The 72,089-nt window shown below is 41.3% G+C and overlaps 2 protein-coding genes across 4 annotated transcripts in view; both read left to right on the plus strand.

Moving 5' to 3' along the window:
- Positions 1–1,646: 1,646 nt before the first annotated feature.
- On the plus strand, positions 1,647–39,847 carry MAN2B2 (mannosidase alpha class 2B member 2). Of its 2 annotated transcripts, none has more exons than XM_066573307.1 (19): positions 1,647–1,819; positions 4,016–4,162; positions 6,051–6,156; positions 7,526–7,698; positions 9,839–9,954; positions 11,993–12,170; positions 14,129–14,324; positions 14,458–14,648; positions 15,671–15,824; positions 17,052–17,173; positions 18,809–19,071; positions 23,606–23,797; positions 26,608–26,860; positions 27,014–27,124; positions 27,225–27,417; positions 28,727–28,864; positions 29,953–30,062; positions 35,550–35,667; positions 39,389–39,847. In XM_066573307.1, exons 1-19 carry the CDS (start codon positions 1,703–1,705, stop codon positions 39,475–39,477), a joined length of 2,967 nt encoding a protein of 988 aa, XP_066429404.1. In that variant the 5' UTR covers positions 1,647–1,702; the 3' UTR covers positions 39,478–39,847. The 2 variants fall into 2 exon arrangements, with proteins under 2 accessions (XP_066429404.1, XP_066429405.1); XM_066573308.1 differs by having other exon boundaries at positions 1,753–1,819; positions 4,000–4,162.
- An 11,345-nt stretch (positions 39,848–51,192) lies between these two features.
- LOC136573354 (cytotoxic T-lymphocyte protein 4-like) overlaps positions 51,193–72,089 on the plus strand; it is a 28,169-nt gene continuing 7,272 nt past the window's right edge. The window contains exons 1-3 of one of the 2 annotated variants that reach the window (XM_066574646.1): positions 51,193–51,254; positions 62,910–63,311; positions 71,322–71,423. In XM_066574646.1, the coding sequence (XP_066430743.1) occupies positions 51,212–51,254; positions 62,910–63,311; positions 71,322–71,423 (547 nt within the window). In that variant the 5' untranslated portion in view covers positions 51,193–51,211. The remainder of the gene's footprint in view (positions 51,255–62,909; positions 63,312–71,321; positions 71,424–72,089) is intronic. The other variant, XM_066574647.1, reaches the window with a different exon arrangement.

Genomic DNA, 72,089 nt, shown 5'->3' on the forward strand with positions numbered 1-72,089 from the left:
TCCACGGGCGTTGCGAAGTTCCGCAGCAGATCTCCGCCGCGGGAGCCACCGCCCGAGAGCAGGAGCTGCCGCCGAATCTCCGCTGATCCACCCTATCTGATAGATAGACTGGCCGCAGAGAATCTGGGCAATTCGCAGTATGCTGCGAATTGTCCGCTGCGAGCGGAGAGTCGCAATGATTCTCCGCTCGTGGACAAGGGCCGACGCTTTCCATAGCAATGCTATGAAAAGCATCGGCCGTCGTGATTCGCCGGTGAATACACTGCCGTGGACAGGGGGCCTGAGGGTTCACACCCACTTGCGTTTTTTTAATGCTGCGATATCGCTGCGTTTTTTTAGCGCAATTGTCAATAGGACTTTCTGATGTTAAAAACACATCGCAAGTTGGTGCTTTGCAATTTTAGTGCGATGCGTTTTAACATTAGAAAGTCCCGTTGACAATCACATGAAAAAACATGCGAGAAGAACACAAGCATGCATTCTTCACATTGGTGTATACACATATACACTCGCTGTCCCAAGACGTATATGCGCTATGCAGGGCGCATGATTGCAGGCTACTGCGCCCGTATTGGCGCATTTTGTTGTATTTTATTGCGCCATGTTCAAGTAAGTGGGGCGGCCTACTTAGTAAGCGGGCCAGCTGACTTTATAGGCCCATGCTCGTTTAAGTCCGCAAAATCTTGCAGTGAACTGCACGATTTTTGGACGGGGGCCTTCCATATGCAATTGCGTACAAAAATAGAGCATGTGGAACCCATTAACCCTAATGGCAGCCTCACACAAGCACATTTGCGACCGCAAAATCTGCACGCCAAATACACAGCGGATGTTCTATTATTGTGCGCAGAAGGCCCCCGTCTGCTCAAAATCACGCAGTGAACTGCGCAATTACATGAGCTTAAACGAGAACACCTAGGCGTACTGAGTCAGCTGAGCAGCGATTGTGCTCCCTGAATAGCGTATATACGTCCCGCGATAGCGAGCATATATGCGCTTATGCCCGTGTACGGCCACCCTTAGAAATAACACAGGTCAGGTGGGGTCCTGTTTAAGGGTCAGAAAAGTGTAATAGGCTATGCTTTTCAATCCCATAGCCATAGTTTTCATGGCCGCTTTTTAAAATTGCAGCATGACCTATTTCTGTACGTTTTTGCCTCCGTATTAACTATTATCGGGCAAATATGGATAAGTATTTGCCAGGTAGAAAGTAAAAGCAATGACGGTAAATACGAGTCAAAAACTGATGACGTACGGTTCTTACGTTATTTGGAACATGGCTATATTACGGATCCATATTACAATATGCTGAAACACTCCTACAGTATGTACTAACAATTTAAGCACATAGAAGGCCTGGCATAGCAGCTGGGCCATTATTTCTCAATTGGCATTCACCCTTTTGAAGAATAAGGGGACATTGAAAAAAATAGTTTTTTTTCAAACTGTACATAAAGGCATAAAAAACTAGTTTATACACCTAATTTCCTCTCATGCTACTAAGAGTTAATGATCTCTCCATTACTGATACTATGCTCCTTGCTCCCAGCCTCCATAATAAAGATGTTACAGCAGCACCACTCCTCATACTGGCAGTGAAACGCTTTTGAGCTCTTTTGCCTCCTGCGGCTTGCCGTCCCCTCCGATCTTCCCTATTGAGTCTATGTTGCAGTGTTGATTGCAGTTGGTCCTACATGCTACAATGTTGCAGCTGCTCGTGTTCCTCTCCCTGTGGGCTGCCGTCACCTCTGCCCAGTCCGTCCATGTGTTTGTCATCCCCCACAGCCACATGGACGTGGGCTGGGTGTACACAGTGCAGGTAAGTCCCGGCTACTGTTACTTCCTGCATGGGGCATTACAGGGAGGTCAGCTGACACAAAGTTACATGTTGTTTTCACTTCAGGCAGACTCTGTATATTCTAGTAGTGTGGCAGCATTCCTGTAACCACCATGTCTTCTCATCATACAAACTGTTTGTATCAAAGTTCACACAAGTCACATTAACCCCGTCCGCTACTTTAGTTCTAGAAGCAAAGTTTATGGGCTACAAGCAGGTGACTTGCTGAGTCTGGAGATGTCACTCCAACGTACGACTTTTCACAATTTTCAAAAAAATTGCGCTTTAATAGAATCTGTTCAAAAAAATAATTTCATACTAGGGCAAGTTTTGTGTGCATTGCACAAAACTCGCACGGAAATATTGATATGTGAATAAGCCCTTAGGATGGATTTGTATGGACAAATTTGCACCCCCCAAAAATTGCGCGCGCAATAGACAGAAAATACGACCCATTGATTTCAATGCGTTTGTTCATATGTGTGTATTTAATGGATTTCAGTTGTGCAAAAAAATACGCAGAATGGTCTATTTTCCTGAGGGCATTTTGAACTTGTGAAACTAATTTGCCATTTGACTGGCTGTTGCGAACGACTTCCAAAAAAGTCGAAAAAAGTATTGTAAAATACGCCAATGCATGTGCAAGACCAAGTTTAGATGCTGCGAAAATGCTGCATATTATCTGAAATTTTGGATGAAATCTGTGCATTGGAATACACTAGCAGCACAGCGGATGAGATTTAAACAGATCTTATCCACAACCTGCAGAAATTGATCTGCAGGGTGGAGTTTTTTACTTAAATCTGCAGCATGTCAGGTTATGCCACAGAAGGGTCACGGATCTGTTTCAGTTCAGTGGGAAATTAAAACTAGAACCCAATTGCTGTAGTGTACCCACAAATCTGCAGCAAAAGCCACAAGTCTAGATAAGTAGAAAATACAAAATGTTACTCAAAGTTGAAGAACTTAACAACACCGTAATTGTTTTCCCTGATGCTCCTATGGGAACACTTACCTGGTCACTAGTAGAGATGAGCGAGTATACTCGCTAAGGCACATTACTCGAGCGAGTAGTGCCTTAGCCGAGTATCTCCCCGCTCGTCTCTAAAGATTCGGGGGCCGGCGGGGGAGAGCGGGGAGGAACGGAGGGGAGATCTCTCTCTCCCCCCACCTCCCCGCCGCAACTCACCTGTCACCCGCGCCGGCCCCCGAATCTTTAGAGACGAGCGGGGAGATACTCGGCTAAGGCACTACTCGCTCGAGTAATGTGCCTTAGTGAGTATACTCGCTCATCTCTAGTCCACTAGAGCTGAGCGAACATACTCTGCTGAGCTTGATGCTCGTTCAAGTATTAGCATACTCGATGGTGCTCGTTACTCGAACGAGCATCACACCGTGTTCAACCCCCGCCCCAATTTTTGGCTTCTCCCCGCTGCGACATGCCTGTTTGGGCTCTTTCCCACCGCGACACAGCACGTGCGTCAATGGCAAATTTTTGGGTGGGGGTGGGGGGTTGTGGGGGTGGAGGAGAGAGAGGGAGAACACGAAATAGGAAAAAAAGAAAAAGCTGCAGGACCTGGCGTCCCACATACAAAAATGCTCGAGTCTCCCATTGTAGTCAATATGGTTCGTTACTCGAGTAGAGCTCTCGAATTTTACGAAAAGCTCGACTCGATTAACGCGGACCCAAGCATTTCGGTGCGCGCTCATCTCTATCGGTCACCCACTGTGGAAGTTGGGTGTATGGAGGCTAGATGAAGACCAGAGAAGCATTGCCACAGGAGCACCAGGGAGGCGAGTATCGTTTGTTTTTGCGTTTTAACACAATCAGCTATTTTCCACAGAGCAATCGGCAAGAAACTTCACACCAACTACAGAATATAATAATTAAAGGGGCGGTCTGTGGTGAGACGGCCCTTAATATGACGGCCCCATCAAACAGCTGATTTTTGCCTGCAATTGTATTACTGGTTTTTGGCACTGTCCTTTTTTTTTTTTTTTCAGCCAGCTCTTGTAAATAATGACCTATCCCATTTTATACTCTTCTGTGTCGGCGCTGCAGCAGCTCCCTGATATCTCCCACATCAGTAACTGCATCTGAAGCTCTTTAATCTGGCCAAATTTGCTTGATTTTCATAGTTTCTCATTTTAATAAAATGTAGCATGCTATCATTTCAGGAGAGCATGCATGCCTATGCTGCCAACGTCTACACAACTGTAGTGGAGGAGCTGATGAAAGCTAGGCATCGAAGGTTTATTGTAGTCGAGCAAGAATTTTTCCGCTTGTGGTGGGATACTGTGGCTGGAGAACTCCAGAAGCAACAGGTGAGCCAGGGAATAAAAGAATGCCAAAGAATGGACTGTGTACGTGCATTTGTAAGAGTCTGTGTCCTATTATCTATTGCCCCAGCTCTTAAGGTTCATTTACATGCAAAGATATCTTTCAAACGATTGAAGTTTTAGAGATCATTTTGCATAAAGTGTTAATGGACACTAATGTCCATTAACAGTTTATCATCTTCATTTGTGTGTAAAAGGGCCTCCAGGAGCTGTTTGCAGAGCCCAGCGTGTGACTAATCCCACAGCCTGCTGTGCATACAGCTGCATTGTACTCATCTGAGCTGCCAGGAGAATACAATGTAATCTCCTGACTCCCGCGGAGAACACAGCATGCAGTCTTTTGGGAGATACTTTATCTCTCTGCGGCAGAGTTCACCCTAAAATCATCATTCAAATGAAAAGTGCAGCAGGGCAGCATTTACATGTAACGATTATCGCTCATTTTCCCTTTACCCCTGATGGAGGAAGATATCAGGGGGTTTGGATCGTTGTAATAGCAACAACTACTGCCTAATCCACACAGGGCGGATTTGCTGCCGAAATTCCGTTTGGAATTTTGCCGCGGCAGGTCCGCCTGCGGCCGCTAATCCCGCTTTTAGCCAGCTATGGGGACGAGATTTCTCAGAAATCTCGTCCACACAGGGCGGCGAATCCGCCGTGGCAGAAGCCGGCGCTGCGGCGCAAATTCGCCAGCTGCAGCAGGTTCTTTTTTTTTTCCTCTTCTTCTTCCGCTGCGGCCACGCTCTTCTATATGGGAGCGCCGGCCGCAGCGGAAGAGCGAGCAGCCAGGGCGCTTTAGCCGCGGGTTTTGTAACAACGCTTCTCCCGGCGGAAATCTCACGGTTTTTCGCTGCACCCAAACCGCGAGATTTCTGCCGGGAATCCGTCATGTGAGAACCCAGCCTTAAAGGTTATTAAATAATTAACCCCTTAAGGACCGGGTTGTTTTGTACCTTAAGGACCAGACACTTTTTAGGGATTTTACCCATGTGGCGGTTTTACTGCTCCATTTTTTTTTCCTTTAGCTATCAAAATTATTTTTGCTGCGCTTTTTTTTTCCGTGACATACAGGACTTTTTTTTTTTTTATATCTTTTTCACTGACTTTTTTTCCCGTTTTTTAGTTTTATTGGGGGTAAAATGCTAAAAAAATGATTTTTTTTTTAACATTTATAATTTTTTTTTTAAATTATTTTTATATTTACACTAAAATAAAGTATGGGAACGGGTTCCTCTATTTATTTCGGACGGTTTGATATATAGTATGTATGGTTTTGGTTTACAGGGCGCATACGGCAACGGTTTTTGTTGGCGTCTGCTTTGTGTTATTCTTTCTTTTGTATGTATTGTTGTTTTATTCTGTTATTTTGTATTACTTATTTATGTAATTGTGTTTTTTTGCTATCTGTGTCCCCCATGACGTCATACAAGACCTCTTCTGGGGGACATTCACTTTTTTTTAACTTTATTTGACACTTCCCCACTGTAGCTGGGGCATCCATAGGAGCCCTAATTACAGGGAGAGCAAACCCTGTGGTGACATTAGTCACCTGCAGAGCTGCATGGGTCTAGTCTGATCCTCCAGCTCTGCATAGCAGGGAATCCCGGGAGGTCACATGCTGTCACTAACAGCTGATAATCCGTTCCTGCCTCTGATTGATTGCAGAGGCAGGAGACTTGGAGCACTGCCGTATTTTTACTATCGGCGGTCCTCTAAGCCCAGGACCAGCCGCCGTATATATACAGTGGCTGGTCCTTAATGGGTTAAAGTCCTAGTTCCATGAAAACAACTTTTGTCTTTATGTCCTTTATATACATTTATCAGCTATTGTCATTTTGGCAGCCTGTCCTATTATTTCTTCTGTTCTACACAGGTGCATCAGTTGGTAAAGGAGGGACGATTGGAGTTCATTATTGGTGGACAAGTGATGCACGATGATGCTGTTGCTGCAGTGGACGATCAGATTTTACAGCTAACAGGTACTCGCCCCAGACACTGCGGGAGAGATTTATCAAAATCAAGGGAGCAGTTGCCCATCACAACCAATTGGGTTGCTGCTTTCATTCTCCAATGGGCCTCTGAGAGGTGAGGGCTTGTATCTAATTGGGTACAAGTGGCCTAACTCGAACCCCTATGCAAATATTTAGCAAGACCCCTTCCAACTATGTACTGTTTAGAATATTGATGTCTTATGTGCAGCCAGTGCTCAAATGCTACTTCCCCACTTTCTTTGGCTCCAGCTACTTTACTTTACACTAATTTTGATTAATTTCCTCACGTTTCTTCCCTTGTCATATTGTTGTTTACTAGTATTGCACATCATTCAGCAATAGAGATCGAGCACCGCGATTTTCGAGTACTTCCGTACTCGGGTGAAAAGATGCGGGGGGAGGCGTGGCGGAGCAGGGGGTAGCAGCGGGGAACAGGGGGAGCCCTCTCTCTCTCCCTCTCCCCGCTGCAACCCCCCACTCACCCACGACGCCCCCCAAATCTTTTCGCCCGAGTACGGAAGTACTCGAAAATCACGGTGTTCGGGCGAAAAAGGGGCGTGGCCGAGTACGCTCGCTCATCTCTATTCAGCAATAATATGTATCATTTGTTAATGTATGCATTTTGCATAGCATTTTTTAGGAATAACAAAGATCACAACAGACCTACAATTAAAGCGCCATACTTTCAACATAATGAATTTGGAAAAAAAAACCTATGCTGATTTCTTTAATGTTTTTATAGTGGTCAGAGCTCCCTCCAAATCCTTTCTACCTTCACAAAGTCAGTTATATTATGAAATGTTGGCTGCCTAAAGCTGCCACTAGAGGGAGCTCACTGCGCATGTATTTATAAAGTTCCCATTGAAGTGCATATGAATCCAGCAGTCTCTAGTGGTTGCAGGCTGAAACACTTCAGAAGCATTCAGTATGGTTTAGTAATCAAGGGTAAATAACTCCTGTAATTCCCCACCCATTGAATATGCCCTGGTCAGAATTGACAGTATTTTAGGCATTGCTGTAGTGTCTAGATTTTGGAAAAAGTATACAGAATTTTTATTAAGGGGGTGCTTTGAAATTTGGATACTAAATAGTACTTGCCATAAACATATTGTGCTCTTACACTGGTCTCCCATTGGCCTGTGTATGCGCCAGGCTTCATTGACATTGCATTCATAGTGGTGTAACATCATATGACTAATGTGGATTATGATTTGTAGACCATATACAGGCCTGATATCAAGTGGCCGGCTTCTCAAGGACTGTGGATCTTTTCCAGCACTTTTACAACCAGGTTATGTAGATTAGGCAGTTGAGTGAATACTAATGAACATTTAATTATACATTTGTCTCTATGCAGAGGGCCATGGCTTTTTGTATGAAACATTTGGAGTAAGACCCCAATTTTCTTGGCATGTGGATCCCTTTGGAGCTTCTGCCACCACGCCTACCATATTTGCCATGTCGGGGTTCAATGCCCACCTTATTTCCCGCATTGATTATGACAGTAAAGCGGCCATGCAGGACTCCAAGGTATGACTGTACCGTGGCTATCATTATGTCAGTATTTGTGTAATGACTGGAATACAAATGCATAGCTAAAATAAATTCCTGAATATGTTTTTGTAAATGCTCTGCTGATGGACATCTAGTGCTGGGAGATGAGAAGCACTTTTCCATTATATCTCAGGCATATATGTAAATTATTACAGTTGTGGTCTGATTAGACTATAGAGGCCATAAAAGTGCTTACCTCATTGCTCTGTAAAAAAGAATCTCAGAGGCTACTTTCCTGTAGCGGATCTCTTGTTGAGATACCGTTGATAGACAAGTGAGTTGGTCATTTCAATGAATCGCCCACCATCTAGGCTGTTGGAACAAAGCTGCTGTTGGGAGCAGTGGTTACATGAGGGCACACCCACACAACGAACGGGCTCCGGATGGCAGAGACCGATGACCGGTAGAAAGGGGGTCATTTGATCTGCCGACCGGCACCAGTTGTTCCATGAGTTTTGTTGTCTACCATCCAGACACAGGTGACACCTTCATTACAGACCTGTCTCTACTTGGACCATTTCTAGTTGCTTAGCAGAAGAGAATTTGGTCTTACAGCACCCATTAAGTGTTTTGCCATTAACGACTCTACTCCGTCACTTTCATTTGCAGTGGTGTCATTAATAAGAAACCTGGGTTGCTATGGACTGGAACTGTATCGTCTTTAGCAGCCAATTCAGGTTCTGTGGGTGAGGTTGCAGGGCCATCGTGGAGAAGCACAAATTGAAAAGTAAAATGAACTTCTGGTCAGGTGTCAGTATGGAAGCACAGGCAGTGTACACCTCTGGCTTACTTGCAGGATGGAGTCACCTACCCGACCATTCCTACTGTGTTTCCCCATAAATAAGACCCTGTCTTATATTATTTTTTGCCCCAAAAGAGGTGTTAGGTCTTATTTTCAGGGCTTGTCTTATTATACTTGCCTAGCAGGCTCATTTCAGCTGATCTCTAGAGCTGTGACGTGCTTTTTGCAGTCCTCGTCCGCCCACAGAAGATCACTTCCTGGTTACGGGATTCATAATTCTCACCTCCAGGAAGCGATGGCTGTGATTGGTTCATCGAGCGCTGCATTGATTGGATGAGCAGCGGTCGAAGAACCAATCGCATACATTGTGTTGTGGAGGTGGGATTTATGAATTGGCTGTCGTGGCATTAATTGGCAAATTCATAAATACCGCCTCCACAACGCGGTAGCTGTGATTGGCTGAGCAGCCGTTGAAGAACCAATCAATGCAGCAATAAACCAGTCACAGCCATCGCTTCCTGGAGGTGGGATTTATGAATTCCATAACCATGAAGTGATCTTCTGTGGGCGGTCGAGGACTGCAAGAAGCGCGTTGGAGCTCCAGAGAGCAGCGGGAGGAACCTGGACCGTACCTGCTAGGTAATGTAATTTTATGTAATGCAGCTGGGGCTTATTTTCAGAATAGGGCTTATATTTCAAGCCTCCCAAAAAAATCTGAGTAGGTTTACTTTTCAGGGTAGGTCTTATTTTCAGGGAAGCGGGGTATATTGTTGTATACACTGTGAGCTATTTTACCATTGAACGGTTGGAAGTTTATTTTACCACTGAGCAAATGCTATTGCACTCAGTATCTTATCTTTTTAGTGAGAAAATCCCCAAATTCTCTCATTTCTGAACAGCATTGTAGGGTACATCTATTTTGCATATGTCTTGTCTCCCCAGTATGTACTATTTGTCTTGTATTTTAATTTTCTCTCCTCATTTATTTATGCATTTCAGCCGGCTGCAGATGCCTGTAATAAGTGATATGCTGTAATACATTATGTCCCCTTCTGCTCATGTCAGGACAGAACATCGCCCCCTTGTGGCTGGTGTTTGCATGACTGATTCCCCTGTTATCACCGATTACTGAAAACCTATGAGGAGGCTAATTTATGATTTGGCGTTACATTTTCCCTAGTGGTTCTCTTACATTCCTGGGCCAGCGGCCAGAAGTTCCTTTTAAACTAGTATTGTTTCTCGCAAAGAAAACGAGTGATTTGTTAGTTGTTTGTTGTAATTGCCAGAAATGAGTCCTCGCACAAAGGCTCAAGTCTCTCAAGAGGTTCGCAGCAGGATTTACCATGTGGATATTCCTTTATTTTCTCTCTGTAGAAGCTGCAGTTTGTTTGGCGCGGTTCTCGCTCCCTATCTGAGAAGCAGGAGATCTTTACACATGTCATGGACCAGTTCAGTTACTGCACCCCGTCTTACCTGCCATTCAGCAACAGGTATAGTAGTAGAAAGAATTAGGATGCTGTAAGCCTACATGCACACACCGTGTCTTGGGTGCAGAAACTCTGCAGCCTAATAAAGTACCAGCAAGGTAGATGGGATGTTACAAATCTCAATGTAACCTACATGCTGCGCTTATTTTCTGCACATAAAGTAACCTGTGACACAGATTTAAAACCTGCACCCTGTCACTTCTTTCTGCAGATTTTACCCTTTACAACGCGTAGAGTGAAATCTGGCTCAAATATGCAACAAAATCCACATGTAAAAATGGGAATTTTGCTGTAGATGTATAGCCCTGTTTGCAGGTACTTAAATTTACTTAAAGGGCCACTCCAGTGAGAACATTTTTCTATCCATGCACCCCTCACCTGATTGCCTGTCACACGCTGGATGTCTCCTATGTATTTTACATTCGCTTCCATGCAGTGCAGCCATCGTCTGATCCTCACCAGACACTATCGTGATTTTTAGATTTCTCTGTTCTCTCTTGCTCTATGCTGTGCTGGCAATCCCATGATGCATCAGCAGAGCTTCCCATGGGGCTGTATCGTCTCTGCCTGCTGGGAGGACAGTGTGATTATTATTACCCTCTATATTCTCCTAAATAAGTAAAAGACCATAATATGCAGTCAGGGAGGATGAACTGTCATCTTTATAATAACTGTGTGGAAAGAACATCTAACCATCAGCAGTAACTGTGATAGGAGTTTTTGTCATCCTCTGTAAGAGCCTGTGTGATAAAGTCTATAAGTTTTGGTAATTGAAATAGCGACTCTTGGAGAAAACAGAGACACAAGTAATTTCCAGGTGATCACATGACTATCATAAAGTGGCCAGTGTTGGTCATTGCAGGCACAGTCCTCATGGTAGCTGTGCCTGTAATTAACAACCCAGGCTGCTACAATGCGGACAGAGATGTCCACTTCTGGCTCTATCCACAGTGATGCCTGGCCTGAAAACAGCTGATTGCTGGGGATCCCAAGCTGCAGACCCTTGTAGATCAACTAGTGATAACTTATCCTGAGGATAGCTCATCAATAGTAAAGTCCTAGAAAACCCCTTTAAATGGCAGCTCCCTAATATAATGTAACTAGCTGATATTCCTGGCTTCAGCCAAATAAATTTGATATAGGTATCTACGTGTTGTTCACACGGAAACTTTTATGAAGTCGCGGTTTCTTTAGAGGAATCGAGGAATAAAATATGTATACAAATAGAGGAGCGTTAGATTCTCCTCAGGCTGCATGTATCAATGCCACCCCTCCCACTCTCCTCACTTAGGACCTAAAGAATGGTCGTGCAAAATTTAATGTGTGTATGACACCAGGAAGTTAGAGAATTAGATTAGGTACATTACATAGTGGTGCCAATACCTTTCCATTTAGCATTAAACATCAAGTTGTGACCCCTTTACTTTTCCTATTTAGGACCTAAAGAATGCTCCTGCCAAATTTCATGTTTGTACGACATCGGGAAGTTACAATACATAGGGGTGCACTTACTTTTGCAATTAGCATTGAATAATTGAGTTGCGACCAACATTACTTTTTTTTATTTAGGATGTAAAGAATGCCCCTGCCAAATTTCATGTTTGTACTACCTGGGAAGTTAGAAAATTAGTGGCGAGTCAGTCACTGAGGGCTTTCACCTTTATTTTAATATATACAGAGAGAGATTATCAGTATCAATTTGCTTAGCAGTGTGATCATTTCAGTATTACATATACACCACTACAACAGGTTGTGAATTTCCTGCAGCCTGATTGCCAGTCTACAGTATGTATCGCCAATGTAGACAATTTTACAACAGTAGTCAGAGCGCTGATCACAGACTACAGGCTTATGTAGAAGTGTAGAGAATTTGTATGTTCTGGAAACTTTTCAGCTGCTAAAGGGAAATGATTTCAAAAATAAGATTCTATTACAGATTTGCAGTTTTCTAAAAAAAAAAATCTACCTTTTTCATGAAGCAACAAAAACTCTTAGGCCACATAATGCTCAACTTAGAATGTATTGCTCTTCTCTTATCTAGATCAGGATTTTACTGGAATGGAGTCGCTCTGTTTCCTGATCCGCCAAAGGATGGCATTTATCCCAACATGAGTCTCTCGGTTACAAGTGACAGTATTCACCAGTATGCAGAGACCATGGTGAAGAATATAAAGACACGAGCTGCCTGGTTTAGAAGTAATGATGTTTTGTGGCCCTGGGTAAATATGATTTCTATCAGCTTCATTTTCTTCAAAATTCTTCATATTATATGTTTCAGCAAGCATATTGTATTGATTAGTGTTGAGTGAACTGAAACAATAGAATCCTGTTTCAGGATTGAGTGAACTCTTGAAAAGTTTGGTTCGGCTGGTTTGTCAGACTTTCACAGAGTTTGTTTCAGTTTGAATTAGTTTGAAATGAACCAGAAATTCACCAAAACTCCTAAAATTGGCGTATAACACTGTGTTTAAAAGCTTTTATGACTCTTGCACAGTGTTATACACCAGTGTTCAAGACTGATGTTGAGCAAACTAAACCAGTAGAATCCTGTTTCGAGTAGAAGTTTGCTAAAAGTTTGGTTTGGCATGAACCCCAACCAAGCTTTTAGCATTGTTCTACCTGAAACAGGATTCTACTGCTTCAGTTTGCTCAACACTAGTTCTGAACACTGGTGTATAACACTGTGTAAGAATCATAAAAGCTCTGTATTACACTCTTCAGAGTGTTTTATACAGGGTTCCTAAACAGTGTTCTACACCAGTTTTAGGAGTTTTCGTGAACTTGCAATTCAGTTCCAGCTAATTCAGACCAAACCAAACTTTTCAAAAGTTTACTTATCACTAGTATTGATAAATTGTTAGGATTCCCATGCGAAGAAGGAAGCTGCATTGCTAAAACATGGACAGTCTAAAAAGAATGTAAAGGGTATTTCAAATGTAGACATTTATGACCTGCCTGTGGGATACCTCTGATAAGTGTGGAATCTAAGACAATTTGAGGGGGCTAGTACAAGTTTATATTTTGGCTAAAATAGGAAAACTTGCAAGCCGCTTCGAGGGACCTCAGCCCATTTTATCTACACCGCTATATCTTTAATAATAAGATTTATATTACACCAACAAACTCCATATTGGTTTACACTTGGGTATTAGTGTATCTTGACGCCACCAGGAAGTCCTGGTGGAGTCAAGAGTGACGGGGGGTGACGCCCCCTCTACCTGATTGGATGTTCAGCAGCCACTAAAATGTGCCGAAAAGCACATACAGCAGACCCCGCTGCAGCAGGTCCAAGTGCCTTCCTCATAGGTAGGGACCAAGAAGCCGCAACCCCCCTGACTCTGAGGCAGCCCCCCCACCCTTCTCCCAGGCAAAGTGAGTGTCAGCGTGATCCAGGGAGCCCACAGGGCTGGCGGCAGAGACACTGTGAGACACCAGCTGCACGCTGCTGGTACAGACGCTGGGGCCGCCCCAGAAGCGACGACTGCTCCACTCCCAGAACTTTTGAAATTTGCATTGCAGAAGGGAGCACACATGAGCATCGGGAGAGACTGTGAGAGCCGGCGGGAAAACACTCCTGCAGCACACGCCGGGCCCGTTCCAGAAACGGCCACCACTTAACTCGCGCACGCCCACCCGATGTATTGTGATGATGGCCCCCGCTGCATGAAGGTGACAGGGCAGCCTCCACAGACAGTGACTACCGTGGTCGCAGCACCACTGCTGCACACAATAGACCCAACGTCGTTGGGCCAGTGGGAAATGCACTACGGCTCCCTGATGGACGGAAGGCTACAGCAGCGGGACAATCATACAGAGCTGGTTAAGAGGGGTGCAGCACTGCAGCGGGTAACACTCTGAGGGACATCGCATGACTTACATGCGACGCCGCTTCAGCCATTCCTGCAGGTTCCAGGACATTTACCTTGTCCGCCAATCGGGAGCTGGGGGCTTGAGAGGGGTGTTTCCCCTGTCAAACCCCTAGCTTTCGGTGGCGTCAAGGTACACTAATACTGTACACATGTACCTATATCAGCACATCACAGGACCTATATAAACACATTTATTTTATGCTGTGTAGATTAACATCACATGTAACTTTGGGATCTACAGCAGGATTTATGTGGTTCTTTTATTGTTTTGGTGAGCTTGTAATTGATTTTCTTGGTGGTTGTTGCAGGGATGTGACAAGCAGTTCTTCAATTCTTCTGTCCAGTTTAATAACATGGATTTGCTGCTGGAATATATCAATAGTAAAACAGAGTTCGGAGTGACTGTACAGTATTCTACACTTGGAGAATACTTTAGGAGTATATACAACTGGAATATGACGTGGGAGGTTCGAGGCAGCCAGGATTTCCTTCCTTACTCTTCAGGTGTGTTTGGCAAACTTGTAACGATGGATAGATAGGCAGGTAGATGAGAAAACGCTACACAATAATATACATGCTGTTCTGCAGAACATGAATGTATTAATAGTTGACAATATATGACTGTTTTGACTTGCAGATGTATTCCAAGCTTGGACAGGATTTTTTGCATCCCGAAATGTCCTGAAAGGAGTCGCACGCAGAGCCAGCTCACTGCTCTATGCGGGAGAATCTGCATTTACTCAGTATCTGATGAGGCGTCCATCTGGAGCAGTGTGCAAAATGTGGGCACTGGAACAGCTCAGGGCTCTCAGATGGGCTGTCTCAGAGGTAAAAACTGATGGTCAATCTTAAAATGTTAAATTGCTTCTGATTTCACACATACAGTAAAGGCCCGTTTACACGCAAAGATAATCTTTCAAATGATTGAAAGTTTTAGTGATCTTTTTACATAAAGTGTTAATGGACACTAATGACTTTATCCTCTTCATTTGCATGTAAATGGGCTTCCAGGAGCTGTTTGCAGAGCCCTGAATGTGACTAATCGCACACACTGCATTGTTCTCTTTGTGGCTGCTGGCAGGATACAATGTTATCTGCTGTCTCCCGTGGAGAACACAGCATGCTGTCTGTTGAGAGATACTTTATCTCTCTGCGGCTTAATGATGGATTTTAAGTTCACCTTAGAATCATCGTTCAGACAAAAAGTGCACAATGCCCGCTTTTACATGTAACGATATCGCTCATTTTCAGTCATTTGAACGAATTTTGAGCGCTGATCGTTACGTGTAGATAGGCCCTCAGTGTGTGTCACTGTCTATCTGTTGATTCAAAAGTGTAGTTGTAAATGCTCTTGCATTGTCTCCTCCCCACCCCATGTTGACCTTTTGTAACTGGAGTGGTGTTCCGTTACTAAGCACATAACATCTATATTAAAAGTTGAGTAACTTTGTAAGTGCATAGTTATCTATCCTGTACTGATACTAAGCTACATCTTGTATTATACCCCAGAGCTACATTCACAATTCTGCTGATAATCAACAGTGCTGTAAAAACACAAATCTATGGAGGATAGAGGAGCGCATAAAAAAGACAAAAATAAGGTCCCTTTTTAGGTGCTGTTTGACACCATCAAACTCTTATCTACGCAGGACAGGAGATTCTTTTTTTAATGCATTTTCTACTTGTTTGTTTGCTGGGATGTTAGTAAAGCACAATATTTACAAAATGACTCAATATTTTATGTAAAATTGTATACTAAATTACATTTAAAAAATTAAGGAAGTTAATTTTCCTGAACACAGGAGTAGGTTACTAACTAATGTATATAATATTTGGGCTCTGCTTTATAGGTGCAGCATCATGACGGCATCACTGGTACTGAGTCACCAAAAGTCGGGGACATGTATATAGCGCATCTACATCAAGGAATGACTGGTGTACGAAAACTGATGGAAGCCATCATTCTGGACCTAGTCAGCTATGAGACAAATGAACACACAGAAGGTATTTTAATTATATTAGTATCAGAATACCGTCTATCAAGGCAGATAAAGAGTTCCTCCAGCTGGGGAATCCTCAGGCAAGTATGGGCATAGACCTACCGCCTTGGGGGAGACTGCAGGACTCCGTGTCGGCTATGGTTGGTGTTGCACCTCCTTTGGAAACCGCTGAGCAAAGGCCTAGTCAAGTGATCTCTGCGGCCAATTATAGGCTGGAGAACTCTTGGCATCATGGTGTTCAGGATGTGAGCACTGATGCTAGGAGTTCAGAAGGTGATGCTTAGGCTTCTAATTGGCCACATCAGTCACCTGATTTCAGATGGCCGTCCACAACGTGGGTTGGAGCTGGGTCCCAGGGGTCTGAAGACAGGCGAGTATAGGTTTTTTTTTGGTTTTTTTTTAAATTTTATCACTTGCCCAGCAATTAAAGGAGATGTCCCGAGGCAGCAAGTGGGTCTATACACTTCTGTATGGCCATAATAATGCACTTTGTAATGTACATTGTGCATTAATTATGAGCCATACAGAAGTTATAAAAAGTTTTATACTTACCTGCTCCGTTGCTGGCGTCCTCGTCTCCATGGTGCCGACTAATTTTCGCCCTCCGATGGCCAAATTAGCCGCGCTTGCGCAGTCCGGGTCTTCTCCTCTTCTCTATGGGGCTCCGTGTAGCTCCGTGTAGCTCCGCCCCGTCACGTGCCGATTCCAGCCAATCAGGAGGCTGGAATCGGCAATGGACCGCACAGAAGCCCTGCGGTCCATGAAGACAGAGGATCCCGGCGGCCATCTTCAGCAGGTGAGTATGAAGACGCCGGACCGCCGGGATTCAGGTAAGCGCTGTGCGGGTGGTTTTTTTAACCCCTGCATCGGGGTTGTCTCGCGCCGAACGGGGGGGGGGTTTAAAAAAAAAAAAACCCGTTTCGGCGCGGGACATCTCCTTTAACATTTTTTTTCTTAGACAGCCCTTTGAAACACAACCCCTTTAGAGAGGTTCTCCTACCAAAATCCCTTCTTGCCTATCCCTTTTCACCATCAGCACTTTTTTGTCGAGGTCACCCCCATTAGTCACATTTTACAATATATATGTATATATTGTTGCTTCAATATTGCCTGAAAAGTTTTGATATTGTTCAGCACTAACTGGGATATAATGATTACTGAAATTAGAGCAAAGAATTGAAATTCCCAAACTAGATATTGCCTTTCAATACACTCTTCATATTTCCTGCAGGTCTTGAACATATTACTGTGTATAACCCACTGGCATGGAACATAACCACATTTATTACTGTGGCGCTGAATACCTCCGTCACGGCTGTGTATGATGAGCTTGGTCAGCTTGTACCAGCACAGGTATGGATATATGTAATGTATGCACATCATTGATTTGCATTGACTTTATGGATATAAGCACTAAGGTGTCTTTTTAACATGGCAGTCCCCATGTGAACAATACAATGAGTGGCTGTGCAGCGCTGTAATTTGCATTGCTTATTTTTGATTAGTGGAAGACTCTGCGCAGCTCCTACACCAACCACATCATTTACATTTCATTAACGGGTTTCTCTTCTGTCTGCCGTGTAAGGGATGACTTCCTACCACATAAATCAACTTCCTTTTGTGAATAACACACTTCTGCAATTCTAGTCCTACGTTCTGCACTCTCCTGCCTATAGCTCTACTGATATTTAGCCCTGTTGAGCTTTCATTGATTTGGAAAAAAGTTTTTGTAATTGTTCCTTTTTGGAAGAAGTTTTGTGATGTTTTTGCTTGCCTGACCTTTAATAGCTTCATATTTAGAATGTTTATTGGCCATAGCCAAAGCAGATATTCATTTTTTTAAAAAAAAATTTTTAACGTATGTTTGATGTACTGGTGTTAGTTCAAGAGGAAAGAGCGTGACAGCCGTATTAGGTAGTTCCTCAATATGCAGTTTTGATGCTTTCAGTAATGTCAACATTTTCCTCTTTCACAATTCTAATTGCCAAAGACAAAGAATAACTGTAGATAAAATCCCCTAAAATATAATCTAAATACTTTATTATTCAAAAAAGACAACATGGATTGTTTTTGTCTTTTTTGAACGTTTTTGCCATTGAAGTCATTAGCATAAAACTGCAGAATACAGTAAAAGTATTACAAAAGCAAACCAGAAATGTTAGCCTGGCCCTAGGGAAATGTTATAATTTTTTTTTTTTTAGACTGCTTTCTCAGGGACAACTATTCTATAAAAACTTGTCTCTTATCACGTGTTCAATCACATTTGTAGAAACCAGTAGAAGGAACTCCCCAGGATTAGCAGGGGTAAAGGTCCGTAATCCTTGAGACCATTTATGTATTTTATTATGGGCTAAGTAATCTTGTACATGTGATACCTTTTTAATGGCCAGCAAAAATACATGATGTTCCAGCGAGCTTTCGGGGATGTCTCGCCCCCTTCGTCAGGCTATTGAATGAAACTAGTTTGGATGGCACATAATTATAACCTACAGATGCAGAGGGGAGGAGAACACATTGCTCTTGATCTAAATAAATGTTCACACACAGAAATTTGGAACTGTTTTGCACTCAAAACTTAAAACAACAAACAGAGCGGAGACATACATTGTAAATCAGTCCACTGAGCTCAGGACTGTTTTTTGATGCGTCTTATCTCTCTATTGTCCCATCCAAACTAGTTTAATTCAATAGACTGGCGAGGGGGGCAAGATATCTCCGAAAGCTTGCTGTAACATCATGTATTTTTGTTAGCCATTAAAAGGTATCATATCTACAAGATTACGTGGTTTCTCTCACTGAGAACAATCACACATTGCTCTACTGGCTAACACAGTACCAAACCTTTTTTTCGTTTCACATTATGGGCTAAAACATGGCAAAATGGTAGCCAATGCGATATGGATATGATTCTTTTGAAGAACATTTCCATTTTTTTCAAGCTTTATATTTCATATATTCATTCAATTTGGCCTAATAATTTTATTTCAGATACACAACTCCAGTGATACCGGTCATGCTTTCGACTTGTATGTACTTGTTGTCCTGCCAGGTCTTGGCTATAGGAGGTATTCCATAAAGACAGAGAATACTGAGCCAAGTGAGAAGACAATTAATGTGGGAAGACAGGTGAAGTTTAATAGACAGCCATCGGGTAGCACAAAAAACAGCAACAAGATGATGCCTTTGTCCAACGACTGCTACACTTTATGGATAGACCTGAGCACTAAAATGCTTGTCAGTATAACAGATAGGTGAGATCTTTTTATATATGTTTTTAATTTTAAAGTGACTTTCTGCTTCCAGACAAATCATGGTAGCCGCACTGCTGCATTGACCATCTACTGCACTCTGGTAGTGTATCAGTACTTTGATTAGCTAGCACTGCTGCCTAAGCAGAACTGGGCAATGAGAGCGGTATGTAGTGTCTTTGATGCCTGAATGGGAAAATGGAACAATACCTCTACAGTACCACCTATTGGAAGGCATCATTCCTGCAAGTCAATAGGTGGCGCTGTGGAGGTACTGCTCCCTCTGCACATTTCCCAGAGGAGCATGAATGGCCTTAGAAGTCTCCTCACACCTTCTAGGCTCTCTGCCTAAGGAGAAACAATACCCTTCATGACCTTTGACTTCTGATGTACTACTAATGTACAGTGTGCATCAGATAGTCAAAGAAATGGTGCAGTCAGCCTGGTTTGTACAGGATCGGGGGGGTCACTATGAAGGGGTTGTAAAAAAATGTAAACATAGAGACAGTTCTCTGGAGAGTACATAAACGTTATAACTTTTGGCATCCAGATATTGGCTTCATGTAGAGGTTGTCTAGGCTTGTTCTTGTCTATAGAAAGCAGTTCATGGCTTCATATACATACTGATAACCTATTTCCTGTAATGTCATGTATCAAAACAATCACCGACACCACAGCGGGACTGCAGTGCTGGATCCCTGCAGCCCCGGAGGGGTGTGTGTGTATATATATAATATATATATATATATATATATATATATATATATGTGTGTGTGTATATATATATATGTATATATATATATATGTATATGTGTGTGTGTATGTATGTGACTTTATTATTTTAATGCAGGCAGCCCTATTGACATGGGGTTGTTCGGTAACTGGATAACCTCTTTAAGGAAATGTTCCCTTTTGATAGTGCCTACTTAGAATTGTAGGAAAGGGGAGTTGCCCAGCTCCATGATTAGTAAGTTAAAAGTGAGTTTCAATGAAGGACGTCTCTAATGCCTGAAATGTGTTTCATGTGGGAAGTTAAATTGCTCTGGATTTTAATTGTCTCAAATAAATGTTTTACTCACTAAAGCTTTATTCACATGAGCGTATATACGCAGCTATTAATCCAATGCATTCATTCAGATGGCCCGGCGTATTTACACGGGTAACTAGCTGCGTATATACGCTCGTGTGAATAAAGCCTAATAGTGATGAGCTAACTTTTGACAACTTCATTTCGGCTGGTTCCTGAATTTTTCCCCAAACTTCTGCCTGGTTTGAATTAATTTGAAATGGAATTTCGCCACAACCCATAAAACCGGTGTGTAGCACACCTAAGAACCATAAAAGTCCTGTATAACATTCTGAAAGTGTTATACAAGGTTTTTAATGCACTTAGACAGTGCTACACACAAGCGTTCAAGCCTTGTGTTGAGCGAATCAAACCAGTAGAACCCTTTTTCAAGTACAACTTTGCTAAACGCTTGGTTTGAGGTCATGGCAAACCTGACTTTTAGCAGAGTTCTAACACTACCTGCTAATAGTTGTTCGTAGAGCTGGGCAACTTTTTTTGCCTCCATGACTGCTACCTGGCTATGTAGGATCTGTGCTCCAGAGTAGTTGAGTGTTCACAGGGGTGGTGAGCTGGTTATCTTTTCCCTTTTTAGAGATATCCCTTGACAGTAAGGGTCTTTTCACACAATCATCCCAGCAATAATTGACCTTGTGCATTCACACAGGCGCAAGGAGCGCTCAGTGAATGGAGGCGGAGTGGGCTGGAAATCGTGCCGCCCGCCTCAATTGACAGCAAACAGGGAGTCATTCAAAGATAAAAGACTGGCTGTTTACAAACACTGGTCGTTGTCTTATTATGCATGCAGAAACTGAACAATGAACGAGTTAAGCCGGCTGTCCCCGGGCGTTGCGAAGTCCCATGGCAGATCTCCGCCACGCAGAGGCGTAACTTGAAGCTTCCGGGCCCCGATGCAAAACTTGTAACAGGGCCCCCAACTATAATGCTTTACTCGTAGTACTAGTACTAGTACCCTATATGGAGAAGAGAGGCTTAATGGGCCCCCTAAGGATCCTGGGCCCGGGTGCAACCGCATCCCCTGCATCCTCTAAAGTTACGCCCCTGCCGCCACGGGAGCCGCCGACCGGGAGCAGAAGCCGCACACGAAACTCTGCCGGTCAGCCTAATCTAATAGACTGACCGCAGAGAATCGGGGAAATTCGCAGCATGCTGCGAATTGCCCGCAGCGAGCGGAGAATCGCAATAATTCTCCACTCATGGACATGGGGCCGGCGCTTTCCATAGCAACGCTATTGAAAGCTTCAGCCTGAGTGATTTGTAAATTGCCGGTGATTTCACGGTCGTGGACAGGGGGTCTTATAGTTTGTCATCCAATTGCTGCCGCATTTATACTGAACAATTATCATTCAGATTCCCAGTGAGAATCTGAGTGATTATCTTCCAGTGTAAAAGGGTCTTAAGATGATTACAAAGTTTCCCCCTAATGGAACTTCCAGCGATCAGATGTAATCTGTGGGCAAGTCTGGCAAGTGTGCCTCCACAGGTGAAATGAAGCATTACACCATGCCTACTGAAATCAAAGGGTTACCTGTGTAATGATTCTTTTACACAGATCGAGAATCCCATGATTCTCATTTGCTTGAGCAAACAAGCTGGTGACATCATGTACAATTCATGTTGAGAATTGGTTACTTATCGCTCAGTGTTTCACATTACTATGTGAAACCCTGAATGATTAGTGTGAAAAGAGCCCGACAACTGCAGAAGTGGGTGCTAATTTTTATGCCAGCTGAAGCTGAACGCCGAATGAGAACTTCATGATTCCCGTTTGTCATTCAGTCGTCGGCTCGCGTTTAAACGGAACGATTATTGTTCTCTTTCATTTGTTTGAGTGATTTTGTGATCAATTATTATTGTTCCATCTAACGCACCATAATGCAGGACAGGAGAGCTCCTCCATATGGGGAGACACTTGCCAATAGATGAGGATCCGGAGCATAGGACCTCTCTCCATTAACGCAGAATTCTGTAATGGGATGTGTAAAAATGTTTTTTCTAAAACAGCAACCCCTTTAAAAGTACAATTACAACATAAGCCAGGCAAGTATAAAAATAAATTGTTGGTTTTAAGTGAAATTCTCCTCAATGTTAAAGCACAAATCCACAATGAATTATTTGCCGTATAAATTTAAATTCTCTGCTGTTTTACTTTTGTTCTGAATTTGAGTTATTTTATGTCCTTTTCTATATTCATGTCCACAGTTGCCAAAAAATGACATTGCATTAACCCTTTCCAATCCACTGTCTGACCTCTGAAGACATTATGATTTAAGGCTGTACAGCTCCGATGTTGGAAGACGTCCGACAGGGTTCTCTTACTGTATATTGCTAGCCTCTCTGCTGTCGGAGCCCATCCAACATGTCACCTCATGCAGTACTGGCTTTAGCCAGCATATAGCGCTGTTGCATAATGGCAGAAACAGTAAGCCCCCTAGGAAAACCAGAATACAAATTGGATTGGAAAGGGTTAAAAGGTAGATATTCAATGTGAACTTGCAGGAGTGCCATAACTGGGCATTGATGTTGATCTGACAGTGTGTCATGGAGCACTGCCCTAATGCCCAGCGGTCTGTCTGCCCGCCCAATCAGTATTGCTGAGAACACTCCTGATGATGCATGTGACTGATGGATCAGGAATATAGCCATTTTACTGCATATCATTAGATTCAAAAGTCAGGAACCATCCACATGCCTGTAAGGCTATATTCACATCCTATTTTATGTCTGCTTTCAACTTATGTGGAGGTAATGCTCCGGGCACAAATGCCAAATGTTTCTGTAGGCTCCCAATGACCCAACGAATGATGATGTTTTCTGCACCGTATACGTTTCTGTAACATAGGATCTTTGGGCTTATTTGTGCATGGTTTGTAGTTGCATATGTCCTGACTTTACATTAGGTGCATAAGTCAGGACTAAGGATGAGCGAGTATACTCGCAAAGGCACTACTCGTTCGAGTAATGTGCCTTAGACGAGTATCTCCCTGCTCGTCCTTAAAGATTCGGGTGCTGGCGGGGAGCTGCAGGGGAGAGCGGGGAGGAACGGAGGGGAGATCTCTCTCTCCCTCTCTCTCCCCCCACGCTCCCCGCCGCAACTCACCTGTCAGCCGCAGCGGTCCCCGAATCTTTATGGACGAGCGGGGAGATACTCGTCTAAGGCACATTACTCGAACGATTTAGTGCCTTAGCGAGTATACTCGCTCATCCTTAGTCAGGACATATTTAAAGAATATGTGCCGAATGTACAACAGTAGTATGTTGTGGATAGACCTTTAGACTAATGTTAGCTCGATCTAATCAGCACTGTATTAGAGCAGTGGGTGTACATGTGAAGTCCTGCTGTCTTCTTTAATACATCAAAAAAAAACTTACGTTTGTGTCTCCCAGTTAATTGATGGTTCCGAAATTCTGAATCACCCTATATTATTAATGAATTATTATTAATTACAGAGAAAGAAATTATACTGTCCCGATGACCCAGGAATTTCTGGAATATCATGCGAATGGGGATACTGGTGCTAGGCCAATATCTGACAACTACATGTTTTTTGCAAGTGGTAGTGCTATTCCTGCAGCAAAGTCCATCAGACTGGAGATTGTGACAGGAAAGCTAGTGACAGAAGTACGACAGTACTTTTTCAGGTAAATGATCTTACACCATTATGGAAAGTAAGCCTCCATTACATGACCAGATTTGGCCATCCAGGACAGAAGGGCCTTGTGTTTGTTTCCCCTCCAAACCCTTTTGTATGACCTTTGGGCTGACTCTTACCTCTTTCTTTGCTAACCATGCAGATCCTCTCAAGATGGGAGTGTGCTGATCATCAGTAATCTAATGTTTAGTTAATGTTCGGTTCTAATTAGCAAACAATCAGTGGTTTTCAAGTCCATATCATGACATCACTGCTTGGCTAAAAAAAACACCCCCTGGAAGTGTTGCACTATATAGTACAAGCAATCAATGATCGCAAATAGATATAATTTCAACCACCAGTCCACCATTAGGGCTGACCGTTTTGCTGTTAATTATTTTCAGTCGTCAGTCCACAATCAGGGCTGATTGTTTTGCTGCTCTTTTGTGGTGTTGTAGTATTGCCTCTAGTCTGATTATTGGACTTTTTCATAGTCTCTTATGAAAATTGTTCAATTATTTTTACCCAAATCACTTGAGACCCTTTTTTTATTTGCCTTTAATGTAAGCCCTGTTTCTTAATCTGGATATCTCTCCAGGCCGTGACTTGTCTTTTGCATCCACTTTCTAGTTGTGGTACTGGAAATGGATAAGCTGGGTCCTAGTTTTGAATATTGCATCCCCGTTTTGATTTGGCATACGAAGTGTGTTATCCATTCACTCTCTAGGTCTGATTCAACTCTGACTTAGTATATGCAGTAGTCCAAGGTTTATCCAATTGAGATGTAGATGCCCATTCAGAGTTGTCTTACGCCTTACCATCTGAGGCCTGCCTACTCTGACTGGACATCTCACCTTGTTATCAGGTGTTTGTTTCACTTCTATGATATCAGATAGAGGCATTTCACCGAACACAATTACATCTAGTAGTATTGGTCCTTTTTTTGTTTGAAAGTTGGGCAGTAGATAGACTTTGACCTGTACCCTCTTGAGTCCTCAATCTGCTGTTTGCTCCCTCTCATTGGACACTTCCTTATGTATCCATAGGGATACCCTGTATATTTTTGTGTGTATGTTCTATAGCCCTCTATTTTAATATTCCTGAATAAAATTAGATTTTATCTCTCTGCAAAGGGCTTCTAGTTGAGTTTTTTTGACCCCTCAGCCACAGTGAATTATACAAATAAAATAAAAGTGTAAAAAGACAAAAAAAGATTGAGTGCGTGTACACGAGCGTGTTTTTGTGCGTACTTAGTTGCGTACATACGTCCGCACCTAGGTACGAGCAAAAACCCGTGTGAACACAGCTGCGTGCTTGTTGTCAATGGAGCCGTGGCTGTTGGCATGATTACAACTAGAGAAGGCGGTGTGACAGGGAGGATTCTCGGGGTATTATGAACAATCCGCAGTCCTAGTTATCTGTGTGATCTCGCTCTGCTCTTCTCGCTGTGGGGTTCACTTGCTTGTTGCAGACTTAGATTAGCACAGACTAGACTCTTGTAACATTCTCTCAGACTTGCTAGCATAGTCTAGCCTAGTTTAGACTGCCTAGCATAGCATCCTTGCAAACACATATATAAGACATAGTCACATGACATACAACATGATACTTTTTCCACACATAACCCAGACATTAACCCATTCAGTGCTGCAGAGGTGCAATACACGTAACTCTGATGCATCCCACAATTAAGACACTGACATAATGGCATATAATGGACATATACCATTATGGAGGGGCCCCACTAACTCTGAGCCACTACAGTTGCTGTTAGAAATATCAAATGAAGATTTACAAAGTTTTATGATTGTTTGTATTCATAGAATATAAACAGTACCAGATTACCAAATAGGTAGAGTAGGCCCCAGCCTATGGGTCCAGCACCTTTTAGAGGCTCCATGACAACCAATCAAAATAATTTTGATTTAATCTTAAAGGAGATTACCATCAGGCTTTCTTAGATTGTTTACAAAAGATAGAAAAAATGAATTAACTAAAATAAAAACAAAATATTTTAAAGACTCTATAGAAAAAATACTGCATTAATGTTATGTACCCATTAACTACCTAAAGTACATAAACCATAGATATGAAGCTCTTAGTACAGTTTGTCTCTTAAAAGCTCATTTTCTGTCAGCTGTCAGTTTGTAAAAAAATTGTGTTGCGACCTACGTACGTGTAATGTACATTAGGGATGATCATCTCCTTCTAGTGCTTGCTGTGCACACTACCCAACTCAGTTCAGTGTTATCCCACTGGAGCACGTGCATGAGGAACCTCCAGAACCTTGGATCATTAAAATGATTGGCTGGTAAAATGAAAAACGTATTCTCATGTTTCCAGGGGGCAGGCCCTGAGATTTTGACTGCCTGGAGCCTCCACAGGGTTAAATCTAGCACTGCGTATAAAGTTTTGCCGTTTAATACCACGTTTGCTTCTGTTTTATTATATTGAGAAAGATCTGCTGATCATTTACATTCTTAGAATTTCATTATCCTTGTAAACCAAATGTTTCGTTGTAAAATTCTGTAAAATTTACTGATTATTTTTTACATGCTCACCGGAAAGATCTTTTTTTTTTTTTCTTTTTTAATAAAAAAAATTAAATCTTTGTATGCACCATCTTTGTGACCTACTCTACAGCTTGACATTATTGTACATTAGTCCTACACAGTGTGATACAATTAGTAAAGCGCATGGGACTGACCAAGGCTGCCCCCTTCCCTCTCCAAGGGCCACATGGTAGACAGATGGGCTGCCTCTTTGGTATGTTCACTCTTGATAATTGCTTGTATAACTGGTATCTTGTTATGATTACAGAGATGGTAGCCAGCAAAATTACATCTACGCAACATTCTCCAGACTCTACCATGTCCCCGATGGCTATGACAAGACTCTGGCATGCAGACCCATAGAGCAACAGTACAGAGTTGGCCCTCTGGAGCTCAACCGTGAAGCTATAATCAGAATCAAAACTAATCTTCAGACCAATAAGAGGATTTACACCGATAACAATGCATACCAGATGCAAGCAAGAGAATTCAAGACTTGCTATAGTAATACAGTTGCAAGGGTAAGACAGTTGATACAGTGAGCATACAAGCTCAGTTCTTATGATCTTGGCCCTTTATTAATGTCAGGTCAACCATGACTATACAGAAGTGAAAGATGACTTATGAATGTAACAATGTGGGAATTTGACATCAAAGTTTTTGGATTTTTTCAGAACTATTACCCAATGGTTCGTACAGCATATATTGAAGATGACAAGACAAGACTTCTCCTGCTAGCTGAACGGTCACATGGAGTCTCCAGTCTAGACAATGGCCAAGTGGAGGTGTTGTGGAAAACTCAATGAAGCAAGCACTAAATACCCCTTACTGGACTCCCTATTGGTGGGGTTAATAGTAACGTTATTCATTCTATTTGTTGTTTAGATTATGTTGCATAGAAGATTGTGGAACAATATGGAATGGGACCTGAATTACAATCTTACATTGGATGATACATCAGTAGTCAGGCCCACCATCTGGCTCATAGTAGGATCCAAAGAAGTCACAGATTCTTTGCACCAGAGGCTGGGGCTGTGTTTGGAGCATAAACCATTGGTGATGTTAGGTCCACTTACAGGTAACTTTTTTCTTACTTGGCACCCAAATCAGCATTTTCTCAGAAGTTGTCTATTAATAATGGACAAAAGATTTACAAAATCTAAAGGATCTACAAAACTGGTGCAAACCTTACCATATTTACGTATATCTTAGCAATGTTGGGTGTCTTAGATGTAAACTATTAAGTAGACCACATCTTAAAGAAGACCCGTCAGATCTCCTGATATATCTATTTTAATATATACTTGTATTTTCCGTACAATAACCATTATGGAGTATCTTTTCTTAGAACTCTGCATTGTGCCGTTCCTCTGTTACTCCTCGTTGTCAATAATTTGTTCTAGCACTGATTGGACAGTGTCAAACTGTTTAAGGATACCTTTTTTTTGGCAAGTGGAAACGTAACACACAGTTGTCAATTTAAAGGGATCTCTTTGGCAAAAACTATTGATGACCTATCCACATGATTGGTAATCAGTAGTTTATTACCGGGGAAGCACCGCGTGGAATTCCCCGTTATGAGCGGATCACCTGGCACACTGCCAGTGTAGTGGGTCTGGACATCCTCAAAAGGGAATCGGAGTGGAAGTTCGACACCTGGTTTCACTCCCTTTGAAAACAATGGGAGCTGAACCCAGCTATTACACTTCCACATCCAACATTGGGGTTGTATGCGGAGTGTAAAAACCGCTTCAGCTCCCATTGACTTTAATGGGAGTGAAGCCAGCTATGGTATTTTCGCTCCCACCCCCCCATGACGCCAACGATTTAATTATTGATTACCTATTCTGAGGATAAGTCCTCAATGATTTTTGCCCAGAAAACTCCTTTAATCACACATTTCCATGATGAATAACAGAGGAGTAGTACAATGCAGAGTTCCAAAATAAATGCTGCAACATTGTTATTTTATGGGGAATTCACATTTTTAATAAAATGGACATGGCAAAGATATGTTGGTTTTACAAATGTTTCCTGCTCTAAGGACTGCCTTCCTCCTGTGGGGCACGGGTGAAGCAGAACTTTGTGATGCACTCCTGACCACATAAGAGAAATCTCATCTAACGCCCTCTGCAGTCATTCTCATGTCCTTCTTTCATTCCCACATCACTGAGTATCTGATTTACATATATATTCCCAGTTGTATTTAATAAATTTTCCTCTACCAGGCACAATTCCCTCAGTGCCACTTATAGTCTACTGTGCCAATAGGTAAATAGAGCCATAGTACCAAACAAGATGGATAGATTTTTTTTTTCTTTGTTGTTATGGGAAACTATTCACACCCGCTCGTCTAAAGAGCTTATGTATTCATCATTGTTTGTCAGGACGTGAAAAAGCTGAGAATCGAATGGTGGATGATGATCCAGTTACTTTACCACCCAATATTCACCTTCAGATCCTAAGTATTCCTGGATGGAGATATTCTTCAAACCACACAGAGCATATGAGGAACCTACATGAAGGTATGTTTCTAATGAATGTTAACACTCAGCATCTCTTTAGTCATGCATATTGTCAGCCAGAGGATGTGGACACACACCTATTTGACTTTGGGTTTGACTTTCACCCCACCAATTGGGATTTGGTGTTCACTGCGGGGTGCCCAGACATTACTTGTAGAAGTAGTCTCTTATGTGGCCACTGGCGCAGTACTTGAGGGTGTGAACAGAGGTGTCACCAGGAGACTTAACTGAGATCAGTGCCAACAGCATAAACTTCAGTACAGGAATCGGGCAAGAGGTCAGGGTTGGCAGAACAGGTTCAATATGATAAACAATCGCGTCGGGGCAAACAGCTGTCAGAAATTTTATAAATGTAGCCAAGGCCAGGCATGGGGAATTTTAGGAACAAGCAGAATTCAGAAAACCAGGAGAACACACAAATAATAGATCAGGCTTTAGCAACACGTAGAACGAATTTGCTTAGGCAGCCTCCTTAGCAGGCGAATGCGTAGTGTAGCCAGGGCTGTGTGGGGATAGGTTAGGGAAAGATTAGCAGAATCTGCACTGGCCCTTTAACTATGGCAGTGAAAGCATGCCATGCCCTCGGGCAGAGGCTAGTCACTGGGAACTGGAAAGGATGCGCATCTGTCACATGGAGAAGAGGAGCATGAACGGTAACCAACTGTGTCAGCAGCAGGTGAGCCAAGGTGGCTGATGCAGCGGAGCTCCGTGACACACATCTATAGACAATGACTTTAATATTTACCTTAGAAAGCAGTCCTGTGTCACCTCATCTACTGATGACATACAGTTTACCTTTAGAAGAGTATTTGAAAAGTTGGCTGTTGTTTTTAGTATTTCTAAAATGTCATTCGTTCATAAATTTCCCATAGGCTGCACATGACTGGCCCCACCACCTCCCCTCCCGAATGGTCCTACATTTAGGGGTGTCTGCTATTTTTTGCATGATTATATTTAAATTTGGGATGGAATTGCCTTTAAATGTATTTTGCTTTAAAATGTTTATAAAATTGGAAAACTCAATTCAACATAATTAGTGTAATTTCGTCTACAAAATATTAAAATATTGCCTTTTTTTTATTATAAAGCTAAAACTCGAGGGGATGCAGATTTTAGCCGGGTACTGTTAAGAATACAGCACCTATATGAAGTTGATGAAGATCCCATCCTCTCCAAACCAGCTACGATAAATATCAAGGTATTTAGTGGCATCGCCCTTTTAAGAATTTCTTCAGCTCGCAAGTCTACTTTTGGTATATGCCGGATGGTTTATGTCAATGCTCCTTTTTTAGCACTATATGGTTAATGCTCCTCACGATTCTTGTTTGCCTGAGCAGATAAACTGGTGACATCATCACCAACTTATTCGCGCTTGCGCAGCCTGTTTAGATGGGCAAATCATCGTTGGGCATTCTCGTTAACTCATTGTTCAGTGTTTTACATAGGGACGTGAAGCACTGACCGATCAGTGTTTGAACATAACAAGAAGCCAACGAGCCAACAATGATTTTATGACGGCGGAAAGTGAACAACAAACGAAAAGTGCACAATTGTCATCCATCGTTCACTCGCATTTAAATTGAATGATTATCCTAAGTTTTGCGGATCGTCCGCGCAGAAAAAAAAATCACAAGCCCAAAGTGCCTGCCTTCCACCTCCCTGCTTGGTCTCCAAGCAAACAGAGAGGTATCTGCCTATAGATCCGCAATTGAATTGCGGATTGCTCACTACGATAGAGAACAATGGAGCCCATCCGTGCGGAATCCGCGGTAAAATGGAGCATGCAGCGATTTTCTTTTCCATGCATGGCATCCGCAAATCAAATTCGCAGGTGTTAATTGAATTGCAGATGCCCCATGCTTCCCTGTGGGCGGCTTGAACTGCGGATCGTCCGCTCGGGTGTCTCGTGTGGATTCCGCAATTCAGATCTGCCTGTGGACATTGTGCCTAAGTCAGGTATTACTATCAATCCCCAACATGTACCTCCAACAGAAGGCAAAATGTGAACAGATCGTAAGAAAACCTGGTGAAAGTGAAGGCAGAAGGAGACTTGTCAGTCTTAATTACTGCACATGTAAACTATGGAAATACGACAGGCCGTTATCCAGTGAACATGTCCTTCAATCTGCAGACCTGTCTCTAAAATCTGCAACAACAGCAGAAGGAGTCTACAGTGCAAAATTGCAAATGTTTTTTTGTTTTGTTTTTTTTCTCTTGTCAGAGGATTTCTAATACATTTCACAAGAAAATCTATGTAGTTCTATATATTAGTCCCTTTCTCACTGAGGAATAATTATTACGTCTACTTTTGGGGAAAAACTCTAAACAATAAAGTAATAGTAATTGCCAGTATCTGTCAGCAAGCTATGGGCTGATGGTTATGACTGTCTACAGATGCTGGCTAATCGCTGCTATAAAACACTCCATAGCATTCTTACCAATATTTTCATTTCCAAATCACAAGATGTTCGTAAGCCCCACCCAACCTTGAACCCTCCCACCCCAAGTTCTAAAAATGCTCCTTTAATGCACCTTTGCATAAACCATGCTCCATTTGTAGCCCAATTAATAGGGCAGTCTCATAAAAAATTAGACTGTTGGCAATTGTGCTGTAGGCAGTCATTATACTCAGCGCTGACCGGATTCTCTTCTGGTGACTGGGCTTTGAATACCCCGCCTACGGTAAGAGAGCACTGTGATTGGATCGAGCGACAGCCAATCATAGCTGTTTCTCGATCATTCACAGCCATTCAGTGAATGACATCACTGAATGGCTATGATTTGTTTATTCAGCGCCAGCTCTGATTGGCTGGAGCTCGATCCAATCACAGCGCTTACCGGAGGCAGGGTATTAAAAGCCCCATCACCAGAAGAGAATCCTGTCAGCGCTGAGGAGTGCAGCCTGCCACAGTGCCAGAGAGCAGCGCGAGGGACACAGATGCCAGCGGCTAGGTGAATATTGCTTTTTTACCTTATTGCTTATACTCACCTACCCGCCGGCGTCTGTGTCCCTCGCGCTGGTCCCCGCTCTGCTGCAGGCTGCAATCCTTAGTACTGACCGGATTCTCTTTGCCTGGTGACGGGGCTTTGAGTACCGCACCTCTGGTAAGTGCTGTGATTGGATCGAGCGCCAGACAATCGGAGCCGGCGCTCGACGAACCAATTGCAGCACTTACCGTGGGCAGGGTATTCAAAGCCCCGTCACCAGGAGACGAGAATCCTGTCAGCGCTGAGGACTACAGCCTGCAGCAGCGCGGGGAGCGGCGCGAGGGACACAGACACCGGCAGCTGGGTAAGTTTAAGGCACCCCCTGAAAATAAACCACTGTGTCTTATTTTGGGGGAAAACACGGTAGTATTACCAGCATGGGGCATAACTAGAATTCAAGGTGCTGCATAGAAAAGTTGGGGACGGGCCACCACCTATTTGACAGCAAAATGAACTGGAATAATACTTCAGAAGGGTTGTTGATCTGGGAATTATTCCGATTGCCAGAGTCAGGAAGGAAGTTTTTCTCTAAATTAGGCAAATTGGCTTCTACCACATTGTTTTTTTTCTTTTTTGCCTTCCTCTGGATCAGCATTGGGGGCTTATAGGCTGAACTGGATGGACATGTGTCTTACATACTATGCTACTATGTAAATGGCAGTATAGATGTAGAGTACAGTGCTATGTATGAAATCTCCAGCTCCTAGGAGAACTCGCATAGTGTAGCTACATAGCATTTTTATGTTTTTCACCTGAATGGACCCTTACTTAGCGTCTGGCCCCTTTGTGTTAAAATTACACTCCTGCTTACCAGTACTCCTGTCACTTTATGGATGTCTTGCATCCCAGTGACAAAGCTGCTTACGTGACTGAAATGGGTTGGTCTCCCTAGTTCCAGACATGCATTTATTCACTTTCATTTTGCCAAAACCGAGAGAAGCTTTTTGCAGCAACTTTCCTTTCGGAGAAAGGAGGGAAACCTGAGAAGGGAGTGTCCCTGACCGTTTTAGGGCACATGATGAGGGTACTATCCCTTTAATTCTGACGCATTCATAAGCTTTTTGGAATGAACTACTATTTTAATTCTTGACATAATATCTCTATCGGGTTCAAGTCTTGACTGAACCAGTCTTGGCTTTCTCTCGAGGGGACCTGATTCTGTATTTTTGCTTTTTTACGCAAGCTGCTTACTTACAGCCATGCATATCTGCTGTCATGTCACAGATTGATTTGTTAACATGGCAGATGGTTGTTATTCACCCGCCACATTTGTCGGCATTACTTGTGGAAAACGTATGTACAATTTAACCATCACCATATGGGCTAAAATCTCCTAGAAGTTAATTTTCTGGAAGTTTTCAAAAATCTCCACCATTGGAAGTACAAGGGAAAACAACCTAATATTACAGAAGTGGCCACTAAATGCCTTATAGGAGGTGTAAAAATTCTTGAGCCTCAACTTAAAAGCACAAAGGTACTTGTCACATCATTTTTTTTCCTCATGCACATGTCTGTTGAAGATAAACTGACCACAAAGTGTCCTCCTAGTGATTGGCTATAATCTGTGGGGAAACCTGTCAGCAGCTGCTCACATTACCTGCAGCGCCACCACAGGGAAAATTCAGTATTACACAGTGCTTATCCATATATATGGGCTGTCTGTGCTATATAGGACAGCTCCTGCAGTGGGAGAGACGCTCTATGTAGCTGCTCTCCTGGACCGAGAATCCTCCTATATTCACTAAAGGTCTGTCCACACTGAAACTTTCAGGTATGGGAGAAACATGCATGAAAAAAGTGTAAAACACGTGGAATGTAAGCATACTTTTAAGTTTTTAAGAGTCTGTGCAGTATACATTTTGAAATGCTTTTATCCATTTTTTTAATGAAAACCATATGCTTTTCTTACTGTCGACATTTTTTTAACTAAAGTTTTTAGTTTTTTTTTGTATAGCGGGTCTGGAAAGTCACCAGACTCTCTCACTTTTTTTACATTTTGGTATGCCATGGCCTTGTGCAAACTTAAAAAAAACTGTCAAGCTTTTCATTCTGCACGCAAAACCTCATAATAACAAAGTGAAAACAGAATATTAGAAATCTCAGCAATTTTAGCTCTGACGAGAATGCAGTTACCCGAGAAGAGCGATGCTCGCTCGAGTAACTGCCTTATCCGAGTGTACTCGCTCATTCGAGGATTTGAGGAAAGGAATCACAGAAAATTCCCAAATCCAGGTGTTCAAACCTTGTGGTGTCATATCCACTTGAAAGTGCTGCGAAATAAGTTGGCACTATACAAATAAAGATTATTATCCAAGAAGACTGGAGGCTTTATCGCTGCCAAAAAGTATAGGAACGGGTTCCTCATGTTGTTTCGGATGTTTTGATATATAATATGTATGGTTTTGGATTACAGGGTGCTTATAGCGACGTTTTAGGTTGGCGTCAGTTTTGGGTTATTTTGTTTCTTATGTATATATTGTTCTGGGATTTTGTTTTCCGATGTATGTAATTATATGTTTTTTTTCTATCTATGTCCCCCAAGACGTCAAGTAAGACCTCTGGGGGACATTCACATGTTTTGTTTTTTTTTATTTGACAGTTTCCCACTGTAGCCGGGGCATCCATAGGAGCCCCAGTTACAGTGGAAAGCAACCCTTGTAGTGACATTAGTCACTGGCAGAGCTGGCCAGGGTCTAGTATGACCCTCCAGCTCTGCTGTAGCAGGGAACTCTGGCGCTCACATGAACCCCCCGGGCTCCTGTAGTGAAAGTTACACTTCACTTTCTAGTACTCAGGGAAGCAGAAAGGGTTAACCCCCCCCCCCCCCGACCCCCTTCTCCTCCAGGTTATCAACTATCAGGAACAGCTGATAACCCGTCCTGTCTCTGATTGATTGCAGAGGCAGGAGGCTTAAAGCGCCGCCGTAATTTTACATACGGCTAAGCTTTAAGCCCAGGACCAGGCGCCGTAAATTTACAGTGCCTGGTCCTAAACAGGTTAAAATGTTAGAAATCTTTGTAAATAAATAAAAACTAATCACCTGCTTTCACCTTGTCATTATTGGGTATTGAGTACAAAATGGGCTGAACTTGATTTTTATATTTTTTTGCACAAGGCCACAACATAAAATCTAAAAGAAAACTCGAAAAGGTCTGAAGACTTTCCTAACCCACTGCCATTGCACGTTTTTTTTTCCCCCAAATCACAGAAATGTATACATTAAGTTTATGGAAACTATGTTTGTTCCATACGTTTGTTTTTGTGGGACAGAAAAACATATTAGGCTATGATTTTCAATCCTGCAATAAAAACGCACCAACATATGCCTTGGTAAACATAGTCAGATGTATGCATTGTGTGACTATATTTAACCCACTATAGCGTATGGGTACATTAAAAGCTACATTTGCATATACTTTTGGGAGTTAAAACATGGATGACCATATGCCACTGTGGACAGTTCAGTAGAACCTAATAGCTGCGGGATAACACCGCAGATTTCCGCCGCATGAAACGCGGCAGAAATCTGTCCATGGGGATTAGCCCTAAGTTTAGACAAATTCTGCTATAGGGTGTATAAAATATATGTTTTCTAGACTGGACAACCCCTTCTTATGTAATCTAGCATGGCTGACTCATTTTGTTTACTTATCACAACACCATTCTGACTTGCATGCTAACTATTGTGTTCTGTTAGGCTCTTCTCAGAGGACTTGGAACTGTGAGGTTAGTGGAGGAACGTTCAATTACTGGAACCTGGGATCTGCCTACCATGGAGCGATGGAAGTGGAAGTCCACGCAAAGGAAAGATAATGGTAGGTAGATACATTTTATTGGGTAGCATTTGATTATTACAGCTTTTATACCTTTATTATTGTACTACTTGTATATACTGTAAATGCAGATATTATAGACTTGGAGGATGTTATCTGGAAATGGTGGTTATGCACACTTCCACCCATCCACTCCTTCTTTTGAAGCCCCCTATTTCCTGAGATCAAAGAGCTGTTCACTATACCTCATCAGTAGTGCAAAGGTGTAGATATATTAGAGGTTATGTTTGTGTTTTGCAAGAAAACAATAACGCCACGGATTTCCACTGCGTGAAACATGGCAGAAATCCATCCATGGGAATTAGCCCTAAGTTTAGATTCCACAGTATTTCAAGAGCTTCCTTTGCTTTCATTGAATGGAAACTATGGTACAGATTTACTAATATCTAATAATTAGGCAGTGAAACTTAAAATCGACTGTCTTTAAATGTATCAGCTTTATGGCTTTGCTGAACGACAAATCTGTTGAATTTTTAGACTGTCTAATCTAAGGCCACACCCCCTTTACATAAAGACATGCCCCTTTGTCAGACATGGTAAAAAAGTGTCTAAAATGCATTCATAAACACGTGGTTGGCATCTGGTGTTGTAATTTCATAACACTTAATAAAATCATTACAATACGTAGCTTAGGGCCTTTTGGCTGGAGACTGCAGACCTAGTTTTCCTATTACGGTTTATATTAGAGATGAGCGAGCATACTCGATAAGGCAAACTACTTGAGCGAGTAGTGCCTTATGCAAGTACCTGCCCGTCTCTAAAGATTCGGCTGCCGGTGGGGGAGAAGTGAGTTGCAGCGGTGAGCAGGGGGTAGCGAGAGATCTCCCCTCCGTTATCCCCGCTCTTTGCCGCTCCCTGCCCCCCGCCGGCACCTGAATCTTTAGAGACGAGCGGGCAGGTACTCGCATAAGGCACTACTCGCTCGAGTAGTTTGCCTTAGCGAGTATGCTCGCTCATCTCTAATTCTTGTGTTTTAATCTATATAAACTAATCAGTTTGAGTTAAAACAAAGGAAATGTATCATTCTGCTGTAAAACATATTTTGAATGTAAAACCATTTCTCATTGTATCCTTCAGTTCTTTAATAAAACACCTTTAAACCATAAAACGCATCCTAATCTACCCACAGAGGCTGTAATCCTGTATATATCACCTACTTCTGACTGCTGGGAGTTTGCCTGATTTAACATTCTGTCTAAGCAAATCTCTGTGAGCTAAACAGCCTGGGCTTCAAACATTTACCCACACGGATACATTGTAACAAATTCTTTGGACAGGAGAGAAATTTGTGCTGCTGATTGAATGCACTGGATAAAATGGTAGCAAATGCATGTGAGAGCTTTAAAGCCTTTGTATGAAGATTACAATTTATCTCCTATCCACAGAACAGGGGGATAACTTCCTGATTGTTGGGGGGGGGTCTCACTGCTGAGAACCCAGCTGATCTTGAGAATGGGGGTCCCTTGTCCCCCTCCTCGCAGTGAGGAGGACTGGAGACACAGGACCCCTGTTCTCGAGATCAGCAGAGCTCTCAGTAGTGAGACCCCAACGATCAACAACCTATCCCCTATCTTGTGGATAGGAGGTAATTTATAATCTGGGTACAACCCCTTAAAGCCCTGTATGGATTTTACCCTCTTGATGGAAATAAGATGGTTCCACAAATGGAGAGTAAAATGAGAACTTGGAAATACTGAGAAATTGAAACAGAATATACAGGAGTGTTGCAGAACTTTTCATTACCCATAACCATCCCCTGGCATTTACTGAATTATACTCTAAGCTCGAAGGGAACGTAAGCAGAACTTAATTAGTGGTTTCCTGCCGCCGAGTCTTGACATGACAACATCTATTCTTCTCTTCTGCACTTAAAACACAAGGAGCAAATCATGCACACACCTCATCAACTATGACAGTTATGCCTGGCACTGAATAGTGAATTCCTTAGAGTCTCTGCCATAATGACATCTCATTCCATAATATATGCTACAAACACTAAGCAAATTTCTGTCTGTTTAATGGGACTGCCGGAGATAGCCCAGTACAGCTGTTTGGCTTTCTACTAACTGTGTAATACATATGTACGGAAATAAGAATGAGAAGTTTGTGTTCAGGTTTCTTCTAGTGAATTGACAATTTTTTATTTATTTTTTGTTAAACGGAATGTATTGCCTACATTTTCTTTACTAATTAAAACCATTAAGTGAAACACATTCCATTTTTCTAATTCGTATGTGTTTCATTGTAGATATATATTTTTTGTTATTGTATTGTTTGTACATCATTATAAGGGGGCAGCCATCCTGTCTGAGCTGCAGTTAGAGATGCTTTACAGTAGAATTCAAGGGCCATTCACACAGTAGATGGAAGATGACCAACTGAATAAATGGGAGAATGATCTGGGCATCAGAGTTGAGTGATTATTGAAATAATCGGGTTGGGAGTGATTGACCCCATTTACAAAAAAATAATAATTGTGAATTTGGACTTCTGATTCTGACTTCCATTAAATCGAATAGGAATAAAAATCGGGTTCACTAATTTGGCTTCCTTGAACAACAGTGTAGAAGATGGTGGTAATGGCAGCAGCCCAATTGCTAGCTCTGCAGCTGTGGGGTCCCAGGTTCTAATTGCAATCAAGGTCAGATTCAAACCTGGAACTCCAGCAAGGCACAGTGATAAGCCAACACACCTGTCCTTCCTGCTCAAAGCAGAGAACCAATATTTTGACTATTTTTGCCCAACAAATTGGATCAGGATGATGTGATCTGATTTGGCCCGATTTTTATCACACAGCCAATAATGACGAGCAACACTGCTAGGCATGCTTTATGTCCTGTGCAGAGGTCACTTTGCAGGAAGGGGGGAGGAGGTAAGCTGTTATCATTACTTATTGTAAATGGTGCTTCCTGTTTTACCTACTTATCTATATATACTCTATAATACTAGCTTGCCAAGGTAGCCTTGCCGCCCTTGTTGCACTGCTCTGCTCTGTTTCTCTCTTTTTGAATTTTGGCTGATGTTGTTCCTGGTTCTCTGCAGTTATTTAAATTTCTTATCCGAACACGCAAAATAATTAGACATTTGATTGGCAGTAATAGAAAGAGGGCCTTACCCAATTATTTTAATGAGTAGACAGCCTGTCTCTCTCCTATGATGCCACCGACAATGGAGGCTGCGATATCACATGACCTCTTGTCGGAACGCAATTGGAAGTGACAGGTCCAACTCTGCTCCAGTAAAATGAAAGCTGTGCTGTGATTGGTTGCTTTTGAGCATCAAACTGTTCAACCTCCCCCAGTATTATGGCGTTGGATCATTGAATCATGAAGAGTATGTGTACCAAGTGTAGTTGCGACCCATGAAGGCATGTAGGAGACTATGAAGAACCAACAAGCATTTTCACATTTATTTATCGAGATATAATGTTTTCTTTCCACTGCAATTCAAGAAGTGTCAAACTATTCGTGGTCAGTGTGAAAACTTCAGGATTTTAATATTTTCTTTTTTTTTTAAATGTTGACGTTGAAAATTTAAAACAACTAACTAATAATTCTTAAAGACATTTAACACAAAAACTTGATTTCTAAAACAGATCTGGCCATACATCCTCTTTAAGGATTCAGAATCTGTACTATGATGGGTAGGAGACGCTAATACTTTCAACTTGAAGATGCTAATTGTTTTTTTCTTCTTCTTTTAGATGAGAAAATCTCTATGAAAAGCATGGAGGACTGTACTATTACTGTTACACCAAAAGAAATAAGAACTCTCTTTGTATATTTCCAGTAACAACTACTTTCTTGCTTTGTGTAGAAACCAGTGAAGTACATGACTTTTTTTCATACCAACCTGGATAACAGAACAGGGGATGTAAATACGTAGCAAATGGTCTTCAGTGTTGGGTAGGACTGGCCCCTGATGATCTGATGGGAATGAAGCTTTTTTGTGGTCTTATTTATTTTTTACACTATCTACTTCCTTAAGACTATAAAAGCAACCGTCTTCCTGGACCTATGTACACATTGACTTCTTGTGCCGATACTTCAGCGACCAATCAGATGTATTATATTGTAAAAAATGCAGTGGATTGTATATTCTGTTCATCAGTTGTTGATGTAAATACATTTTCTACAATTAAATTTATCTCTAGAAATCTTAATATTTTTTGTTATGTTTAAAATGACCCTCCGGGCAGGAGCTGGAAGTCTGAACTTATAGGAGTTGATTACCTGCTATTTGTTTTTTACTGGGCTCTTGCTCATTGGCTGCTTTTTAGCTCAGCTCTATTAGGACAGAGCTGTGACTATAGTTTAGCCACAGTGTCTAATCTGAAGTAATCTGGGACACACCCCTGTCATTTTATTGGTTCAGACAGCATTAGAAGCAGCCAGAGGAAGGATATGGGTACCATAAATGTTCAATCATTTAGTATTCAATTTTTCTTTTCGATTTTGAAGTGGGCAAAAAATAATAAAATTGCAGTTCTGGCATTGCATTTTTTTTTCTTTTACAGTGTTCACCATCTGGGATAAATAAAGCAATATTTTAAAAGTTTGGACTTCTAAAATGGCTATAGCAATTGTTTAATTTTTTTGTTTCAGTTTTGGTAAAAATTTGAGATATTTTTGACACGTTTTTAATTTTTCAGAATTAAAAAATGTTATACTTCTTCCTGCTGGACCTACTTCTGGCTTTGGCTCAGAAAATTGAACCAAAGATTGCATGTGTGTTTTTAGCAGTAATGGGGGCATACGATCATCATAATCCAGTCCTGGAATAGCAAAGAGCTCTGAAAGGATATCCAAGGGTGCCAAGCTAGCTGAAAGAAACAAGTGTGTCGACGTTACCTGATTACCAGCAGTTATTAATTCTTCCAGGGGCGTAATATGGTTCAGGTGCTAGGATAGAAGTTCTCCAGAGCCTTGGAGGAGTCAACATCATGGCCATTAGAAATCACTTCTGAATGGATGGAATTAACCTTGAGAGCTTAAGTTAAAAAGTAACCTCAGAAGAGTTTGCTACTGAAGCCTTTTTAGTGAAATGAAAAAGGATATTCTCGTCCCAATGACAGTTTATGACTATCTGAGAGCATTTTGAAATTATCCTTATGTAAAGGCCCATTTACACTGAAAGATAAACGCTCAAACTGCTGTTTGAGTTACAGTTTTGAGTCATCACTTTGCATAAACTGTTAAGTAGCTAATTAGCTACTTAAGAGTTTATTAGCATGTAAATGAAGGCTCCTGCTCGAAGTAGATGACAGCAGGAGCGCTGTTATCTGCAAACAGCTGCATGGTTCTCTGACCTGTCAGCAGTCTCTGTCTGTCTGATGCTTATCAGAATATTGATGTGACTTTCAGTTTCAAACAATCCTATTATGCATAGCCACTAGCTAATGCTGTGATGATACCGTTTCTGCCTGCTGGGAGAAAAGTGTAAATATCACTTACCTCTACATTCACCTAAATAACCTAGAGACCATAAGTATACGGTCATGAGGATGAGCTGTGATCTTCATAATAACTGTCACATTCATCAGTAGTAATGTGATAGGAGTTTCTGTCCCTTGAGAACAGCATGTGTGGTACAGGCTATCCACCAAACACACTAGGAAGACTGGGGGGACTCTCTACTCCCCCTACTAAAGCTCCCTTCCCAATAAATGACCACCTACACCATTCTGCTGGCTTTTATCATGGAATAGCCCACAGCATTATTAAAACATTTTAATAACAATTTGTAAAAATGTAAAGGTTTCAAAAGGATTTCAATTTGTAAAATTTTCTAAAGGTTTCAAGAAGCTTTCAAAAACCAACAGTCCATTCCATGCTTCATAAAAAAACTTGAGTCCAACATTGAAACAAAAAACAAGGCATAAGAGAGCCCCATAAAATGGTCTGGAAAAGCCACCTTCTAGACCATTGCTGGCATGGAAAGTAAAAACTCCCGCAATGCTCAAGCTGTAACAACTTCCATCTCTGTAATTACTCCAACGATGTCCCGATACACCCCCACCACCCAGATAATTAGGTGGGCAAGAAGGTGTCTTCTTCCTTCTTCTCCTGGACCACGACTAATAAGCTTGTCCTCTTCCTCTTCTTTTCTTTCCCTAACCCTTCCACAGCCTTCCCATCCTGGTCGCTCCTCCCCTTTTTTAAACAAAAAACACGCCTACCCCAGTCCCTAGCAGCTTTATTTACTTTGCTGCTTTGCATGACTCTCTTTAGAGAACATTACAGTTAGAAAAGCTTAGTGGATGGTCACCATGAGAGAACACGACCCAACTGAAGGGGAATTTTCAGATAAAAAAGGAAAACTAAAGGTGCTTTCACATGGAATGCTTATCTTTCCAAAAAAATCGCTGAATCATTCAAATTTGAACAATAATCCTTCATTATTAGACACGGCCGACAATGAACGATAATTCCTTTGCTTATCGTTCATTTAATGCATGCAAAAAAAAATAATCATTGGCTCATTTTCTAATCGCTTCAGTCATTCTCATTTACTGGCACAGCGAACTGAATGACTCCGCGTTCCTGTAAAAAAATAAAAAAATAAATATATATATATATATATATATATATATATATATTCATTCTTTGTGATTAAACTGACTATTTCTCACAAAGTGTATAAGTACCCTGAATTAGGTAAGACTAGCTGATTTATAAACAATGGGGGGGAGGGGGGGGGGGCTACATAATGAATGAATAATTCAGGACACTGTTTCTTTAAATAAAATATTTTTCCCCAAAACAAAGTACTGTCTCTAGAAGGTCATTGGATGAATACATTATACCCCTGTAGAACCACAATTTTGTTATTAACTGGTAAGTACAGTCTCCTTCTATATAAATTCTGCTGCAAAATGGACAATCCAGAAGCTCTGGGGTACCTGCTTATCTCCGATTTTGAGACTGATGTGAGCTTGATTTGGATGTTTTTAGAGAGTTTCCACTCAGACCTGATATGTCAAATTGTATGCAGTTGATGCATTAAGGTTCTGAAAGTAACTACATATTATTGTGGCTTCCTGTGCCAGTAATACTGTAACCACAACTGTACTAATATGCTGTATGTCAAGGTATGCAGCATAAGACAAACATAACCGGGTTTCCTAACCATCCAAAAATTCCTGGATAGTCCATAAAAATAAGGCACTTTTTTCAGTGTATGTGGAAAAAAAAATAGATGCGGCCATACATTTTTTTTTTGGTTTAGATTTTTAGCAGTTGAGTGGGTTTTTATGAATTATGTATTATCCTTTTACAACTAACATTAATGGCTAGTAATGAGTTTATATCAGTATCTGACCTATAAATATGTATGACTTAAAATCCATAGAATTCAGTATGGATACCCAATCTGCCATTCAAAAATGACAGACAGACATTTTTTTATGAAGTTGTCCAGAAAAAAGAAAAAATCAGGGTTGCCAATCCTGGGCACAACATAATTTTCTCTTGCTTTCTGTTAAAGATATTTTCCAGGACTAAACTAATTCTGACCTCTAATTATGATAGGTCATCAATAGTTAATGGATGGAGGCTCGCCACTCAGACAGCGTTTCGGTGAGTAGCACCACCACTTCAATCCAATCGCAGTGCCATAGTGGCTGTGTCTAGTACAACGGCTCAATTCTATTCACTTGAATGGGAATGAACTGTTCTCAGGCTATGTGACTGAAGAATATATGATTTCACAGGCCTGATGGCGCTCACCGGCCGTATCAAGGGTGAGTGCAGTCCCCTCAAAATCCTTTCCCCAAGCACCCAAATCAAGTTCACATCTGGACTCTTTAATCAGCTGATTGGCGGGAATCCTGAGTGGTGGACCCTGACGATCAAATATCGATGACTTGCCCTGAGGGTAAAATGTTTGTCATCTAAGAATAGGCCATCAACAGCTTAGTCCCTGAAAATCTACGGTATTCAATTACCAAAATTTGTTACAGTCAATGGTTTGCTTCTGTTCTTGGTCATGTTAAAAAGTACATATTAGGACAATTTTATTGGATTCTTCTACAAAAAAGCAATAAATTCCTAATCCCTCTTTCACATGGGCATTTTGATTTTCGGCCGCTGGCATCGCGCCCGAAAATCGTATGAACGGGAGAAAGCCATGACCAAGTCACAGCTAAATGTCCCGTTTTCTTGTCCATTTACATGGACAGGTTGCAGCATGTACACGCCGCAGCCCGGATTTCTGTGGGCCAGGGGAAAAGACCTTAGCACTGCTAAAGTCTCTCTCCCCCTCGCCTTGCCGGCTGATAGCCGGCAAGGGGAGGGACTTAAGCAATGCGTGCCGTTGCTAAACTTCATTCCCCTTCCCTTTTCTGACTGCTCTCATAGGCTCCCATAAGAGTCTATGGGAAAGGCCAGCATATTCCCGCAAAAGATAGGACAAGTCCTTTTTTTTCCCGGTAGCACATAAAAGCAGCCTTCCGGAATGCGCACCATATGTGCTATCTTTTCTGGCTGACCGATTTTACGCACTGGAAAATGGGCCATCTGAACGGTGAAGATGAAGGTTTTCAGTTTTTAATTTCCTTTTTTGTTCCCATTATAGTGCTGTAAAAAACATGTTTTTCTCCAGTTTTTTTTTTTCTTTTGTGATTTTGTTCATACATGTACAACACAGAACTAGCAAAATTACGTGTACAGGTTTATGCAGCTCCCTAACGTTTGCAGGATCTCTTTTTCTATAGTTCACACCATCCATTTTGACTTTCAATTACTGACATGTAGATTCCCCTTTCATATTCAATGATGGCCATTTTATAAACCTGGTTTTTCTCTGTTTGGGTAGACATACAGTACATCCTAAATGTAAAAAATAAAAGATGGACAACACTGCACTGAGAAAATTTAAATCTATAGTTTATGTATAAGAAAACCTGACCAGTGGGTAGGCACTGCTCACTAGACATTGACACATGTAATGTCAGGCTTACTTCACAAAGAACAATCTCATGCCTGATGAAGACCCCATTTTGGAGTTGAAACATGTTGCCTATATTAACTACATTGGAGAATAAAGATTGCTCTTTGGCATATGTAATGTCAGGCTTACTTCACAATGTCCCCTGAGCAGAACTGACTGTGTTTTGTATGGTTCATTGTATCATTCTGGTGAGAGTTCGAAAAGATGAACTTTCTTTAATAGGACCGGAACAAGGCTTGCAGCTCTACCAACTAGTATCTTGTCCATCTTAAGGGTCTATTTTGGCTTTCACCGTTACAACTATACTCCTATTTGCTGCGTTATAGTACATCAAACAGTCACTAGTAACAGACAAAGATGGTCATTGATGATAATTATAGCATAATAGACCTTGGTTATGGTGCTGCATTTTGCCACGAAGGACAAAGGACTTGGTGTTTGTTTTACCCCTTTTCCATGACCTTTTAAACCAACTCCCAAATACCTTGCTTGCGAACAATACATTTTCTTTAGTGAGGAGAGTCCTGCACAGTTTCTGCACGGTTTTCCTCTTTTGGTAAGCACATTATTGTAGGATCGTTTTTATAGAGAAGTTCTTTCTTTGTTTTCAGAAGTATATTTTGAAAAAAAGGGCAACATAATTTTATTTTTGTTACCCTGAATACTTTGGTTTTGCAATTATTTTTATATACATGTCCCAAGAAAATAATCCAAGTATTCCACTAAGTACGGTACTATGTACAGTTTGCAAATATTCTATTCTGAATATTAAAGTAACCCTCTGGTTTTGGGACAAAATTCTGTCCTGGGACTGGAAGAATCAGGAGGTCTGTGATCTGCAGTTGTTCTCTGCAATCCGTTTGTTCTGGCACTTGTTTTGGCTGTCCAAAATGGTCACAGCAATTTTCTAATTACACTGATCTCTGATTGGCCAATGCGGATCACGTGAGCAGCTGTGGTCAATCAGAGAGCAGGTATAATACATTGATAGACTTACACTGCCAATGCACTGTGAGAATTAAGGTAGTCTGAAGATTTCAGCAGACCAAGCCTGTCAATGCAAAGGAGGTGTGTAGCCGGTGGATCAGAGAAGTGAGAGCGAAGAACAACTACAGATGATATACCCCTTGCACCATTAAACCTTGGTTAGAATTTTGCAATGAAACCAGAAATTTGTTTTAAAGCTGGGTTCTCCTATAGCCAGCCAGCCAGTTCATGGCATCTGCCACTCCAATTTTGATGCTGGATGGATCGGACAAAAAAGCTTGCATGCAGCGGTTTCCTCTCTGGCTGTGGATGCTAAATTGCTGTAAAATATATATCAACATGGCCTCTTTTATGTCCAGCTCTGCTATAAAACCACTGGTTGGACCCAGCTGATTAATCGGAACTTGGCCTATAAAGGGCCCTTTTAGGTTTTAACTTTTCTTGAAACGATACTTCCTTTGCAGTGAATTGGTGATGCCAACCCATAAAATGTACCACAAAAATGCAACTGTGGAGAAACTGACGCCCAGGAATACATCTTAGATCTTGTTTTTCTGTCTTTTCTAATTTAAAAGTTAGGTAGAAATAAAAAAAAATAAAGTTTTTGTTTCTCCTGCCGTAGAGTAATAGATTGTGTTTTAATCATTTTGTGTTAAGTATTATTTTCTGCATTCTGTAAAGGAAATAACTGTCAGGAAATGTAGCTTTATGAGTCTCCTCATATCTTTTGATCAAAGAGGATGTAAGGGTCCTAATTTATTTTTAAGTACAAAATGCTTTCCTGGTAAATGAAGTTCTACACTACAAAATAATTATAGATTGCCACTTGAAAAGGGGTAGATGGTTATTTCTCGCATCCAGCTCCATTTTGCATCTTCCCCCAATGCTGAAGTTTAAAACTAGCTTTGTCACCATCAATTGCAAAAAAAACCCCAACTTTTTTATTTCAAGATTTAAAAAAAAAACGTTTATTATAGTATCTGGTTGTCTGAAACATGTTAGTATCCTAATTAGAGATGAGTGAACGTACTCGTTAGCATCTCTATTTTCAAGTACCTGACTACTCTGATGAAAAGATTCGGGGGGCGCTGGAGGTGAGCGAGGGGTTGCAGGGGGGAGAGAGAGAGAGAGAGAGAGATCCCCCTGTTCCTCACCGCTACCCCCCTGCTCCACCAGGCCGCCCGGCGCCCCCCCCCCCCCCCGAATCTTTTCACCCGAGTAGCCAGATACTCGAAAATAGCGATGCTCGATTGCGAAATCCCCTTAACGAGTACGTTCGCTCATCTCTAATCCTAATGTTGTTTGTAAATAAAGAATATTTATAGAATTAATGTTCAATGTAGGTGCATAAAAACTTTCTCAAAACTATTTGATTGCAGGACTTTGTCGTATGGGTGCACAGAAATGATAAACTGCCTCATAAATACTGCAATGAAAAAACAATTTCGATCCCTTCACTTATTTCAAATTTTGCTTTCCTAGCCTTATACTTAAATGTCAAATATTCTTTTTCCCCATTCTATACGCAATCCCCTGTAATGTTGAAGCACAACTGGCTTTACTGAAGTTTGTAGAAATTTATTTAAAAAACAAAACATAATCTGACCTTTAAAGTTTAGCTCACGCGCATCCTGTTCCTATTGAACATCCCTGCAATGGTTTGGAGTCCATCCGTGGTAAATCAACTGATTAGACATAATTTAGAAAGACACATCTGTTTACGCTTGGTTGTGGGACCTTATATACAGTCAGAGCAGAAACAAAGCCATAAACATGGATGAATCGTCGACCTCTGACAAAAGGTATCAAGACAGAAATGCAGGGTAGGGTATAAAAGGAAGACCTTTGCAGCCACCAGAACAAATCCTAAAGCTGGGTATCCAGCTAAGCTGAGCAATCTTGGGTATACTAGTATACATAGGGTATACTAATAGACTAAACATGAGTCAACAATGTGATGCAGCAGCCAAAAAGGCAAACACAATTCTGGAATGTATTAACCCTTTCCAATCCACTGTCTGATGTCTGAAGACATTATGTTGGAATACGTCTGTCGGGGTTCTCTTACTGTATATTTCCTGCCTCTCTGCTATCGGAGCCTATCCAACGTGTCACCTCATGCAGTACTGGCTTTAGCCAGCATATAGCGCTGTTGTGTAACGGCACAAAAAAAGTGAGCCCCTTTGGAAAACCACGATACAAATTGGATTGGAAAGGGTTAAGAGAACCATAGAGTCTAGATCATGTGAGGTAATTATCCACCTCTACTCTACTTTAGTCAGACCTCATCTAAAATACTGTGTCCAGTTCTGGGCACCCCACTTTAAAAAAGACATAGACAAACTGGAGCAAGTTCAGAGAAGAGTTACCAAGATGGTGAGCGGTCTGCAAATCATGTTCTATGAGGAACAGTTAAAGGATCTGGGAATGTTGAGCTAGCAAAAATGAATAGCTGTCTACAAATATCTGAAGGGCTGGCACAGTGCAGAGGGATCAGCCCTATTCTCATTTGCACAAGAAAAGACTAGAAGAAATGGGATGAAACTGAAAGGGAGGAGACACAAATTAGATATTAGAAAAAAAACTTTCTGACAGTGAGGGTGATGAATGAGTGGAACAGGTTACCACAGGAGGAAGTGTTCAATGGAAGTGTTCAAAGGCTGGAAAAATATCTGTCTGGGATGATTTAGTGATCCTGCACTGTGCAGGGTTTTGGACTCGATGACCCTGGAGGTCCCTTCCAACTCTACCATTCTATGACTCAATTTGGGGAGAAGGGCTTTGGACAAAGAAGTGACCAAGGACTCGATGGTCATTCTGATAGAGCTTTGGAGTTCTACTGCTGAAATGAGAGAAATTTCCATAAAACAATCATCTCTGCTACACTCCTCCCTCCAATCAACACTTTATGGTAGAAAGGTAAGAGTGACAGGAGTTATTCCTTAGTAATAGGTACATGGGAGCCAGGCTATGAAAAGATTTGGTCTGAGGTTAAAAAAAAAAAAATAAATAACATTTTTTTTTTATTTTTAAGATATTCAGCGTTGAGAAAACCTTGAATTTTGTAAATTTCTGTAGCAGTTCAAAAATAATTATGATGTAAAAATGATCGCAGATAGTCCATTTCTGCAAAAGTGGAACAAACTACAGATGCAGCAAACTTTACCATGACCTTTTTTAATGTATTATAAATTAGTGTCACATTTTATTTACCCTTATATTTACTTTACAAAAGCTTGTGTTGTGTTTAAGATAAGAGAACAATAGCTTTTTAATGGCCTACGAGGCACAGGCAAGTTAAAAATCTACTACATCTGTGGTTTAGCTTCTTACCATTTGCACCTAGAAAAGGATGACACCCTGGCAGCTAAAAGTCATTATACAGAGATGTAACATGGCACTTACAGAAGTGGATGTACCACCATATGCACCCTTTTTCATATGAAGGCAAACAAATGGTTTTCTTCTCTTGTGCTTTTATCAATCCTTTATAAAACCATTTTGGTATGCTCCATCTGATGGTATACGATAGCAAACGGGCAATGTGCTTTTAAAAAAAGTAGGGTACAGATAGAAGCAGGCCTGTGCAGACCATAGTCTACTAAACAGGTGGTGGGGGGTGGCTTACATTTTCCCCAAGATGGGTTATATTATATAATGAGAGCAGCGCCTCCAGAGGAGTGGATAATAATTTTATGTACACTGGATAGTGCAGTGGGACACTCAGCTGGTGCTAGGCCACCAAATGCCAGCAAAAACAAAGATAAGGGGACAGTCGGCAGAACAGTATCTTGTACAAAAGGAGTATTCAAGTGTGGGAAGAATTGGCGGTGCTGCCAGCACATTACGCATAAGAAGAAAGAAATTAATATAGAACAGGAAACTATTCATATTAGACAAAAAATGGACTGCGACACACAACAAGGTATTTATTTATTGGACTGTCCCTGCAAAAAGATACATTGGAAGAACTGAAAAATAAACTCAGAACCAGAATATCTGTGCAGTATTCCCGTCCATTGAGCTGGCGCGCATGCAGGATGATGCGGTCGGCCAAGATGCGTATTCATGCAATACTTCTGCTGTGATACATTCTGCCGTGCGTATTCCCGTGGCAATTAGAGCATGCCGCGGTTTCTTTCACACTGCGGAATTCCTGTTTTTTATGAATGAATACAGGTTACCATCGGCTTCCATGAACAATCACAAATGATTATGCAATGACTTTTCATTGATAGTACATTTGGGACGCACTCTGCGCTCCAATGCACATTCTAAGCCTAACGTGAACACGTTTTCATTTGCACATGCCTCCAGAAGTTGTGTTACTATTTAATTGATTGGCGTCCATCATGATTAGAATCCCGTAAGTTTCCTTTCACTATAAATAAGGTTGATGTATGTATATATGTAATGAACTTGACAAAGGCGGTTTTATGCCGAAACGCGTTGCTCCAATGAAGACGTATTAATTCTTGTAACGTGGAATTATACACTCGTACCTGAAGAGCGCGGAGAAACTTTTTTCCTTTCCAAGAAGATTTCCAAGATGGGTTGTCTACTCTTCATTGTAACCTGTTCACAGTCTCCATGCATCGCTCATAGATTACACAGATACTACATAAGCCCAGTCCATCACTCACAAAAACTCTGTGACTTTTTAAGTTGCTCTCTGATTGTCTGATAGCGAATTTGCAGAATACTTATGTCTGCATGCTCAACAGCCACAGATCGAGAAGTGAGAGAAATGCTGACACGGGACTCCTGCTCCTCCAAGTTGACCTCAGTTGTTTGTTTCCCTACCTAGATGGAAAGGAGAATTACTGTACAAGCAAGATACTCAGGGTTTGGCTTCATTCAGGTGAGCTCATACATGGCATGTTTTTACGCCCGACAGTATATACACGACCCTGGGAGGCTTTGGTTTTCAATGCATTTGTCCACATGGACGAATAAAAACGTTGCACTGTGAAAAATGGAACATATACGCACCGGCGTATATGCAGTGACCAAACAGATCGTTCTGGAACGATCGTTTGGCCAATATATGCCGGTGGGTCCAATAGACTCCTATGGGAGCAAGGGAAAAAAGGGAGGTGGAGGCATTTTAGCAGTGTCCCAATGCAGGGAAAAGCTTACAGGTGCCTCTATGTAGGCACTGCAAGGAATCCTGAGGAATTTTGCGGAGCGAATGTTTTCTGGGGTGCAACGTAACTCAGGACTTGATTGCCCATTCATGCGTTTTTACGACGTCAGCAGGTGAACGAAAAAATGCCTACGCTTGTGTGAAAGAGCCCTTTATTTGTAGACTATTTGTAAAAGAACTTCTTCATTTTGGATACACTGGAACAATAAAATAATGATTGTGAAAGTTAACACATCCCTTAATTCTACTCAGTGGTGGCAGCTTTCATACTTAAACCTGTATATCAATGTAACATAGCACAAAATAAAAAAAAAATCTACCGGTACAAAAGCATGCGAAACAAAGCCATATATGACACCAGGAAGGAGGTGGTTACATGTATTCATCTCAGCTGCATCTTATTACTTCTGCAATGAGAAGACTGAAAAGGGAAATCATCTCATCATGGTCATTTGGTTTTGCATTGCTTCATACCTGGTTCTTCACAGTAAGTATTTTATCTTGGGTTTCTTGCTTGTTCTTAAAGGTTAATGGGTCATGATGACAGGAAGGGTAGCTGTATAATTATTCCTAATTCAGTTAGGATTGTCACCCTAATGGCGCAGGTTCTTTTCACGAGTTTCAACTTTATATGATTTTTAAAGGGGAACTTCGCCTTTAATATTAGATCTATAGTCACCAGTTGTAAAATCCAGCTTCTTTGTAATATATAAAACACCATTTATGGGTTATTCCCATTTAAGACCGTGGTGGTCCTTTGTTAGGCTATACCATCAACGTCCAATTGGTGAGGTTATGGTAGCTGTTAGGTTGGTCCAGCAACTGCTACCCTGTTTTAGTGATTAGCGGAGATCAAAACATTTGGAACCCATTGAACAAATGATGACCTATCTCAGTGTTCCCCAACTCCAGTCCTCAGGGACCACTAACAGGTCATGTTTTCAGGATTCCCTCAGTGTTGCACAGGTGATGTAATTATAGTCAGTGCCTCAGATATTGCCACAGGTGTTCTTACTATAGGATATCCTGAAAACATGACCTGTTGGTGGTCCCTGAGGACTGGAGTTGGGGACCCCTGACCTATCTTATGGTCCTTTACCCGACAATTAGGCCATGCAAGAGGGACCAACAATCATACGAGGAATGAGCAAACTCTTGTTTGTCAGCCGATTGACTTGTGTATGTGAGCATAAAAACGTGTGCCGCATGGGGGTAAAGAGCGCTGACAGACATGCTCGTTGTTGGTCAGTGGCCGCTACCATGGACAGATTATCTGTCCGCGTAAATGGACCATTAGCCATGTGCCATCAGTGTCTTAAAGGAGCACAGTCATGACCTTTGAGCCTTATAAACTAGTTATGGGGCTGAAAGGTGATTGAACATGGAGTCTGGGGAGGTATCTTTCACATTCACTGAGCGCCCCGCTCCAGCGCTGTGTCCCTGTGAAGTCAGTGTGTGTCAGCATCTTGACTCTTTTTGCATGCACATTTCCCATTGATCTCTATCCTTCACAAACGTATCCCAGCAGGGATGTTATCATTAACCCTATTATAGTATTTGATTACTATCTAAGTGATCGTTGGGGGTCACAGCATTTGAACCCCCATTGACCAGGAAACTTTTACCTATTTTAGTGGTATGCCATCAGTGCCTTAAGTGTGAAAAATATTTGACTATGACTAAGTGATATTAAGATGTTAATAAATAGAGATGAGCGAGTATATTCGCTAAGGCACATTACTCGAGTGAGTAGTGCCTTAGCCGAGTATCTCCCCGCTCGTCTCTAAAGATTCGGGGGCCTGCGCGTGTGACAGGTGAGTTGCGGTGGGGAGCGAGGGGAGAGAGGGAGAGAGAGATCTCCCCTCCGTTCCCCCCCGCCTGCCGCCGAACCCAAATCGAACTCACAAAGTATTTACATCAGGACTCCAGTATGTAGTTAGAAGGATATTTCCATCATCCAATGATATGGATATCACAAGGATATTCTATAACATTATGATTGTAGGCAACCACCCTCTGGAGAATTACTGGACAATCAGGATACTCAGGGTTTGGCTTCATTCACACGAGCACACATATGGCATGTTTTTATGCCTGACCGTACATACACGACCATGTGAGGCATTGGTTTTCAATTCATTCGTTCACACAGGCGAATATACAGCATGTAAAAATGTTGCACCGTGAAAATACGCGCCGGCATATATATGGTGACCAAATAGATAGTTCTGGAATATACGCCAATGGGTCTTATAGACTCCTATGGGAGCAGGAAAAAAAAAGGAAGGGGGATGCATTTATGCAGCGTCCAATGCTCTGAAAAGCTTACAGGTGCCTCTATATAGGCATTGGAAGGCATCCCGAGGATTTTTGCAAAGCGAGGGTTTTCCAGGATGCGACATATTTTTTCGCTAACTGTGAAGGAGCCTGACTGGTAAGTATCTCTAAGGGCACCAGCAGTTGGATCCCCACTGATCAATGATATGCCATCAATAGTAGTGGTGGCAAAACTCCTTTAAAGTAATAGAACATAATCTGTCAGATCAATCAAAAGGTAGCCTACTTGTTGATGGTTTCTCAGTTACAGCACATAAAAATGAAATAAAGTTAAAAAAAAAAGTTGACAAAAGACAATGCAAAATTTATAACAAATGTGCTACAGTTTATATTTTATGCAGCCAATGTTAAAGTTGGCATTTCACTTTAATGTATACAACCAAATTTTTTTCATAGGTAGGAAATGGACTGTGATTATTCAGAATTTACATAGAAATATTATAATTTAGGGGGCAATAAAATGGTTTAAGTTGAATACAGCAATATGAAGCCAAACATTATCATAAATATCTTATTCTACAAGATTGCTTTTGCAGATTGTGCTTACACAAGCGCTAAAATTATTGCATTTTGTCTACCGTTAAGCCTTCCAACTTCCATAGAGGATAAATGATGGGAATCGCTGGATTTGACATGGGAGTCCTCCTCCCCTAAATTGCAGTCTAGTGACATGTTCTATAGTAGATAATGTTGACAAGTTGTATTCATGGACTTGTGGAGCAGCCGCTAAATCCTGTATACTGCATGCAAAAACAATCTGTTATCTGAATTTTCAAAACAAATTGTCAAACTTTAGATAACCTATAAGTCATGTAAAAATTTGCTAAGTTTGTGCAGAGTAGAATTGTCCAATAAGGGCTAATTAAAGCCTTATAATTCTATAACCAGCTTTAATGCAACCTCGTGCTATTTACAGAAGAGGAAATTCTCCTTCACTGACTTCAACCTATGTTAATGTAAGTTAAAGGAATTTTCCAGTTTTATACAAGAAAAGCTTAAAGGGGCCGTTGGGGACATTTTTCTGTATTCGGCTCCCTATTTTAAGAATAAGGGAACGTTTTAAATATTTGTTTAAAAAAGACAAAAACTCTTCCTCCAGAGACCTCATAGAACTGTAACCATTCAATCCTAGCATGGTCCATACATGATCACCTCATCCCAGTTTGTGCAATACACGGACAATGCACTGTGCAATGCTTCTAGCAGAGAATATTTGACTAATTTAGCATATTATGATGCACACAGGATCTTTTTCAGAGAGATTCTCTATGAATCCACCAAATGCGTCTGTGTAAAATAAGAAGCATACGCATAGATCATGCCCATCATGACATGGCAACCTTGGCATTGGCCACATAACAACCCTGACGCCATAGCTGCCATGTCTAAAAGTGGGTCTCTCTTTAACTACACCCAGATTTCCTAAATAGCATTATTAGCACAAAACGTCCATGCATACTCTATATGCCATATAGCTAAGGGTCCATTGCGACCTGCAGATTTCTCGTTTGAATGAGCGAATCATGTCGGTTCACTTGCTCAGCCTGTTTATACAAGCGGATACATCGCTGGGTCAATCAAAATTATCCACATGCACTATATTAGGGCTCCTACCCACTTGCAAAGCACAAACGTGTGATGCGTTTTTAACATTAGAAAGTCTCATTGACATTCGAGCTAAAAAAACGCAGCGTTAACAGCGTGAAAAAAACGAACGAGTAGTGAACGAGCCAACGATGATTTATTCCTGCATAAAATGAGCGACAAACAAAAAACAATTTATGATTCGTCACTCAGTTGTTGGTTGCGTTTACACTGAACAATTATCGCTCATTTTTGCTTGCTTGAACGATTTTTTTTGTCCGTGTAAAAGAGCTTTAAGCCTTTAAGGTTATTGTACTAGGCGTCACTGACTATGTTGTTTTACACTTATTTTGCATGTAAATTAACTATTAATTTTGTTAATTAATGAATTATTATGATTTTGCGCAATTCTAATATCTAATTTGTGTCTTCTCCCTTTCAGTTTCCTCTCATTGCTTCTGGTCTTTCATTGTGCAAATGAGAATAGGGCTGATCCCTCTGCACTGTGACAGCCCTTCAGATATTTGTAGACAGCTATTAAGTCTCCTCTAAGCCTTTTTTGCAAGCTAAACATTCACAGATACTTTAACTGTTCCTTGTAGGACATGGTTTGCAGACCGCTCACCATCTTGGTAACTCTTCTCTGAACTTGCTCCAGTTTGACTGTCTTTTTTTAAGATGGGGTGCCCAGAACTGGACACAGTATTCCAGATGAGGTCTGACTAAGAAAGAATAGAGGAGGATAATTACCTCACATCATCTAGACTCTATGCTTCTCTTAATACATCCCAGAATTGTGTTTGCCTTTTTGGCTGCTGCATCACATTGTTGAGTCATGTTCAGTCTATAATCTATTGGTATACCCAAGTCTTTTTCACATGTGCTGCTGCTTAGCCCAATTCCTCACATTCTTTTTTTTTTGCCCAGATGTAGGACTTTCTATTTCTCCTTGTTAAATACCCTTCTGTTAGTCGCTGCCAATTGTTCAAGTTTTTCTAGATCTTTTTGAATACTCCCTCTCTCTCTCTAGCTATCCCTCCTAGCTTTGTGTTGTCGGCAAATTTAATCAGTTTCCCATCAATTCCCTCCTCCAGATCATTTATAAAAATGTTGAACACTGGGTGTAGGGCAGAGCCTTGTGGCACCACACTTGATACATTCTTCCACTTGGATGTGCAGCCATTTATGACCACTATTTAAGTACGATCACTCGGCCAGTTGCGAATCCACCTAACAGTTGCCTTGTCAATCCCATATTTGGTCATTTTTTAAATAAGTATGCTATGAGATACTTTGTCAAATGCTTTACTAAAGTCAGTGTATATTATATCCACCGCATTTCCCTGATCAACCCAGTTGGTGATTCTGTATTAATTTAAGTTAGCTAAGTGTTCCCTCACTACCTCTCTCTCCTTATACATAACCTGCAATGTTTTATTCCCCCAATAGCATAGGGAAGATCAGTTGACGTTGAATCTACTTTCTGAGAGAAAACTGATACAAAATAGGAATTTAAAAGTTAGGCATTCTTACCAATTATCCATTTTCATCTTGTAAGCATCCAATAGCATCTTTGACTTTTCTTTTGCTTTTGACATACCCCAATATCCTTTTTTTATTGCTTTTGGCCTCTGTTGCAAGCCCCAATTCATTATCATCTTTAGCTTTTCTGACCCTTGCCCTACAGTTTCTGCAGACCACATTATATTCTTCTTTAGATATTCCCACCTCTTTCCATTTGATAAACATATTTTTCTTCGTTTTTAGCATGTGTGCAAGTTCTATGTTCATCCATCCTGATCTCTTTAAATGCTTCCCATTCTTCCTGCTTTTAGGGATTGTTGCCAATTGTGCTTTGAGAATCTCATTTTGCAATATTTCCCAACCTTCTTGGACATTTCTGTCCTTAAGAACATCCAGCTATTTGATTCTTCCTACCCTTTTTCTGAGTTCATTAAAATCTGCCTTTCTGAAATCCAACCTTGAGGTCTGAGTTCTCTCAGGTCTTCCACCCCGTTTTATCAAAAATTTAAGGATAGCATGATCACTGCCTCCTAAGGTCCCAGCCACCCTTACTTCTTCAGCCATTCCCTCCCTTTTGGTAAGAATTAGATCCAAGATAGCAGATCTCCTTGTTTTCTTTTCTACCTTTTGGAAGATAAAGTTGTCAGCAAGAGCAGATAAGAATTTGTTGGCTCCATTACTTTTACCTGAGAGAGATTCCCAAGAAATGTCTGGATAGTTAAAATCTCCCATGATCACTATGTTGTGCTTTTTTGAGAGCTTGGTCATCTGATGTAGAAAGAGTTCATCAATATCTTTTGCTTGTCCAGGCGGCCTATAGTAAATGCCTACAATGGTGTCCTTTCTGTTGTTCTCTCCTTGTATTCTTACCCAAACAGTTTCTACAGAACTCCCAAGCTCTGAAGCCTGAATCTCTGTGGAGATGAATGTTTTCCTAACATACAACACAATACCTTCTCCCGTTTTTGAAGTCTATTTCTTATAAATAAGTTGTATCCTTCAAGTCTTGTATTCCAATCATGTGTATCATTCCACCAAGTTTCCGTGATGCCTATGACATCATATTTCTCTTCCTGTGCCAGAAGCTCCAATTCTCCTTGTTTGTTTCCCATGCTCTGTACATTTGTGTAATAACATTTTATTTTGTCATCGGTGTCTCTTGCTCCTTCACTTGCCTTCTCATTTTCTCTGTTCTTTCTTTCCACTTCTAATAGCAAGATTCTCAAATGTATTAGCTGTCTAGTTTTACCTGGCCTTTCACTTCCCTTCCCATATTGTTCTAGTTTAAAGCTCTCCTAATGAGTGAAGCAAAGCGCCCACCAAATATATGCTTATCTGTTTTTATAAGGTACAACCAATCTTTAGCAAGCAGTCCATCATAAAAGTAATTCACTCCATGGTCTAGAAATCCAAATCTTTGCTGACAGCACCATCAATGTAGCCAGTTGTTCACCTCCAGAATCCTGTTCCATCTTCTTATTTCATGGCCATTCACTGGGAGGATGGATGAGAAGACCACCTGTGCTCCTAGTTCCTTCACCTTCTTTCCGAGGTCTTCAAAGTCTCTGCAGATAGTTGCAAGATCCTTTTTTGCAGTGTCATTTGTCTCTACATGTATTAGTAGGAATGGCTATTAGCCCATAGCTATATAAAATACCACAGTGCAGCAGAAAAAATAACCCCAGAAACCTCAAATATCACAATGCAACACAAAATATTGCTACAACAGTGCCAAACAAATACCACAGCTTAGCATAAAATGTTGCCTCAATAGCGCAGGACAGGAACCACAGTACAGCATAAAGTATCATCTCAGAAATGCCAAAAGAATACTGCAGTAGCACAAACTATCCTTCCAGCAGCAACAAATATTACAGGGTAACTGCACTAATACAGGTCCGCTATTATCTGTGCAGTTTCTACTGTGATGTGATGCCCGGCCCAGCAGAAATATGCCTGGCCCTGAAGATTACCAGTCCAGGCCTGATGGATAATAACACAAAACATTCCTCAAAAACAATTCAGAAGTTCCCTAGGACAAAGAAATGTATTCTTCAATGAACAAGTCATTCATCTGACTGCAACCTGATTCAGCATGTTTTCACTTACTGCAGACAAAGCTGAAGGCAGAAAAACCCACAAACAACCAGCAACTTAAGGCAGTAAGGGCCTGGCAAAGCACAGCAAAGAAGGATACTTAGCATGGCCACTGGCGTGGCCATAGGGGTTGCAGAAGTTAGAGATGTGACTGGAACCCTAAGCCTAAAGGCACTATTAGTTCGTCCATCACACTGCCGCTGACTATACCTTTGCTATGTGTAAGGACCCAGCATGGTCCAAAACATATTAGCTGTGCTTGACCTATCTGTGTTGGTTCATATGTAGAAATTCAATAAAGCCTTGGATTTTATCTTAATTTTGGAAGTTGGACGGATATATATATATATATATATATATATATATATATATATATATATATATATATATATATATATATATATATGTATTCAACGTTCTAGCTCATGCAGTGCAGCATCTGAGGAGCAGGCCCTCAGCCGAGGAGATAGCGGGGTAAACGAAGTAGCAACTTTGTCACAGGGCTCTCCTCTAAATGGCTGGCTAAGAACCCGACCTCGTTGCTAACCAGGGGACACCACGTTTAGTAACCTGGGTTACCTTAAGTTCCTGTTTTGTCACTGTGGTGCCAACGTTCCTTTACAAAAATATGTTCCTTGATTAGCAGCGGATTACCCAACTTGAATAAAGAGTAAACCACACACAAAGTATTTTTCCAACAAGAATCGGGAATGTTCGGTCTTGTTCTTTTACTTCAATGTCTTTTTCAATCAACAGAAGAATAACGTGTACTGAGCAACTTATACAGTATTAGATTAATTTTAGTACTAGGCTTACATTCCTTGCCTGTTTTCCTTTCACTTGTTCAGTTTGTGTTTCCCAAGGTATATACATCCACAGTCTCAGTTATCTGTTGAATCTCTCTCTCTTGGACGAAACTCTCTCAACTGGACGGACTCTAGACGTCTTTTATACTTGTGGTTACATCAGGCGGTCACTCACTGTTCTCAGCATGTCCTGGGTTCCAAAACCCTGAAAGGGCAAACTTCTTATAAACCCATCTCTTCTCAATCTCCATCGCTTGACCACTAATCACTCACTCTACACAACCTTCTTCCTTGACACTTCACTCCAGACTCATTACGTGCACGCTGACCAATATAGGACTAGACAAATCAATACATTTTCCAGATATCCCCAAACGTTAACCTTTTCATGCCTGGAAGTACTAATACACATATTACTGACTCATACCACATTCATAACAATGACATAAGACATACATAAAACATGCATTCTACAGTGCTGGAGGGGCCCCAAAGTCTGGGCCACTACACTCACGCAGAACGGCACATGGCAGTGTGTGCATCCTGACTCCTCCTCCCAGCCTCCATTTCTCTGGTTCCTCAAGTTCATGATGCACACACTGCTGGGTACTGCTCTGTATAAGGAAGAAGGGCATTAAAGGGGTTGTACAAGAATTTCAAATTATACTACAGACTGGTGGGAGCCTCACTACTGAGACTACCGCCGATTTCAATAACTGGGATCCCATGTTCCCCATTCTCCTCATTGCAGGGTTACTGCACCTCCTGCAGTGAGGAGGAGACTGAATGGAGCGCACCAGCGCTTCATTCACTTTTAATGGGACTGACGAGATACCCAAGTGGCACCTGCTTGGGTATTTCCATCAACCCCATTGAAATTAATATAATGGTGACCGTATATGCTTGGTCAGCACTCCCTTCATACTGACATCACTGCAGTGGGAGAAGCGACCCCTGCAGTGACAGGAGAATAGAACACTAGAGTCAAGACCCCCACCAATCTGCAAGTTATTCCCTATCCTACGAATAGTGTTTAATCTCAAATTCTGGCACAACCCCTTTAAGGGTGCATTCACACGTTGCGGAAACACTGTGGATTTGTTGCAGAATTTCTGCAGCAAAACCACAGGTTAGAGGTACAGTACAGTTACAGCAAAAATCCACAGTGTTTTCCCCCTCTACACGTGAACAGGATTTGCTTTAATCCCATTGACTTTAATAGTAAATGTTTCCGCTGTGGAAAAAATGCAGTGTTTCCGCAACATGTGAACTCACCCTAAAGGTACAAAAGTTACAGTCAAACTGTAGGAGGCACAGAGGGACGACTATTGCACTGTGCAGGAAGGGTAGGCATAGGGTGTGCACTATTGCACTCTGAAGGCACAGGAGGACCACTGTTACACTGTAAGGCATTATAACTTTGTCAGGGGTGGGGGGGATAAAGGTAGCTTATTACCCAATTTAGGGCACAACTTGAGTATTATGTGTAGGAGCACAAACTGAGCAGCTGTTACTGTGTGGGGCACAAAAGAAGGCACTACTACTGTGAGGCATAAGATAGGCATTATTTTGTGGTAGAAATAATGGGGGAATTATTATTGTGCAGGGGAGTGAACTGAGCTACTGCATGTTATTAACGTTGTCTAATAGATATGCCAACCCTGATGTATGGATTCTTTTTGTGGAAGGACAAGGCATATTTGGGGATTATGCTCCTGATCTTTTAAGACCCCAGCAATGATCCTGCATCACTTTAGAGACTTAGTGATGCAACTGAAGGGTCATGGCCGTTAAGTGAAAGAAAATTGCTCCAGGGGGGTCCCAGGCTGAACGTTTGCTCCAGAGCTTATGAGCCTGGTAACAACCATGCATTCCAGACTTCTGGCAATCATTGACTACAAAGTATTGCATCCATACTTATGATTGTTTTAGTTTGTCCAATAACTTTTGAACACTTGAAAATGGTGGGACTGTAGCAAAAAAATTCCTAAACTGTTAAAGGAATAATTTTGTTTAACCCCTTTAATTAAAGCTGAAAGTCTTGACTTCAATCACATATTGATGGTTTTGTTTCAAATACATTGTGGTGATCATCAGAGGCTGAGTTATGAAAACTGCGCCTCAACCATATTATATGGCCACCATGTAATGCTACTAATATACAGCTGGCAATGGCTTTCCCTGGCAAAAGCAGCTATTTTCTGGGGGTTTGAGTTTTGCGGGTGGTGGTGTGCGACTCAAGTTTCAGGATACGATGCAGAACACAGAGTTACTAAAATAGAAACTTTTATTACAACTGATAAACTGCAAAGGAGAACGGTTATGCAGTTCCCAAAAACAGAGAAATCGCATAAATGTTATGTTATCGTTAGTTGAATCTGACTAGCACTAATCTGCAATGATAATGACTACTATATGCATTCCGTAGAATAACAATTATTAGTTACAATATCAGCAATGTACGCTAGTGATAGAACAGAAAGAACTCGAACAATAATTGGTAAATTAGTAATCATAGATCTTCGCACACAGTCCTAAATAACCAAAAAAGTGTCCCCAACTAGCTGATTTGTTGTAAATTCTTAAGGCAATAACCCAAAAATCCCAGATTTGTTTCCAGTAAAGTCTCAGTCCTTACACTACATACTTGAGCGGTGAAGTTTAATATCTCACAGATCAGTGTTATGCAACTATATGGCCCTCATAATCCCTAGCAGTCACTACATATGTACACACATTAAGGTTTTATTGATGCCGACCTCACTTACGATCCATTACTGATCCTTGATGTTCTCCTAAGTAACTTGATTCGTGAATTGCACAGCGTAGTTCTGAACTCTATCAGCAGCATTTTGGCAGCCCTTTAAACTCTGTTGCAGGATCAGATGGTTATCTGTAGCAGTCTGTGGAGTCCTAATGCTCTCCACTGTCCTGCTTAAAAGCACTGGACCAGGGCACTCTGCTTCTTACAGCACTACCAATATCTGCTGACTTTTGCCCAGCAGCACCTGGCCCACACAGTCTGCACCTCCTCCTGTGATGCAGCTCACACTGTTCTGTCTCAGGTCCCTAGTAACTTTTAGGACCTTGCTGAGGGATGGGACCTCCCTTTGCTGTGTCTAGTAAATTCCAGGACTATTCTCATCTGAATAGAGTGTTGCTCTGGGTGCAGCTCAAAGCTACTGTAGACTGTAAGGAGGAGAGCAAGCAACGCTTCCCCCTTACACACAAGGAGCAGAAACTGTAATGCCTTTTAAGGTTGGGAGAAACCCTTGGACAAAATATTTGGTGGAGTCCCGATGACACCTCTGAGATGTAGACCCCATGTGGTTCCTTCTTCCAACCACATATAGGACATGTTGCCACATATGCATGTATCCACTTTCTAGTAACTCTTCTCTTAGACTTTTATGGAGAGACTTACATGCATCTGTGCTCATCTCTCCATCTCTTACAGGTGGGGTAGGACATCAGGGGACTCCTGATTTTCTGAAGCATGTAGATCCACATTATGTATATAAATGTAAACTGTCAGGGAAATTATCTAAATAATGCTGGACATCATAGTGAACTTTTTAGAGGTCATGTGAAACTACAATTTTGTAGTTTGACCTGGAAGGTCAAGGGAAGTGAGTGAGGGTGGCAGTGGGCCCTAAGCTGTTGATGGCCGTGGGGCACATGCTTCTTTGACCATGTTTATAGAGACCTCTGCTGTGCTTACCTTTGTGAACTGAAACCTGAGTCTGATATTCACACTGATATTACTTCATTATCACTTTTCTTTTATTATGCAGGTATGGCCTTAGGAAAAATAAATATTACACAAGATCCAAATATCTTAACTATATCTAATGGGGACGCTGCAAGAATAAGCTGCCAGTGGAATAAAGAAAATATTCAACGGGTCAGATTTCAATGGAGAAAGCATATTTCAAGCACTGGAGAAGACAATGGGACCTTGTTATGTAGGGTTCTGGTGACTGAGCAAAATAGGACTCAAGAAGTGAGAGATAACACAAGGACTTGCAATGTGACCAATAATACTGCACTGCTGACCATAGACGCAGTCACACAGGAGGATGATGGACTGTATATCTGTGAGGTTATCATTGAAATACCATCACTGATGAAAGCGAGAGGGAATGGAACTCAATTATATGTCCAGGAAGTTAATAGTGGTAAGGAAGATAATACTAGTAAGTAGACATAATTTACCTATAAATATGGACAATATTCCCTTTGAGGACTTATGGATGTCATAGAAGGGGTTAACCTGCACTGCAAGACTACATTTCCTGTGCAGTGTTAGTGGCATGGAGCTTCCCCAAATGATAACAGGGGATTGGTTATAGATGCCAGAGTTGCAGTGATCAGCTAGTCACTCGAGTAGTTTAATTCTAAAAAGGGGTTGCCATGATGATATGACACTTTTAAAGAGTTATTCCCATATTAGAGATCCATGACATATCTACAGAATATGCCATAAAAGTGTAATCGCTTATGCCTCGTGTTCAGATTTAACCCCTTAAGGACCAAGCACGGTAAATTTACGGTGTCTAGTTCTCGGCTTTAATCCTGCCCAATAGCAGATGTATGGTGTGGGATTAAAGCCTCTGCTCCTGCAATCAAGCAGGAGCAGGTTGGGTCCTCAGCTGTTAGTGACAGCTGAGAACCCGAAGGAGAAGGGAGAAGTCTTTTTTTTTTTTTTTAAGTTAAATAGTTTATTTTTTACCAGTTGTTGAAAAATGTGTGCTGCAAAATCCAGTGTCATCTGCTCCTCCGATAATCTTATGGAAAGCATTTCAATCACTTGCAAAGATATTTCCCAAATAAAAGATTACAGGCAAACTAGGAGATATAAAAATGCACAACTACATTTCAAAAAGGTGCATGTCAATCTTAAAAGTTTCTTGCCAAGACCAGAATTGAAAGTAAAAGGGGTAAATTATGGATTAAATTGGGAGCTGTTGAGGCAGAGCAGAAACCTTAAATATGGACGAGTCACAAGAAAACACTTCTCTGGGGTAGTTCAGTGTATGCACGTTACACTGTGGAGCAAATACAATGCACCTTAGCTCAAATCCAAGAATTGTAAACCAGCATACAAATGTACGATACATTCACACTGCTTCTCACTCTCACACAAGAAAGGAAAATAAAACTATTCTACCAAATGTTAGAAGATGCTAAGTTTCAGCAGAATATGGGTGGTTCTTTTTCCATGACCGTATGCAATATTGATTTTCTGCTCTTAAAACTGGAAAATTCATTGAAATTTCATGTAAGACAAGGTTAAGCAAATAAGTTTGCATTAGTGTGCAGTTGCCCATGCAACTAATAAATACTCCAATCCAAATGAAACATTGTAACTTCAGCACCTTGTCACATCAACATTCACTTTACAATAGCCTGTCAGCATCAAGTGAAGAATAAAAACCCTCTTATATTCACTTTCAGTCATATTGTTAAGCTAAATAAAAACAAGCCAATAATATAGCGAGTCCACCTCGATCTCCTTATGGTAGAAGTCCTCGATTGTCAGGTCGTACTTATCAATGAACGTTCCGGTCACGAACTGCATGGTCAGAGCCGACTTGCTGACCCGCCACTCCCCAGGACAACCACCTTATACTCGCGCATCGTCCTCCTCCACTCCCCGACGGCATACACTGCTCCTCACCACCACCACGCTGCTGCTCCTCCGCTTCTTGATTCATCGTCACCGCTGCCCCTCTGCAGCAGCTTCCCGAGGCATGGAAGGGAGGCCGGCTGCTTGGCCCAGTACTTGGAGACCTGCCCCCCTCTACCTCCTGTGCCCACTGAGCACTGTTTTTCGCTTGCTGCCCCCCGGCGTATCGAGGGAGAAGCATTTTTTAACCCCTTTTGGCTTCTCCTTTCCCAGTACACAGCGCTCAATGAGTGTGATGTACTAAGAAGTGAAAGTGGAAGTGTTTCTTCTCCTACGCGACCCAGCGATCACATGACCACCGGAGCCCCCTGTTACAGCAGAGCTGCAGGGTCATTTCAGGCCCTGATCAGCTCTGCCAGTGACTACTGTCACTACACAGGAATGTTTTCCCCTATAACTGGGCCTCCTATGGATGCCCCAGCTACAGTGGGAAAGTGTCAAATAAAAAAAGAAAAAGACTATATAAATGAACCTCAGAGGTCTTTTAGAACATCATGGGGGACATAGATGATAAAAAAAATAGTTACGAAAATAAGTTTAAAAAAATGACAGAATAAAGTAAAAATATATGCATAAAAAAAAGAAAATCACCCAAAGCCGACACCAACCAAAACTGTCGCCGTTTGCGCCTTGTTATCCAAAACTATACATATTATTATATATCAAAACATCCAAAACAAAATGATGAACCTATTCCAATACCTTTAGCGTAAATTAACGAATTTAAAAAAAAGCAACTATAACTGTTAAATCTTTGGGTTTTTTTTACCTTTTTACCCCCAATTAAAACAAAAAAAACTGAAAAAATTCAGTGAAGAAAGATGTGAATGTATAGCCCTGTATGTCATGGAAAATAAACACAGCAAAAATAATTTTGGCTGCTAGGTCTCGTGCCAGGGGAAGTGGGTGCTATAGCATTACATCATACTGCAGGAGTTATCAAAGCATCGCATGTTGTAATACCCCAGAGGGGCTTAAAAAAAGTGAAAGTGATATCAATAAAGTTTTATTAATTGTAAAAAAAAAAGTAATAAAAGTTTAAATCACCTCCCTTTTGCCATATCTATAATGTAAAAAAATCACAGCGTCCGTAAAAGTCCGAACTATCAAAGTAGCTCATTATTTACCATGCATAGTGAACGTCGTCCGAAAAAACCCCCCAAAAAACGCCAAAAATGCATTAGTTACCTCGCCTCCCAGGAAAAGCGCAACAAAAAGCGATCAAAAAGTCGTATGTATTCCGAATTGGTACTAACGGAAACTACAGGACATCCCACAAAACATGAGCCCTCGCTCAACTACGTCGACAGAAAAATAAAAAAGTTATTGCGCACAGTAAATGGCTGCAGAAAATAACTTTAAAAAATTAAATGTCTTTGAAAAAGAGTAGTACAGTAAAAAAAAAAAAAAACTATACAAGTTTGGTATTGTAGCAATCACACTGACTCATAGAATAAAGTTGTCATGTCGTTTTTGTTGCAGTTTGTGCGCCATAGAAACAAGACGCACTGAAAGATGGCGGAATGTTTTTTTTTTTTTCATTTTACTCCACTTAGAATTTTTTTAAGTTTTTCAGTACATTAAATGGTACCGTATATACCGGCGTATAAGGCGACGGGGCGTATAAGACGACCCCCCAACTTTCACCTTATACGCTGGTATTACAGTGGAGAAAAAAAAAATCAGTACTCACCTCCCCCGGCGTTCTGTCGCGCTCCGGCAGGATGTCGCTCGCTCCTCGTCCCAAGCGCAGCATTGCTTTCTGAATGCGGGGCTTGAAATCCCCGCATCCAGAAAGCTAATACACACGCCGTCAGCCAGTTACATCCATTCAATGACATCATTGAATGGCTGTGATTGGCTAAAACACACGTGGCTTCAGCCAATCACACTATTCAATGACATCATTGAATGGGTGTGATTGCTAACACACGTGCGCCTTCAGCCAATCACAGCCATTCAATGATGTCATTGAATAGTGTGATTGGCTGAAGCCACGTGTGTTTTAGCCAATCACAGCCATTCAATGCTGTCATTGACTGGCTGACGGCGTGTGTATTAGCTTTCTGGAAGCGGGGATTTCAAGCCCCGCATTCAGAAAGCAATGCTGCGCCGGGGACGAGGAGCGAGCGACATCCTGCAGGAGCGCGACAGAACGCCGGGGGAGGTGAGTAATGATTTTTTTTTTTACACTTTTTTTTTTTGTATTACCGGCGCATAAGACGACCCCCGACTTCAGAGCAGATTTTTCGGGGTTCAAAAGTCGTCTTATACGCCGGTATATACGGTACATTAAATAGCACCACTGAAAAATACAACTCGGCCCATAAAAAACAAGCCCTGATACAGCGACGTCAATGAATAAATAAAGGAGTTAGACTATTCGCAGACACAGGAGAGTCTATAGTATCACTATTTGAGCCCTTCGCAGATATAGACTAAAACAGTAAATCTTTATTAGGATCCTTTAAAAAACATGTATGGGCTAACTACACAAACAAAACATAAAGACAAAAGGATACTTGATATCCTTTCCAAACATCAAGTCTCTTATATTTTATCACAAGACTCCTAGGCACCCAGAGGATAGATGTATAGCTGGGTAGCCGTATGATAGATACACGTAGGTACAGTGCAGAAGTCAGTTGGTATAGTAGAAGAGCAACTGTATAGTTGACAATTAAGAAAAAGTCACTTCATAGATTGGAGAGAGAGGCCATTCTAATGGTGTTTAGAAGTGTAGTCATGTAATTCATAACTTAAGATTGTCACTCCATGAGTCAGAGATTCAGTAAGCTCGACACGTTTCCCCACTGAAGGTGGTTCATCAGGAGCAAAAATGCAAGAACGACTATTTATGCTAATATTTTGGTCCTTACCCTGCAAGGACTGCATGATGGGAAAGACCACTTGATGATGGCAAGAATTTAATTGACTTCCGAGAGTTATGGGCTAAGGCGCATCCGGCGCATCAGGTTCAATGTCATGCAATTTTTCAACACTAAGGAGCTTAGATGGGGCTCATTTACGTCACGGGTCTCTTTTTGACCAGTATATAGGTCTCTCTAGGATATTGTGAGTATGATAGTCACAATAGTCTTAGTGACTATCATACTCACAATATCCTAGAGAGACCTATATACTGGTCAAAAAGAGACCCGTGACGTAAATGAGCCCCATCTAAGCTCCTTAGTGTTGAAAAATTGCATGACATTGAACCTGATGCGCCGGATGCGCCTTAGCCCATAACTCTCGGAAGTCAATTAAATTCTTGCCATCATCAAGTGGTCTTTCCCATCATGCAGTCCTTGCAGGGTAAGGACCAAAATATTAGCATAAATAGTCGTTCTTGCATTTTTGCTCCTGATGAACCACCTTCAGTGGGGAAACGTGTCGAGCTTACTGAATCTCTGACTCATGGAGTGACAATCTTAAGTTATGAATTACATGACTACACTTCTAAACACCATTAGAATGGCCTCTCTCTCCAATCTATGAAGTGACTTTTTCTTAATTGTCAACTATACAGTTGCTCTTCTACTATACCAACTGACTTCTGCACTGTACCTACGTGTATCTATCATACGGCTACCCAGCTATACATCTATCCTCTGGGTGCCTAGGAGTCTTGTGATAAAATATAAGAGACTTGATGTTTGGAAAGGATATCTAGTATCCTTCTGTCTTTATGTTTTGTTTGTGTAGATAGCCCATACATGTTTTTTAAAGGATCCTAATAAAGGAGTTACCATTTTTTTAAAGGGGGGAGAAAAAAACGAAAACAGAAAAAAAGGGGCTGCGTCATTAAGGGGTTAAACTGCACGTTGACAAAGAAGGAAGAAAAATATTAGGAGTCTTTAATTGCAGCGATAAACAAGATATTATATATATATATATATATATATATATATATATATATATATATATATATATATATATATGTTCGATCCCCACATGCGTCAGGTAGCCGGCTTAAGGTTGACTCAGCCTTCCATCCTTCCGAGGTCGGTAAAATGAGAACCCAGCTTGGTGGGGGGTAATTAAGTAATAATTACCTGAAAGCGCTGCGTAATAAGTTGGCGCTATACAAATACCAAGATTTATTTATTTTATATGTGTGTGTGTGTGTGTGTGTGAAAGCCCTCACTGAGTGACTGACTCGCCACTAAATCTCTAACTTCCCAATGCTAAGTGCAAAAGTAAGTGGACCACTATGTAATGTACCTAATCTAATTCTCTAAGTTCCCGCTGTTGTACAAACCTGAAATTTGACATGAGCATCCTATAGATACTAAATAGGAAAAGTAAATGGGTCTCAACACGGTTATTCAATGCTAAGTGCAAAAGTAAGTGACCCCCTATGTTATGTAACTTCCCGTTGTCGTACAAGCGTGAAATTTGGCACAACCATCCTTTAGGTCCTAAATAGGAAGAGTAAAGGGGTCACAACTTGATTATTAAATTCTAAGTGCAAAAGTAGAAACCCCCTATGTAATGTAACTAATATCACACATGAAATTTGCCACATCCATTCTTTACATCCTAAATAAGAAAAGTAAAGGGGTCGCAACTTCAACGATCAATTCTAAGTGTGAAAAAAATCTGTGATACATGAGATAGTTCTTTTCTCAGAAACATAAAATCCTAGGGAAATGATTTGTATACTGAGAAGAATCTACCTCACCTCTATGTGTATATACTGAGGACAATATTGCTCCTATATGTGTATATACTGAGGACAATATTGCTCCTATGTGTATATACTAAGAAGAATCTAAGTGACCACTGTGTGCATTTACTGAGCAGAATAAAGCGGCCATGAACTGCAGACATGGAGCATGCCTTTAAGGCTAAGAAGTGGCTGCAACTTCCATTTGAGGGTAAATTTGAATAAAAAGGGGTGTTACCTCTAAGGGTAAAAAGTGAGGAGAGCGGAAGGGGTGGCACATTCTGCAGATGGACATCGGTACATGCAGTCTGAGGAGAATCTAACGCTCCTCTCGTGTATACAGATTTTATTCCTCGGTTCTTCTAAAGTAACCATGACATCATAAAACTTTCTATGCCAACAACATGTAAACACCTGTATCAAAGTAACTTGGGCAAAGCCCGGTATATCAACTAGTATATATCTGAAAGCGTGAAAAAGTTGCAAAAATATAAAAACATATCAATTTGGTATTGGTGTAATCATACTGGCCTTCAGAAGTAGTTTTACATATTATTTATACTGCACGGTGAACGTCGTTAAAAAAAAAAAAGCATGCCAGAATTGCGAATTTTGTTAATGTTGCCTCTAGAAAAAACTGGAATAAAAAGCAATCAAAATGTTATACATTCCCCAAAATTGGATAAATGAAGACAAGAGTTCATCCTGCAAAAAGCAAGCCCTCATAGAGCTCAATCGATTCAAAAATAACAATGCCATGGCTCTTAGAATACGGTGGCACAAAGGCAAATCTTTAAATAGGGGAAAAAAAGTGTTTGTGTACAAAAGTAGCAAAACACACACACACAAAAAAAACTGTATAAACTTGATATCGCCAGAATCGTGCTAACCGAGAAAATAATGTTAAATCGCATTATTTATTTTATACACTGAACACCATAGAAATAAAAAAAAAATGGCAGAATTTTTTTCCCCAAATCCCCCTTATAATGTACTGCATAACTTTTATTACATTTTTTTCTATGTACCCCAAAATGATGCCATTAAAAAATACAACTTCTCCTACAAAAATCAAGTCTTTATATGGCTATGCGATGGAAAAGTTTTTAAAAGTTATGGCTCCAGGAATGTAACAATGAAACAAAGCTGAAAAATTAGTTGGTCATTAAGGTGTAAACAGGCTTTGTCATTTAGGGGTTAAAGTAATGGTCTGCTCATATGAGGCTTCAGGGCCCATGTTCAACAACAAACGCGGAATCCTTTACAGCTATGCTGTGTAGTATAGTGGTTGATGCAGGAGGTGCAGAGTCACACTAAGGCTGGATTCAGACGAACGTATATTGGCTGGGTTTTCACGTCCAGCCGATATACGTCGTCTCTCTCTGCAGGGGGAAGAGCCTGGAAGGGCCAGGAGCAGTGCTCTGAGCTCCCGCCCCCTCTCTGCCTTCTCTCCGCCCCTCTGCACTATTTGCAATGAGGAGAGGCGGGATGGGGCGGGACTAATTTGCGGAACTTAGCCTCACCCTGTCCCGCCTCCTTTCATTGCAAATAGTGCAGAGGGGTGGAGAGGAGGAAGAGAGGGGCGGGAGCTCAGTTCCTGCTCCTGGCTCTTCCATTCCCCCCCCCCCCCCCATAGATGAGGACACCGTATATCGGCTCGGCGTGAAAATCAAGCCGATATACGGTCGTCTGAATCCAGCCTAAGGATGATGAGTTCTATATAAAATGAGGCCCTCTCTGGCTCCTGCTCAGACACAAATGCTCTAGAGATGAATGTAAAAAGAGTTTCACCATATGTATATTAGAATGTGAAAATGTAATTCTTCAATTAATCACACCATGCTTCAGTTTTAACTCTAGATATCAGATTGTGGTACCTGACTATCCTTCTCATTATTCCCATACTGATAAGTGTGTGCTGCTATTACTGCAAGAGGAAGAAGGAACAAGGTAACTAACCATAAAATACAAATATAAAATATCAACTTAATCTTCATCTTTTCCACTTTAAATTGCTTTTTGTAACCTAAATATATCCAAAACTTTGTGCGACATATTTGTTATAATTGTCAGAATGTTTTTTTTATGCACAGCTTCAAAACTTTTACATAGACATTAGACAATCAAAATTATGACTCCCTGCAGCCACCACTAGGGGGAGGTAAGGAGCTTATTGCATATTACTTCTAACCCAATAATAAAGCAGTGTAAAGTAAGCTCCTCCTAGTGGTGGCTGCAGGGAGAGAGACAGGGGATTTGAAACTCTGTATCACAGATGTAAGGTCCAGATTATTCTAAAGGTATATTAAGAAACGACTCAGCACAGAATATTGGATTTAAAAATGACATGGTGTTAAAAGGTAAACATTGCCTTTAAAGGGATTATCTCATAAAAGGGGTTTGTTTTGTACCATCTTCTGTTTCAACCACAGGGGTGATAGTCTGATGGGGCGTACGGACAGGTGTTGTTTTTAGGAGACAAGCCCTTTAAGGGGGTATTCTGCGACTTTTTAAAATCTTTTCTACTGATGGCTGACAGATCATCAATAGTTGATCGTCTGGGACCCGCCACTGATATCTCCGGTGATCAGCTGATTCCTGTGGCTGCTGTAACTG

This window comes from Eleutherodactylus coqui, chromosome 7 (genome assembly GCF_035609145.1).
Source record: "Eleutherodactylus coqui strain aEleCoq1 chromosome 7, aEleCoq1.hap1, whole genome shotgun sequence".
Classification (NCBI taxonomy): domain Eukaryota; kingdom Metazoa; phylum Chordata; class Amphibia; order Anura; family Eleutherodactylidae; genus Eleutherodactylus; species Eleutherodactylus coqui.

Excerpts from the sequence above, each read along its gene's own strand:
- MAN2B2 (XM_066573307.1), top strand. The coding sequence starts at position 1,703 with ATGTTGCAGCTGCTCGTGTTCCTCTCCCTGTGGGCTGCCGTCACCTCT. Across the intron at positions 17,174-18,808 it reads GTCAGCTTGTACCAGCACAG|ATACACAACTCCAGTGATAC; the intron begins GTATGGATATAT and ends ATTTTATTTCAG. Across the intron at positions 19,072-23,605 it reads CTTGTCAGTATAACAGATAG|AGAAAGAAATTATACTGTCC; the intron begins GTGAGATCTTTT and ends TATTAATTACAG.